The sequence below is a fragment of the Phacochoerus africanus genome, chromosome 4, assembly GCF_016906955.1.
Source record: "Phacochoerus africanus isolate WHEZ1 chromosome 4, ROS_Pafr_v1, whole genome shotgun sequence".
In the NCBI taxonomy this organism is placed as follows: Eukaryota; Metazoa; Chordata; class Mammalia; order Artiodactyla; family Suidae; genus Phacochoerus; species Phacochoerus africanus.
Genome location: NC_062547.1, coordinates 9,628,019 through 9,687,001, shown reverse-complemented (window position 1 = coordinate 9,687,001; position 58,983 = coordinate 9,628,019). Strand labels below are relative to the sequence as shown.

Sequence of the window (58,983 nt, the reverse complement as noted above, 5' to 3'; positions counted from 1 at the left end):
AAAGAAAGAAGACAAGAAAGGAAGGAAGGAAGGAAGAGGAAAGGGCAGAAGGAGGAAAAGGAAGAAAGAAAGGAGAAAGGAAGAAAGAAAGAGCAGAAAGAAAGAGAAGAAAAAGAAGAAAAGGAAGAAAGAAAAAAGAAAGAAAGAGAGAAAGAAGAAAGAAAGAAAGAAAGAAAGAAAGAAAGAGAAAAAAAGAAAAGAAAGAAAGAAAGAAAGAAAGAAAGAAAGAAAGAAAGAAAGAAAGAAAGAAAGAAGAAGAAAGAAAGAAAAGAAAGAAAGAAAGAAAGAAAGAAAGAAAGTTCCCTTCATGGCACAGTGGTTAACGAATCCGACTAGGAACCATGAGGTTGCGGGTTTGGTCCCTGCCCTTGCTCAGTGGGTTAAGGATCCGGCGTTGCCGTGGGCTGTGGTGTAGGTTGCAGATGCGGCTCGGATCCCGCGTTGCTGTGGCTCTGGCGTAGGCAGGTGGCTACAGCTCCGATTCGACCCCTAGCCTGGGAACCTCCATATGCCGCGGAAGCGGCCCAAAGAAATAGCAAAAAGACCAAAAAAAAAAAAAAAGAAAGAAAGGAGGGAGGGAGGTAGGAAGGAAAGAAAGAAAGGGCTTTTGGAAGAGACGATGACAAATTCAGTTGGATACCAGAAATTGTGAACGTTAGATCTGAAGATGCCCAGAGAACACATCTGATGAGCAATGTCCCTTGACTCAGGGAGGTGACACTGAGCTTGAGGTGCCAGTGGGACAGTTAGGTTTGCGTGATTGGAGGTGGGTGGATGGAGATTCGAGAAGCAGAGTCAGCCTAGATGTGGTTCCGGAAGGAGAAACTACTGAGTCAAGGGGCCAATAACACTCACGGAGAAGGAAGAGGAAGAGAAATAAATGGAGGTGGTAACAGGAGAGGTGGTCCAGCAGGAGAGTCGGGACTGCGTGTTGTCAAAGAGCCAAGGGACATGGCTAGAGGCAAGGGGCTCGGCCGGCCACCTGCCTCTCAGAGGCCTGAGAAGGGGCGACTGCACTCGCTGGTGACCTTTCAGATTGGGTTCCAGGAGGCTGGATGGGACCAGGGCTGGAGTTTGCCTTCCAGAATTCAGTCTCGTGTCTGCTGATGGAGGGGCCAGACCTGCATCTCCCTGAACATCGGCGTCTATCTGCACAGATGGAGTAATAATATCTACCTGAGGAATAAGATGAGGAGAGCGGGCTTTAGTCCCCTTGAGCGTCCTTTGCACAGCCTAACCTGATAGACCGAGGGGTGTGATTGTTCTCAGTACTCTGAGAATCAGAGACGATTGTAACAGTCCAAGAAATGAATGGGAGACAGAAAGTAGACCCAGAAAGGGGAGTTTCCGCAGTGGCTCAAGGGATTCAATCGGCAGCGCCTCTGCAGGGCCAGGATGCAGGCTGGATCCCTGGCCCCGCACCGTGGGCGGTCTAGGTTGCCACTGCAACCTCCTGGCCAGGAGGAGGTTCAACCAGCTGGTCCTGTGCCTGTGAGGGTCCCTCGCTCCCATCGCCCCAGCACCTGCTCCCTCTGAAGTCTTTGACTGTCCTTCTTTCTCTGATCAGCCAGTCCCTTGGCCTCTGTGACCCCGCCAGCCTAAAGCAGGCAACAGAGGCTCCCTCCCTGTAAAGACAAGACAGAAAGCCCAGCTCATGGGTGCTGTGAGCGTCACCCTGCTGAGCTCCTTTTCCCGGGCCCCTCCCCCCTCTGCCCAGCCTTGTGCCCACTTGGCTGGCTGAGAGGACCTGGGCTTCAAGCCACCAGGCTGCTCTGTTTTGTCCCTGATAAAGTGCAAGGATCACGACGAGGTCCTGGCAGGATCCCCAGGAAACTGTGGTCCTTGCTCCTGGGGTGGGGGTGGGGGTTCTGTGGGGCTGGAGGACACCATGGAAGCCCCTTCTTTTCGGAGATCACCCCATTTCCTAGACAGCTCTGGGGTCACTTGGAGCGTTTGGGGCTTTCTCTAAAGGAACCGTCTCGTCGGTCCATCCAAGTGGTGAGAGTGATAAGTAACAGAGCAGGAGGAGGGCAGGTGGGGAGAAGCCAGTGCTGCTGCCCGCTCCAGCCTCCTCTGGTTCTGCCTTGGTCCAGGCACCGTCCCCTACTCTCTCCTGGGGTGTGCTGTGCCTCTGAGTTGACCTTGCTGCTTCCAGGATCCCTCTCCTACCTTCCATCCCAGTTCCAATTTGCCCCCAGAGGTCTCTCTTTTTTTTAACTAAATGAATTTAATCATATTTATATAGTACAACGATCATCACAACCCAGTTTTATAGCATTTCCATCCCACACCCCGTCCCCCCAACTGGTCTCCTTTGGAAACCATAATTTTTTTCAAAGTCTATGAGTCAGTATCTGCTCTGCTAAGAAGTTCATTGTATAACTTTTTTTTTACATTCCACAGATAAGCAATAGGATATGACATTGGTGTCTCACTGTCTGACTAACTTCACTTAGCATGATAATTTCTAGTTCCATCCATGTTGCTGCAAATGGTGTTCTTTCCTTTTAATGGCTGAGTAATATTCCTTTGAGTGTATGTACCACATCTTCTTGATCCACTCCTCTGTCGATGGACATTTAGATTTGTTGCCATGTCCTGGCTATTGTATAGAGGGCTGCAATGAACATTGGAGTACATGTATATTTTCGAGACATGGTTTTGTCTGGATAGATGCCCAGGAGTGGGATTTCTGGATCAAATGGTAATTCCACTTTTAGTTTGTTGAGGAATCGCCATAAGGTTTTCCATAGTGGTTGCACCAATTTGCATTCCCACCAACAATGTAAGAGGCTTCTCTTGTCTCCACACCCTCTCTAGCATGTACTGTTTGTCGACTTTTTGATGATGGCCATTCTGGCTGGTACAGGGGGTACCTCATAGTAGTTTTGATTTGCATTTCTCTAATAATTAGTGATGTTGAACCTCTTTTCGTGTGCTTTTTGGCCATCTGTATGTCTTCTTTGGAGAATTGTCTGTTTAGATCTTCTGTGCATTTTATGTGGTTGTTTGTTTTTTTGGTATGGAGCTGCAGGAGGTGTTTATATGTTCTGGAGATTGAGCCTTTGTCAGTCACTCTATTTGCAAATATTAGCTCCCATTCTGTGGGTTGTCTTTTTGTTTCATTTAGCGTTTCCTTTGCTGTGCAAAAACTTTTAAGTTTAATTAGGTCCCATTTTGTAATTTTTGTTTTGATTGTCATTTTCTAGGAGATGGATCTGAGAAGATACTGCTGTGGTTTATGTCAGAGAATGTTCAGCCTATGTCTTCCTCTAAGTGTTTCATAGTATCTGGTCTTATGTCTAGGTCTCTAATCCATTTTGAGTTTATTTTTGTAAATGGTGTTAGGAAGTGTCCTCATTTCATTCTTCTACATGTAGCTGTCCAGTTTTCCCAGCCACCACTTACTGAAGGGACTGTCTTTTCTCCACTGTATGTTCTTGTCTCCTTTGTCATAGATGAGTTGGCTGTGGTGGTGTGGGTTTAATTCTGGGCTTGCCATGCTGTTCCACTGATCTCCATTTCTGGTGTTGTGCCAATACCATATGCTTTTGATGACTGTAGCTTTGCAGTATAGTCTCAAGTCAGGGGGCCTGATTTGTGGAGCTCCATCTTTCTTTCTCAGGGTGGCTTTGGCTATTCTGGGTCTTTTGTGCTTCCAAACAAACTTTAGAATATTTGTTCTAGTTCTGTGAGAAATGTCCTTGGTAATACGATAGGGATTGCACGGAATCTGTAGATTGCCTTGGGTGGGATAGTCATTTTGACAATATTGATTCTTCCAATCCAAGGACATGGTATGCCTTTCCATGTGTTTGTATCATCTTTGATTTCTTTCATCAGTGTCTTACAGTTTTCAGAGTACAGGTCTTTTGTCTCTTTAGGTAGGTTTATTGCTAGGTGTTTTATTCTGTTTGATGCAATGGGGAGTGGGGTTGCTTCCTTTATTTCTCCTTCTGATCTTTCATTGTTAGCATATGCAAATGCAGTCCATTTCTGTGTATTAATTTTGCATCTGGCAAGTCTACCAAATTCATTGATGAGCTCTAACAGTTTTCTGGTAGTGTCTTTAGGATTTTCTAGGTATAGTATCATGTCACCTGCAAATTGTGATAGTTTTACTTCTTCATGTCCCATTTGGATTCCTTTTATCTAGTTGTGCCCTTTTCTTTTCCACCTGGAGAAGTTCCTTCAGTATTTGTTGTAAAGCTGGTTTAGTAGTGCTGAATTCTCTTAGCTTTTGCTTGTCTGTAAAGCTTTTGATTTCTCCTTCAAATCTGAATGAGAGCCTTGCTGGGCAGAGTAATCCGGGTTGGAAGTTTTTTCCTTTCATCACCTTAAGTATATCATGCCACTCCCTTCTGGAATGCAGAGTTTCTGCTGAAAAATCTCCTGATAACCTTTTCGGGGTTCCCTTGTATGTTATTTGGTTCTTTTCCCTAGCTGCTTTCAATATTTTCTCTTTGTCTTTAATTTTGGTCAGGTCGATTAATATGTGCCTTGGGGTGTTCCTCCTTGCGTTTATTTTATATGGTACTCAGGCTTCCTGGATTTGAGTGATTCCTTTCCCATGTTAGGGAAGTTTTCAGCTAGTCTCTCTTCAAATTTTTTTTCTGACCCTTTCTCTCTGTCTTCTCTTTCTGGCACCCCTATAATATGAATGTTAGTACATTTAACATTGTCCCAGAGTCCTCTTAGGCTGTCTTCATTTCTTTTCGATCTTTTTTCTCTTTTCTATTCCACATTAGTGATTTCCACTAGTCTGTCCTCCACCTCACTTATTTATTCTTCTGCCTCTGTATACTGCTGTTGGTTGCTTCTAATGAATTTTTTATTTTAGTTATTGTATTTTGCATCTCTGCTTGCTCGATCCTTAAATCTCGACTTTCTTTGCTCAATTTACTCGTAATGTATCAATCCTTGCCTCCAGTTTATTTCCAAGATCTTGAACTGTCTTCACTATCATCTGTCTAAAGTCTTTTTCATGGAGGTTGGTTAATCTCCAGATCACTTAGTTGTTTTTCTTTTTTTTTTTTCTTGTTCCCTTATCTGAGTCATAATTCTCTGCCTCTTCGTTTTGTATAGATTTTTGGTATGTTCTCCTTTTGCAGGCAATAGGATGCTTCTGCTGTCTCCTCCCCTTGTGGCTGAAGCTGGTATGGTGGTTTGCTCTAGGCTTCCTGGTGGGAGGGACTGGTGCCTGCCCACTGGTAGGCGGAGCTAATTCTTATCCCTCTGGTGGGAGGGGCTGTGTCTCTGGGTGAGATTAGAGGGGGCTGTGTGCCTGGAGGGGTCTTTAGGCAGCCTGTTTGCTGGTGGGTGGGGCTGTGATCCCACCTGGTTTGTTGTTTGGCCTGGGGCTTCTCAGCACTCCTGCGTGGGGCCAGATTTTTCCAAAATGGCCACCTCTAGAGGAGCTCACACTGATGATTATTCCCGAGTTGTCCTTTGCCTCCAATGTCCTTCCCCCGCAATGGGCCACAGTCACCCCCTGTTTTCCCAGGTGATCCTCCAAGAATTGCAGGCAGGTCTGACCCAGATTATTGCAGAGTCTCTGTTTTTCCCTGGGACCCAGTACACATGAAAGCCCGTGGGTGCCTTTCAAGAGTGGACTTTCCATTTCCCCCGGAGCCATGAAGTTCCTGTGAACAAGCTCCACTGACCCTCAACGCCAAATACTCTGGGGTCTCCTTCTCCCAATGCCAGATCTCCAGGTGTGGGAACCTGACATGGGGCTCAGAAGTCTCACTTCTGCAGATGAGTCTCTGTGATACAATTACCTTCCAGACTAGGCTGCCTGCCTGGTGGGTAAGGTATTGCTTATATCAAGTAACTGTCCCTCCTATCATCTTGATGTGGCCTCCTCTTTTTCTGGAGTAGGGTATCTTTTTTGACAATTTGCAGTCTTTTTGAAAGTTGTTCTCCAGAGGTCTCTTTCTACATCATAGATCTGGTCCTAGATCACTCCTGCTTTGAGTTTCCTCCAAGGTAAAGCCCATCCTTACCGCAGCATTTGAGGCTATTCCCAGTTTGAATCCTTCCCAGAACCATGCTGGAGCCATTCCTCACTGTTCCTGTATTCATTCACTCATTTATTCATTCTTTTTGTTTTGTTTTGTTTTTGTTTTTGTTTTGGGGCCCCACCTGTGGCATATGGAAGTTCCCAGGCTAGGGGTCAAATCAGAGCTGTAGCTGCCAACCTACACCAGAGCCACAGCATCACGGGATCCCAGCTGCATCTGTGACCTACACCAACCCCACGGCCAGATCCTTAACCCACTGAGCGAGGCCAGGGATCAAAGCTCCCTCCTCATGGACACTAGTTGAGTTCATTACCACTGAGCCACAAGGGAACTGCTGTTTCATCTCTCTTAAGCTGCAGTCTCTCTGTGTTTTAGTTTATGTAAGTGTCCAAGTTTTGTTTGTTTGCTTGTTTGTTTGTTTGTGTCTTGGTCTGTGCTCGAGGGTCGGAAAAGAATTTCCAGACTCATATTGGGGTGAAAAGAAAGAAGAGTTTATTGAGCACGGTGAGGTGGAAAGAAAATAGAGTTTATTGAGATAAGAGATGCTGCGAGCTCAGCGGGGCAATTTTCTGATGAATAGGGAGAGCCGACCCTGGGTGCACAGTCCTGTCTGTTTTTATGCCCAGGGATAGGAGAGGTCTTGAGATACACCTGCTCACCTGATGGCTGGTTAGGGAAAGAGGGGGTCTTCTGATATACTTGCTGGTTGGTTTGGGGCATGAGGCCCCCGAGGGGTGGGGTAACGAGTGGACCACATGCTTTTCCTAGTAGGGGGCAGGAAGGAATAGGCCAGGTTGCTCCAGGTGGAGAAGGGGCATTGCAATGAGAGAGGTGGGGCAATGAAAAGGGGCTGGTACTTCTTGTCTTGCTTGGCCAGAGGTTTTGAGTTCAGTCTCCTTGAAGGGGCCTTGCGGCCCACCAGTGTGGCCATGCCCACGGCATGTGGAAGTTCCCCGGGCAGGTATTGAACCCAAGCCACAGCAGTGTCAGCTGTAGATCCTTAACCTGTTTCTCCACAAGAGACCTCCTTACCTTTATCTAAGTGTGGATCCAACTCACCTCCCAGGGCCGGGGTGAGAAGCTCGTGGGGAGAGTGTGCCCGAATTCAGGGACCCGGCAATCACCCCACTGAAATATGAAGTCAGCCTTTTTGTCTTTTGTCATTTTCTTTTTTGGATGACTCTCAGCATATGGAGTTCCCTGGCCAGGGGTCAGGACCAAGCCACAGTTGCGACCTAAGCCACAGCTGCAGGATCCCTAACCCACTGTGCCGGGCCAGGGATTAAATGCGCATCCCAGCACCAAGACACGGCTGATTCCACTGTGCCACAGCGGGAACCTCAGCCCTCTGGAATATGAAGGCCCCTTATTCACTCAGTCCCCAGGCCTTCCTCCCCCCACCTCCCTTTCTTCATTCTTCTACTCTGGGGGAGCAGAACTTGCCACCCCAAACTATGTCTCTTTGGAAGAAGGATTATTATTTTTAAGAAACTGCAGGAGAAGTTCCCACTGTGGCAAAACAGAATTGGTGGATTCTCTGCAGCACCAGGACACAGGTTCAGTCCCCAGTCAGACACAGTGGGGAAAGGATCCAGCTTTGCTGCAGCTGTGGGGTAGGTTACAACAGTGGTTTGGATCTGATTCCTGGCTTGGGAAGTCCATATGCCTCAGACCAGCCAAGAAAGGAAGGAAGGAAGGAAAGAAAGATAGAAAGAAAGGAAGGAAGGGAGAATGAAAGAAAGGAAGAAAGAGGAGTTCCTGTCATGGCTCAGTGGTTAACAAATCCGACTAGCATCCATGAGGACGTGGGTTTGATCCCTGGCTTCACTCAGTAGCTTAAGGATCCGGTGTTGCCGTGAGCTGTGGTATAGGTCACAGACTCAGCTCAGATGCCGCGTTGCTGTGGCTGTGGTGTAAGCTGGCGGCTACAGCTCCAATTAGACCCCTAACCTAACCTCCATATGCTGCAGGTGTGGCCCTAAAAGACAAAACAAAATAGAAAAAAAAAAGAAGAAAAAAAATGAAAGAAAGAAAGGAAGACAGACAGACAGACTGCAGACACAGGAGAAGCTCTGAAAACTAAATAGAAGTTACCCCTCTGGGAGTTCCCATAATGGCTCAGTGGTTAACGAATCTGACTAGGAACCATGAGGTTGCCAGTTTGATCCCAGACCTCGCTCATCGGGTTAAGGATCCAGTGTTGCCATGAGCTGTGGCATAGGTCGCAGACGCAGCTTGGATCCCGCATTGCTGTGGCTGTGGTGTAGGCCGGTGGCTACAGCTCTGATTCGACCCCTAGCCTGGGAACCTCCGTATGCCGCAGGTGCAGCCCTGGAAAAGACAAAAAGACAAAAAAAAAAGAAGAAGAAGAAGAGGAAGTTACCCCTCTGTAATTAACACTTAGAAGAGAAATCTCCATTTATAAGGGGAAGTCCTTCCATCTACCAGGAAGAGAAGGATGACCTTACCTCTAGAAACTCCCATCAGTGCAGAAGGCAAAGGCTTAAATCTGGATACAACCTTCACTTTGTTTACTGTGCTATTCTTGCTCAAATCTCCAAACTGATTATCTACACCCCCCCCACCATCTTTTGTCTTAAGGATGGTGTTGGGAGTTCCCTGTGTGGCTCAGTGGGTTAAGAATCTGACTAGTCTCTAAGAGGATTTGGGCTGATCCCTGGCCTCACTCAGTGGGTTAAGAACACAGCTTTGACGCAAGCTATGACCTAGGTCGAAGATGTGGCTTGGATCTGGCGTGGCTGTGGCTGTGGTGTAGGCCGGCAGCTGCAGCTCCGCCTGGACTCCTAGCCTGGGAACTTCCATATGCTGCAGGTGTGGCCCTAAAAAGACAAAATAAATAAATAAATAAATAAATAAATAAATAAATAAATAAATAAAAGAAAAAGAAAAAAAAAATAAAAAGAAAAGAAAAAGAAGTAGAAAAAAAGATGGTGTTTACGGTGAGGGCTTCTGCCATTTGTGGGAGTTACTCTGTTTCTCATTTAATCCCCCTCCTCGCATTGTACAGATGGGCAACCCGAGACCCAGAAGGGGGCTGGCTTATTTATATTCTTATCTCTGGGGCTCGGGAGGGAGCATGTCACAGAGGACCTGGCAGAGGGGGAGAAGGCAGTACCCCAGGAGCCACAGAGAACTGGGGTTTGATCCCAGGGTCAGAGCTCCCAGGATGGTGGTTCTTACGCATTTATGGTATCCTCAATAGCTAATTCTTTTAAAATTCGTGTCCTGCCCCTTTCCCTCCTGTTTTACTAACATTCTCTTTTTCCAACTGTGCCAGCTCTTAGGGGACTTTGTCATAGGAGATGCTTGCCCATAAGAGGCCACTGTCATCTCAGCTGTTACTGCTTTGTTAGTGTTGGGAAAAAATCCTATCCCAGTAGCACCGGCCTGGTTTAGCTGTTCTGTAACTGCAGGCACCTTGCCTTCTATTGGGAAACTAAAGACACCATTTTTGCTACACCATTCTTACCACCTGTAGCAACAATGGGCTTTTCTTCTTAGACAATCTTTGAGAGAGGACTTTCTGGATTGTGTAAGGGCTGCATTCTTTCCCTCTCTTGTGGGATGCTTCTTGCATCCTTGCTTAAGCCATAAAAAGGCTTATTGGCTTCAGTTGCTATTTGAATTGGCACTATTAAAAAAAAATTGTTTTATCCTAAATAGTTGATTTACTAGTGCCTACGGAAATACCAAGTTAAGAAGTTGATACAGAGTTCCCGTTGTGGCGCTGTGGAAACAAATCCGACTAGGAATCATGAGGTTTCCGGTTCGATCCCTGGCCTTGCTCAGTGGGTTAAGGATCCCGCATTGCTGTGGCTGTTGTGTAGGCCAGAAGCTGTAGCTCCAATTTAGCCCCCAGCTTGGAAACCTCCATATACCATAGGTGTGGCCCTGAAAAGCAAAAAAAAAAAAAAAAAAAAAAAGTTGATACAAAGAAGTAAAATGATGAGCCTTGTGACCCCCCTTAACAAAATGAAAGAATAGAAATTAAATTTAGAATAAAAATTAAATTCCCATCCAACATAAACTCCCCCTTCTTGGAAATCCAAAGAGTTAAGCACACCATCTTTTGGCACTTGTTTTGTGTCTAAAAACTGTGGCCCCAGAAGCTGTAGATATTTGTAAAAATGGTAAAATCTGGAGCTCCCGTTGTGGCGCAGTGGTTAACAAATCCGACTAGGAACCAGGAGGTGGCGGGTTTGATCCCTGGCCTTGCTCAGTGGGTTAAGGATCCGGCATTGCCATGAGCTGTGGTGTAGGTTGCAGATGTGGCTTGGATCCCCCGTTGCTGTGGCTCTGGCGTAGGCCGGTGGCTACAGCTCCGATTCGACCCCTAGCCTGGGAATCTCCATATGCCGCAGGTGCAGCCCTAGAAAAGGCAAAAAGACAAAAAAAAAAAGGTAAAATCTTTCTAGGCTTGTATGTATCCTGAGAAACTGGCCAACCATCAGGTTTGGGGTTCCAAAATATGGCTGGACAGAAATGTGGGTCACACCACATTTACAGTTAGATGTGGCTGGACAGAAAATGCGGGTTGAACCTACCAAACTCCTGCCAGCCCTCAGAGAAGTTACAACCAAAAATTACCACGGTCCTTATTTTCCCATTAGATAAGGTCACTTGGGAAGTGCTCTTAAAAGCAAGTACTTCCCAAATCAAACAGACAGAATGGGATATCTCTATTTCATTTATTTATTTTGGCCACGCCCAAGGCATGTGGCAGTTCCCAGGCCAGGGACTGAACCTGTGCCACAGCAGCCACCTGAGCCAGATCCTTAACCCGCTGCACCAGAAGGGAATTCAAGGATACCCTTATGTTAATTGGTATGTAGAATCCTCCAGAAGATTTCCAAATTCCAAAATAGCTTCATTGAAAGATTTGCTGTAAAAAGCTAGTGAAAAATTAGAGATAAGAGGTGTCTAAAAGAAAAGACTATGAGGAGTTCCCGTCCTGGCTCAGTGCTTAACGAATCCAACTAAGAACCATGAGGTTGCGGGTTCGATCCCTGGCCTTGCTCAGTGGGTTAAGGATCCGGTGTTGCCGTGAGCTGTGGTGTAGGTCGCGGACGCGGCTCAGATCCCGTGTTGCTGAGGCTCTGGTATAGGCTGGCGGCTACAGCTCTGATTCGACCCCTAGCCTGGGAATCTCCATATGCCATGGGTATGGCCCCAGAAAAGGCAAAAAGAAAAAAACAACAAAAAACAATGAGATTGACTTAGCTACTACTGCTCCTCTCTGTTCTCCTTTGAATACTTATTCTAGTAATCCTTTGTCTGAATCACCTTTCCATTCTGAAGAGACTCTTAAACAGTTATGGGTGGCTTTTTTTGTTTGTTTGTTTGTTTGAGGTCTGCACCCAGGCATGTGGAGGTTCCCAGGCCAGGGGTCTAATCGGCGCTACAGCTACTGGCCTACGCCTCAGCTACAGCAACGCCAGATCCGAGCTGTGTCTGTGACCTACACCACAGCTCACCGCAATGCTTCACCCACTGAGCGAGGCCAGGGATTGAACCCGAGACCTCATGGTTCCTAGTCAGATTCATTTCTGCTGCACCAGGGCAGGAACTCCCCAAACGGTTATGTTTTAAAATAAAACCACTTGAGGTTTCAGGCAGTATTCCTCGTAGATCTTTCATTCCTTGATCAAATGCCAGATTGAGGTCCATAGTTAAAGAATTTCTTAAACTCAGGAAGGATTCCAAATCCAAACAGGTGGATTACCTCTTGAGATTAGTGGTTAGATAAAAAGGCAGAAAGAAAATAAGATGAGAGGCCACCAGTTTGGCTGAACTCATAATGGTAGCTGATTTTCAGACCCTGATAGGTTTTTTTTTTTTTTTTTTAAGCCTTCTCTCCTAAGCTAAATTTACCCAGAGGAAAAAAAAACAACACTCCAACATAGATAGGCAGATGGATATAACAGCTCTTTGAGGAGTTCCCGTTGCGGCGCAGCAGAAACGAATCCGCCTAGGAACCATGAGGTTGTGGGTTCAATCCCTGGCCTCGCTCAGTGGGTGAAGGATCCGGCATTGCCATGAGCTGTGGTGTAGGTCACAGATGCAGCTTGGATCCTGCGTGGCTGTGGCTGTGGTGTAGGCTGGCAGCTATGGCTCCAATTTGACTCCTAGCCTGGGAACCTCCATATGCTGTGAATGTGAGTGCAGCCCTAAAAAGACAAAAGACCAAAAAAAAAAAAAGAGTACTACTAATAATAAAATAAACAAGGAAAAATCTACATCTAAATATGCTAAATATTAATTACGGGAGATTTACCCATTAAATCTGGTCATAGGTAAATATGGCCCCAAAACTCCTTCTTGAAGAAAGCGTGCATCCTTTTTTTGTGTGCCTTTGTGATGTAAATTCTACCTCCCACCCCCAAGTTCTCTCAGACTTAAGAGAGCATAGTCTTTGAAATGCTAACTTTAAGGACGTGTTTCTCATCAAAAATTTAAAAAGAACAGGTAGTATGTGGAAATTGAGCAAATGAAAAATCTCCTTCACAAAGATTCACAACCATGAGAGCATTGCGTGTGTCTGCAGATTTCTGTGTAAGTCTATATTTGTATGTTGTAGGTGTGTGCTGTGTTTCTCCCTCCAGAAGGCTTTGCCAGAATGAATGTCTAAAAGAGCTGTATTTCGTTGGCTCCAAGGCAAGTACTCAGGAGCACTGGGTATTCTAAAACTCTCTGAAGTATAGACACGAACCCAAATGAATTTCAGGGTCATGTGATTTGGGAAAACATCGGGTATTAAAGTAAATTTAACTGAACTTCTTTGCAGAACAGATGCTGACTCAGACATTGAAAAACTTACGGTGTCCGGAGGTGACAGTTTGGGGGAGTGGGGGAATGTGCTTGGGCTGTGGGATGAAAATCCTGTGAAATCAGATTGTTATGATCATTATACAACTGCAGATGTGATCAATTCATCTGAGCAATAAAAACAAATAAAATAAAGTAAATTTAAGTTTGTGGTCTCATTAAAATAGGAAGGTCTTCAGAGTAATCAGATGAATTATAATGAAGATAAACAACCTTTTTTTTTGTCTTTTTGTCTTTTTAGGGCCACACCTGTGGCATACGGAGATTCCCAGGCCAGGGGTCCACTCAGAACTGTAGCCGCCAGCCTACACCAATGCCGGATCTGAGCTGTGTCTGCAACCTGTCTACACCATGGCTCAGGGCTGCACCACAGCTCAGGGCAACACCGGATCCTTAACCCACTGGGCGAGGCAAGGGTTCAAACCCCATGTCTTCTTGGATGCTAGTCAGTTTCCTTAACCGCTGAGCCACAACAGGAACGCTGAAGATAAACAACTTTTATTCTACCTGAGTTTATTAATTAGTCAAATAAATTTGGGGGTTTATGAGTGAATTAAGCTCATGTAATCTCTGTTACAAAATTTATCAGCAAGAAAAATAACTTGGGATGATAGCTCCTTTGGTCTAATGTCTCATGAAGTTTTCATCATTCTTAAGAACAAGAAAATCAATCAGATAAGGAATATACATATTATCCCTTATATTACTTATAGGGAACATGGTTCCTGGCTGGATTCGTTTCCCCTGTGCCACGATAGGAACTCCTCAGGCGAACTCTTTAGTGTTATATTTTATGGTATGCGTATTTTAAAATGGCTTCCACAATCTCTTTGCTAATTTGAAATTTTAGAGTTTTGCTACGTGAAATAATGGAAATTTGTCAAATATCTAGATCATTTAAAAATAAGATAAAATACCGAACATTAATTAATGAACATGGGTTTACCTGCTTTGGTTTTCTGTTTTCAGAAAAGCTAAAAATATTTGGGTCCATTGGTAAAGATGTTTTGTGGCACAGTGAAAAATTATATCATGAGGAGAGTTCCCATCATGGCGCAGCGGTTAACGAATCTGACTAGTATCCATGAGGATGCAGGTTTGATCCCTGGCCTCACTCAGTGGGTTAAGGATCCGGCGTTGCCGTGAGCTGTGGTGTGGGTCTCAGATGCACCTCAGATCTGCTGCAGCTGTGGCTGTGCTGTAGGTCAGCAGCTGTAGCTCCGATTCGACCCCTAGCCTGGGAACCTCCATATGCCATGGGTGTGGCCCTAAAAAAGCAAAACAAACAAACAAATAAATAAGTTAAATTTTGCTTAGAACTATCGTAACTCTATTTACCTGTGAAATCTTTATTTTTATTTATTCACTTATTTGTTTATTTGCTTTTTAGGGCTGCACCTGTGCCACATGAAAATTCCCAGGCTAGGGGTCAAATCGTAGCTGTAGTTGCCGGCCTCACCACAGCCACCAAGCTGCGTCTGCGACCTGCACTGCAGCTCATGGCCATGTCAGATCCTTAACCCAATGAGTGAGGCCAGGGACGAACCCACGTCCTCTTGGATGTTAATCAGTTTCATTACCACTGAGCCATAATGGGAACTCCTTCCTGTGAACTCTTTGTCGCTCTGGTTCAGTAGATAACTAAGCATTGTTTCACAGTGACCTAGGATCCTCTTTGACCAAATATTCTAGAACATTTTTGATATTTTTGACAAACTTCCTCCAAATCAAAATATAAATAAAGTATAACTCCGAAAAATTTTGGAAGGCCCCTGGAACATCTCAAAAGATTTGTTCTCTTGATAATAAGGGAGATGTTAGCTTTGCTATGTTATGTTACATGCGAAACATTGTTGAGTAATACCAAGCCTTCTTTATGTTGTATTTATATAGGTATATACAATAAGTGTTCCAGAAATTATGCACAATTCCTGGAAATCTGACACGTCCTGGTATGTTATCAGCCATAATTGCAGTTGTTATCCTAAAATATTGTATGTTCAGAAATAACCAAATTTCTTTGTCAGTTCTATTATAATGAATTCTTATCAGATCTCTTTTTTTTGGCCGAGCCCAAGGCATGCAGAAAGAAGTTTCTGGGCCGGGGATCCTGAGCCACAGCGTAACCTGAGCCACAGCAGTGACAGCACTGAGTCCAGACCCTCTAGGCCACCAAGGAACTCCCAGATCTTTAATAATGGATATTAAGTCTTTTGTCATTTACAGAGTTATATTTTTACCCAGATATTTTATTTTTGGTCTTTTTGTCTTTTTAGGGCCGCAGCATATGGAGGTTCCCAGGCTAGGGGTCCAATCAGAGCTGTAGCCACTGGGCCATGCCACAGCCACAGCCACGCAGGATCCAAGCTGCATCTGCCACCTACACCACAGCTCAGGGCAGATCCTTAACCCACTGAGCAAGGCCAGGGATCGAACCCGAGTCCTCATGGATGCTAGTCTGGTTTGCTAACTGCTGAGCCACGATGGGAACTCCTTACCCAGATATTTTAATTAAAATGTTCCTTTGGAGCTACATTAACTTCAAGAAGATTCATGAAAAGGACTCTTGACAAAAACGAGTTTCTGATAAACTTAAGATCATAGAACTGAACGGGGTAAGAATTTACAGAACTGTAAGGAAAAACTGAATTCATAAAATTGATAATAAAACGGATTAATAAAACCGCTAACAAAAGATCAAGACTGGAGTTCTCTTGTAGCACAGCAGGTTAAGGATCTGGTTGTCACTGCAGTGGTGTGGGTCACTGCTGTGGCGTGGGTTTGATCCCTGGCCCAGGAATTTGGTGCAGCCAAAAAAAAAAAAAAAATCAAGATCAACAAGAATGATAACATGGAACTGAAAAGAATGATTATAATTGTTGTGACTTTGTTTTATTGCTGGTTCTTTAATGTTTTGTTTCTCCACATTTAAGGAAACTTTTTCCTCTTAAGCTATGACATATCGCAATTCAGTGAAATATAACTCTGTGAACAAAAATAAAATATTTGTCTTTTTCTCCCTACCAGATCCCTCCAGAATTCAGAAACTCTCAGTGAGTATTCTTATTTTCATGGCAATATATTTATTTGCATAAGTTCCATAAGAATCTGCTCTCCTTGTAACAGGACACAGCTGGAAACGCTGGTTATTTGATCGAAGCTTTGAGAGAGATGTACAGAAACCCAGAGATGACCAGACGGCTTTAAGAAACTAAGGTTGAGGAGTTCCCGTCGTGGCGCAGTGGTTAACGAATCCGACTAGGAACCATGAGGTTGCGGGTTCGGTCCCTGCCCTGGCTCAGTGGGTTAACGATCCGGCGTTGCCGTGAGCTGTGGTGTAGGTTGCAGACGCGGCTCGGATCCCGCGTTGCTGTGGTTCTGGCGTAGGCCGGTGGCTACAGCTCCGATTCAACCCCTAGCCTGGGAACCTCCATATGCCGTGGGAGCGGCCCAAGAAATAGCAACAACAACAACAACAACAACAACAACAACAAAAAAAAGAAACTAAGGTTGACATTATGGAGCCAACAAAGCCCCTTGGAAAAATTGGCCTGGTATCTTGCTCACAAATTTACCAGCAACATGACCAGGTAAGGACAGTTACTTCCTGGCAAGTGCAGGAACTCAGGATGTTTTAGGAATCTTGAAAAGAGAGGAATTCACTCAAATCTATAGGCTTTGCAGATAAGTCTGATGGTGTTGACCTAACACCAACAGCCAGATATTTTACCAGCAAAATAGGTTTATATGGAAACAGCAAAGAATTTGCAATTTAGGACATGTAACCTGTGGCAAACCACAAGCCAAACTGGAGAACCAAGGCGAGAACCATTCTTTTAGAGAAGAAGGGGGAGTTGGGAGGAGCTCTTATAAACAGAGAGGCCATTGGAGTAAACCGGACATTTGAAGCACAGTGACTTGCCATTGGTTGAGTCGTGACAGTCTCTCATTGGCTGGGCTGTTGCCAGGCAAAGAGACATTCTTCCTCCCTCCTGCTGGGTAATGAGCAGGAATCTTCTTCCTGTTGAAGATGCGAAAGTACTTCTTGTTGGGTCTGCAATTGATGCTGAGTGGCGGGGGGAGGGGGGGGGGAAGAAGAGCTCCCTCTCCTGGTCTCCCAACTCTTCTTTGTTTGTTTGTTTGTTTGTTTGTTTTGTTTTTTCCGGCCAAACCTGTGGCATATGGAAGTTCCCAGGCTAGGTGTCAAATTGGAGCTGCAGCTGCCAGCCTACACCCCAGGACACAGTGCCGGATCCTTGACCCACTGAGCAAGGCCAGGGATGGAACCCACCTCCTCATGGATTCTAGTTGGGTTCGTAACCTCGTGAACCACAATGGGAACTCCCCCAACTCCATTTTAGATGAGGTTTCTGTTTATTAATTTTTACAACGGCAAGTCCTTGGTTTGGCTTCTTGAACTCGAGAGGCTGTTAAAAGTTCAATCTAAAGATTCCTTATGAACAGTTCCAGCAAAGCAGATTTTAAAGAAGCCCATATGATCATTTGCTATTCTTGCTGCACTAATGTAAAGTTGGATGAGAATAGACTTGTTTTGCAAACAACTTAGTCTTAATTTGTCTATCTTTGGTAGAAATTAGGGTGATTTTAGAGAGAAAAATTGTGTTTCAATAGCACATCTTTGTGGAACTGGATTCTAGAGCTGTTCATTGTTTCGAGATTTTATTATTTACTTGTAAACTGACCTGGATCCTGAATTGTTCTGGTTTCCTCCAGTCTCTGGTTATGGCTCTCCAAATTGAAGTTTCCCGTTTTCTCCCCCTCCTTTTGACTCAGGATCACGAAGAACAAAAGCTGCGCTTTTCCCCCAAAGCCTCACAACCTGAATGTGAAGGACTTGATTATAAACTTCTGAGAACAATAGCTCATGCTTAGACAATCTCCTTTGTTGTTGCTGCTGTCTGGCCCTCTCAGAAACACTCGATGGGCTGTCACTATGCCTGATGACATCGGCAGAGACATTCAAACTGCAAATCAGGAAAATCTGTCAGGTTGTTTCCACCTGCCCTCTTCCACCTGAAGATGCTTCCACCTGACATCTAGAAATGGTGTCAGCTCTCAGTTAGACCCTGGTTTATAATTTGCTCCAAACCACGTTTTTCTTCCTTCCTTCCTTTCTTCTCTTTCTTTCTTTTCTTTCATCTTTCTTTCTCCCCTTCCTTCCTTCCTCTCTTTCTTTCTCTTTTTTCCCCCCCTCCCTCCCTCCCTTTCTTTGCAGGGCCACACCTGTGGCATATGGCAGTTCCTGGGCTAGGGGTAGAATCAGAGCTGCAGCTGCCTGTCTACACCACAGCCACAGCTACGCTGGATCTGAGCCACGTCTGTGTCCTATGTGGCAGCTTGTGGCAATGCTGGATCCTTAACCCACTGAGCGAGGCCAGGGATGGAACCTGCAACCTCGTGGACGCAATGTTAGGTTCTTAACCTGCTGAGCCCCAACAGGAACTCCTATTTTTCTTGCTTCCGTATACATTCCTCTTACTAAATACCTGATTTCTGGAGTTCCCCTGTGGCTCAGTGGGTTAAGGATCTGCCATTGTCACTGCTGGGCTCTAGTTGCAGATGTGGCAGGGGTTTGATCCCTGGCCCAGGAACTTCTGCATGCTGTGGCCATGGCCAAAAGAAGTGAATAAATACCTGATTTCCTGTACAATATAGGCTTAATTTGGGGGAGCCCAGCTGCATCGCCAGCCTCCAGAAATGGGACAGAGCTGTTTAACTGAACTGACAGCTATCCTCACCATTGTGGAACTGGTTCAATGAGATGTGGAGCATTTAACAATTTAGCTTCTGGATTGTGAAACAGCTTGGGGATTTTTCAAAGGCACAGGAGAGCAGAGTTCACCACCAAAAAATGTATCTCTTTGGCATAAGGGTTTTTTTAAGGCTGATTATTTTTTAGGAACTGCAGTCTGTGAGAAGCTCTGAGAACTGATTAAAAGCACCCTATTTAAGAGATGTTCACTTGTACAGGGGGAACCTCCATTTGAAAGGGAATCTCCCTCAAAATAGAGGAAGAGGAGGGTGACCTTATCTCTAGAAACTCTTACCTATATGCAGAAAACAAGGTCTGAAATCTTCACAGGGATCTAATTTTTGGTTACTGTACTTTCCCTGGTGACCTCGCATAACCGACTCCCCACCCTCAACAACTTTTTTTTGGTTCTGCTTTCGCTTTTTAGGGCCACCCTCACAGCTAGGGGTTGAATCAGAGCTACAGCTGCCCGCCTACACCACAGCCACAGCAATGCAGAATCGAGCCGTCAGCGACCTGCACCACAGCTCACCGCAACGTCGGATCTCCACCCCACTGAGCTCTGCCAGGGATGGAACCAGGATCCTGGTCGGATTCGCTTCCCCTGCACTACAACGGGAGCTCCCCAACCCCAACAACTTTTGTTTTTCCCCAGGATGTTATTTAAGGTGAAGGGCTTCCCATTTGGCAATTTTCGGGGAGTTGAGTTGGTCCGAGTGTCTCCTATGTATACAGGAGATATTATTGAATGTTTTTCTCCTGTTAATGCATCATATCAATTTAATTATTGGACTCGCTAAAACCCTGGAAGAGTAGAGGATCCAGTCTTCTTTTTTTGTCTTTTTTTTAGGGCCGCACCCGTGGCATATGGAGGTTCCCGGGCTAGAGGGCGAATTGGAGCTGTAGCCATCAGCTTAGGCCACAGCCGCAGCAACGGGGGATCCAAGCTGTGTCTGTGACCTGCAGCGCCAGATCTTTAACTCACTGAGTGAGGCCAGGAATCGAAGCCGCATCTTCATGGATCCTGGTTGGTTTCCTCAACCGCTGAGCCGCTAGGGCACCTCCCAAGGATCCAGCTTTCTTAAGCCTGGACTCCAGGCAGTCCTTTTGCTGGGGCGCTGGTCCTGAGCAGTTCCATCCAGGTGGCATCCGGGGACCTGCACAGGCCTATCCTTTTGCTACCCCCACCTTTATTTCCTGGAGTCTCTACAGCATCACTGAACGATTGATGGTATGAGGTCCCGTATTGTTTCCACGTTCTCCCTCTCCCAACTAGGTTGTGAGATTCCTGAGTTCAGGGCTAGAACCAAGTCTTGTTCACCCTGGGCCCCCCCACTCTCCCCACCACGGCGCCCCCCTCCTCCCACCACCATGGCGCCTAACACAGGAAAGCACATCAGAGGTTCTGCAATTTTTTTCCTAAGATCCACTGATTACAGGCTTCAGAGTCCTGAGCCGTCGGGAGGAGGGCTCCTTTCCGAACCAGGGAGGCTGCCGGAGGGCGCCAATGGGGTAAGCGCGGACAATGCGGATCCAGAAGTCTCGATTCCAGCGGGTCAGGGACGGGCGCCACCTATCCAGGCCGGTCCCAGAGTGGAACTCGCCAGGCCCCCAGCTCCGCGCTGCCCGAGCACCCGCCAGCCTGTCTTCCGGTCGGTCGCCACCGTAAAGCAAGCGGGGACCTCTGGGCGCCAGCATCAGGTGCAAACCCCGGAAGCGCGGGCGATGGGGGCGCGCGCACGCGCCCAGAACTCAGCCACCGCCCCTTCTCGCGGGCCGCGCTCCCCTGAGATCCCCTCCGTGGCGCGGCGCCGGAGCGGGGGCGGGAGGAGTTCGGACACGTAACCTGCCTCCCTGCCTGGCTCGACTCCGCGTGGGCGGGCGGGCAGGCGGGGGAGCCGGGGACCGCTGCTCCAGCCCGCTGGCCTTCGAAAGATCCTCCTGGGCCAATGGCAGGCGGGGCGACGCGCCCGGATTGGTGCAGAAGCTCTGCTGATCACTGTGGAAACCCAGGCGGAGGGGAACGCGGGAGGATGCAGAGCCCTGGGCGGGGGGAGTCGGAGGGGCGGGCACAGGAGGCCTGGAGGCCCTGAGCTACCGGGGAGTTTTAGCTGGAGGCAAAAGTCCATTGCAGGCTGGCGGGCGGAGGGAGGGGCGGAGGGAGGGGACCGTTTGGGGCCACTGGGAAGCCTGGAGGAAAGGCAAGGATACTCCCGAGCCGAGGCGAGGAGGCTGGGGGAGGGGGCGCGGTGGGAGGAGGAGAAGACAAAAGCCGAAAGCAAGGAGGGCCCGAGCGGCACAGACCGAAGTGCACCGGGCAACCTGGTCAGCAGGCAGCATGGGGAAGGGGGGGAACCAGGGCGAGGGGGCCACCGAGCGCGAGGCGCAGATGCCTACCTTTAGCTGGGAGGAGATTCAGAAGCACAACCTGCGCACGGACAAGTGGCTCGTCATCGACCGCAAGGTCTACAACGTCACCAAATGGTCCAGCCGGCACCCCGGGGGCCACCGGGTCATCTCGCACTATGCAGGGGAAGATGCTACGGTAAGGGTCTGGGGCCTCTCCCGCCACCTTCCTCGGCTGCTGGAGGGAGTCCGGAGCTGTGGGTCCCATGGCGCCAAACAAGACCTCCAGCGCTGTGTGGAGCTTGGGGCGTCCCGAAGGGAAGGAAAGTGTCTCCTGTGCTCTTCCCCCGCCCCGAATCCTCGTCCTCTAGGACAGCTGGGCCAACGAGCCCTGGGGGTCGGATTCTGGAGCCCGGGAGGCAGATCTGAGCGGTGGAGAACCGTGCCGGATCTACTGCGCGCACTGGGAGCCTTGCATCCGTTACTTCCTCCGGGTTCACTGGGACCCGGGGACTCCCCAAAGGGGGCGCTGAGGCTTTGGCGCCCCCATCGTGAAAGATGGCCGCCCCTGGGCTCTCTGGAGAGGAGCGGGAGAGGAGCCAGCTGTGGGACTCTGCGCCCGTCCCTGCTCTCCCCCAGAGCAGGGGGCGGGGAAGGAAAGCTCGCCCCCGGCCAGGGCTCGCTCCTGCTGGAATTCTAGCCTCCGAAGGTCTGCAATGGCTGCCTGGGAGACTCCGTCTGGTAGTTCCCGGTCCCACGGTCTCAGGGATAGCCAGCACCCACCGCAAGGGTGGGCCTTCTTGGGGGACCGGGGTGAGAAGTAGTAGAAAGAGAGAGGTTTGCAGTTTGCAAAGCCCAGGTGGAGAGGAGCTCTGAGACCCGACGATTTATTATCTGCACAAGGCTGGCTTGGCAACAGGTCCGGCTGCACCAGAGGTTACTGGGGACTTCAACTCAAAGGCCGTCTGTTTCTAAATCCTGCCAGGAATGCCCTTCCCTCATCTTGCACTGGTAAAGGTAGTGAGGCCCTAGGATCTCGCTGGTGCCAGGCTGCCCGTCTTACCCGCACTTTCATGCAGGATGCCCATCTTCCTCTCCCCTTTATGTAATCGCTGCTCTGTGTTCCCCAGCCCCTCCACCACGCCCCCTAACCCCCAGACGGAAATCCTCCCTTTTCTCGAAGGTGCAGCCGGTTCCCCTGTGAGCTCAAGTGAATGAGAGAGAAAAGAACAGAGGCAGGGAGGAAGGAAGGGGGTCTCTCTTGGTGGCAGTGAGCTGGAAGCAGAGAAGGAGTCTGGTGACTAGGGAGGGATTAACTTGAGTAGCTCATTCCACCTGGAGGTCCGGCATGCTGACCCGCCGGGGCTTTTGCTGTCCAAGCTGCGTGGCCCATTAGTTGGTGGCACTCTTAGTCTTGCTGCCTGGCTCATTGGGACAGGCCTCCTCCAGGGGTGGAGGCAGATCAGGCAGCTCTGATCTAAGCTCTTCTTCAGCTCGCAGCATCGGTGAGCAGCGATAGCGCCTGCAGCTTTTGGCCCCATCCAGTTTGACCTGCTTGTGAACACAGCTTGAGTCCTTGGGGCTGTGCTACCGGTATAAGATTTTCAAGCACCATTGGTGTGTTTATTATCTCCTGGGGACCTTTCCACAGCCCTGTAAGGAGGTGGGGGAAGAGGGATTTCCAGACCTGACTCCTGGTGAGCGGTCTTTCCAGCTAGTCCGTGCGGCTGGACTTGTGCCAGCCAGGGCATGGTTTTACAGATAGCGTCTAAAGGTTCCTGCCCTGGTTGAGTCTTCACCAAATAGTTGTCTAGAAGGAAAAGTCACATCTGATGGATTGGTCTGCTTATTCCGTCGTGTTAAATATATATATATATATTTTTTTATGTGGCAAAGCACCCCGTAAACTGTAAGCACTGGGATACATGCAGTGGAGTGTTATCAAATGTCAGGGTGAGGATTTCGTAATACCCAGAGTGTAAAGTGAGCAAAGGGGAATTTGGAGGAAGAATGTTTAAATCCATGCCAGCTCTCTTGGGTGTCGCCAGACATAAGGACCATCCCTAGACACAAAGCTTCCTACAGTCCAAGATAAGACTTTTGGGGCGTGAAAGGCACAACCGGGGATCTAGTTGCGTAACAGTGAAGCGAGCAATTGGATATTCATTCTCTCTTTGCTGTCTGGGACCAGGTTGGATAAAAACTCGGAAATTCAGGGTCTATGGAACGTGAGAGAGGCAGGGACTGGCTAGGAATCCAGAGGCTCCGCTTTCCGTGGTTGACCAGGTGGCTTTGCCCCTGGGGCTTAAGAGTTTTTTCCAGAGCTGGAGGAGTGAGTCTTTATTTACACGTCATGTGAAGTTTGGGAAGGACTCATCGGCAGATAGAGGTCAGAGCCCCGGGGTCACTTGAATGCACTGTTAGGAACCAGTGGTGATGCAGTAATACCCTCCAAGAGGCTGGTGGCCGAGGGGATTCAATAGGGGATTTTCCTACCACGGAAGGAGAGAAGACCTCAGACGTCGGGACAGCCTTGGCCCCAGAAGGCTGGCCTAGTGAACGCCAAGGTCAATTGTCATTTGGACCTTCTGCCTGCAAGAATAAAAATTAAAACTAAATTTCTGCAGCTCACCAAGCACATGTCTATGGGTCACCTCTTCTAGGCCTCCCATCAGCCCTTTAGACTTAAACTTGGGGTCTGCCTTCACAGGCACCTCCCAGCCCGCCTTACCTTCACCCCCCCCACCCCCCTTCCTTTTTCCACCTTGGGTCTCTTCCCTTCTGGTCCTCTGGTCTTTCCCTTTCTGTTGCTGAAAGGAGCCCTCGCCTGTGTCCCGGGGGTGTCTTTCCTCTTTCAAGGCAGAGACCCCCCCCCCCACTGCAGGGCTTTTCATCTTTTGGGGGAGGGGGAGGTGTGGTGTGCAGCAGCTTGATGTGGGACCTGAGTTCCCAGCCTAGGGATTGAACCTGGGCTGCAGTGATGAAAGCACTAATCCCCAGCCGGGAACTCCCAGAATTTTGACTCCTTAACAAAGACGCGTCACATATGTATCCCAATGTCTCCGTGGCTCTGAGCTGTCCCCGGGCACAAAGATGAACAATTCACAGGTAGTGAATGCGTGAAGGCACCTGCCGGGTTTGCTTGCCTATTTTCAAAATGGGACCTGAATCTGGACCCTCTGCCTCTAGACACCAGCTCCCCACCCCCAACCCCCGCCCACTGCCCCCGTTGGTGACTCGCGACTATTCCTGCCCTGTCTGCATCGGCCACTTCTTAGGACCCAGGGATGATGAGAAGGCTTCCTCTGTGGACAGGAAGTCAGCATCCCTGTTTCCAGCTGAAAATGCAGGGTCCCTCCCCCTGCTTGTCCCTCACTAACCCTGTGCCCCGCCAAGTCTCACTTCCCAAGGCTGCTGCCTACAGCACAGTCTGCTCTGCGTTTGTTTGCCCCTCCTGCATTTCCTGAGTCCCTGGGCGTGTGCCCGGATGTGGGAAGCTGGATTAAAGACTGGTTTTGCTTGGAGTTCCCATTGTGGCTCAGTGGGTTGAGAGCCCGACTAGTACCCATGAGGATGCAGGTTCAATCCCTGGCCTTGCTCATTGGGTTAAGGATCCAGCATTGCTGCAAGCTGTGGTGTGGGTTGGAGAGGAGGCTCAGATCCGGTGTGGCTGTGGCAGTGGCATAGGCTGGCCGCTATGGCTCTGATTCAACCCCTAACCTAGGAACTTGGATACGCCGCGGGTGCGGCCCTAAAAAGATAAGCCTTGCTCTGCAGAGAAGGTGGACACGGCACGGGAACAAGACATAGCACCTGCTGCTCAGTGCAGGATGAGCTGTGTGTTCTGCTCAGAGCTGGGGCACCGGGCAGGGAGGATGTGATGTCTTCATATGGAAGAGGCTGGCACGGGGTGGGGGGGTGCTGGGCAGGCACTGGTGAAGTTCTTTCACTAGGGAATCTAGATGTTGGGGCCTTCCATCCTCAGCCTGTCCTCTCCAGCCTCCAGCATGCACACCTACCCTCCTGGGGGGGCAGGTCCCCTCTACTCCCAACTGTTGGCTGCCTTCACCTGCATCCCAGGCCTTCTTCCTGAAAAGTTGTTGGCTCCAAGCTCTCCGTCAGATAAGGCAGGAGGCTGCTTCCAATTCTCGTGCCAGAGTCAACATTTGGCTGGGCTGTGTCCTGCCTTGCCCCTTGGCCTCCCTTGCGCCAGCTGGACGTTTCTGTAACCGAGCACCTGTTGGGAACCTTTGGTAAGTTCGTGAGGCCTGTGTGAAATACTCGGAACCGGGAGACTCAGAACATGCTCAGCTCTTAGGAGCAGGAAGCTCATTTTGATCCACAGTGGAAAAACTCTCGTTAGGTGACCTGGAGTGTGACTGGGGACAGGTAGCTTGCCCTCCATCAGCCTCTTTTCTCATCGCTAAAAAACTGGACCTGCCTCGCAGAATTTGATAAAGATTCTGGCTCACGTGCACAAAGCCCGTGGCTCTGACCTGCCTAACCTCAGCCACCAAGGTGTGGATGCCAGAGACGGTGATGATGTGGCAGAAGCCAGAAGCCTGGTTGTGCAAAATGGCCAATGGTGACGTCACCTGGGCTGAGACAGGGCACAGCGGTGGGGTCCTGTGAGCCTGTTAGGCATTGCTGGTGGCGCTGGGGTTACTACAGTGAATGAGCCAGGGCTGGCCCTTTGGTGGAGCTTATATTTCCTGTTGGGGAGACAGGCAATAAAGAAATGAGCAGGAGTTCCTGTTGTGGCTCAGCTGAAATGAATCCAACTAGTATCCATGAGGACATGGGTTCGATCCCTGGCCTTGCTCAGTGGGTTAAGGATCTGGTGTTGCCGTGAACTGTGGTGTAGGTTGCAGATTCTGGCTTGGATTCTGGGTTACTGTGGTGTAGGCTGGCAGCTCTAGCTCTGATTCGACCTCTAGCCTGGCAACCTCCATATGCCGTGGGTGTGGCTCCCCCTCCCAAAAAAAAATGAGCAGATGATATAACTGGGGATTTTGATTACTGTTATGAAGAAGCTAAAACAAGGTGATGTTCCAGAAAGTGTGGGGCTGGAGGATGGCTCTTTCAGATTGGGGTGAGGGGGAGCCAGCCATGGGATGCTGCAGGAGCAGGACTCCAAGCAGAAGGAAGAGCCACAGGCCCCGGTGTGGAAACGTACTCTGTGGATTCAAGGGTGAGTTCCATCAGGCCTGCTGGCAAAGCCGCCAGACCTGCCATGGCCAATGAGACAATTCAAGAGCTTGGCTTTCTAGACGTGCTTGAGGCTTGTGGGGATGCAGCCTGGGTTGGGTTGATCACAGAGAGAGAGCAGTGAGTGATGGCTTCAAGTGAGATCTTCATTCTCTGCTCAGGAATTGAACCTGGGCCGTCTGGGTAAAAACCAAGCATCCCAGCCACAAGACGAGCTAGAGGCTGAGAGCATGATTGCCCTGGTTCTTGCCCTCTGCTGAAAGCAAGACTATTCCAAAGAGGCAAAGATTATAAAAACAAGTCTATTGTTAGAAACAGCACAACATGTGGGAAAACACATGGAGAAGTAGTCTGTTTCTCGAAGACAGAAGCAAAGCCGTAACACACTTCCAAAAGAGGGGCGAGGTTGTGGGTGTCCTCTTGAATGAAGACCATGCCAGAGAGGTGGTTTAAATCGCTTATATTGGACTCATATTCTTCCAAATCTTTGTTTTCCTTTGGCCAATCATCTTCTTTTATTGCTCACAACTCCCCGGACCCGGGTCCCTCCCCACTATGCATCCACATCTTTTGGCCAAGATGGATTCCAGAGCAAAGGGTTCTGGGAAACTCTCAGGACTTATTGTGGCCTGGCGTCCCCTCCGTTTCTGACCCCAGGAGTCTTCCTGCGCAGGTGTAACTGGGGAGGTCTCTTTGACCGCAGGGGTGAGTGATGTGATCATCTTACCTTTTTACTCCAGCAGAGCTCAGCTCCTGCCATTAACTTTCTCCTTGAAGGTGTCAAAGAGAAGCCAGGCCCACTTGCCTCAGCCTAAGTCCCAGCGGTTCTCAGCCCAGGGGCCCATGGACCTCTTACTTCAGGGTGAACCTGGCTTTGATCCTGGCCCTGCCCCTGCCCCTTGAACATGACCTTCCTGCATTCCAGGGCCTCCCTCTGTAACGTGGGGCTTGGAGGCTTCAGGGCAGATGTAGAAACAACTCTGGGCCCCCACTTGGCGCATGACCCTTCTCCCTTGGCCTCGGGGAGAGGAGGCTGCCCAAGAGCCCTCTGGATGTGGCCCAGGGGTGGCCTCGGTCAGGACAGGAGATTGTCAGCTCTAACAGTTCCTCAGCCCAGACTTAGGCTTGGAGGCGTTACCTGGCTGTGACCTGGAGGTGAGGTGAAAGCCCTCGCAGACTTCCTCCCAGTGTGGGGTAGAGAGTCAGTATTTTCTTATTATCAGTCCTGCCTCGGGAAACTGCCTTACCAAGAACTTCCCCTTGGCCTCTCAAAAGCCATGGTGTCACGTGAGGAGGCCCAGCGAGAGGTCCCTTTTCCACTCTGACTTTGGAAGGCAGCTGTGGTTACCACCCTGCCACCCAGGCTTGGGCCCTGACTTTGGAGAGTCCTGATGGGCCCTCTCCCAGAGCTGGGGATCCTCCCTCGTAGAGGAGTCTGAGGCCAGAGTGAACCCCAGGCGTCTTGCTGTCTGCTCAGGGTCCTGGAGCAGCAGCCCTCTCTCTTCTCTGAAAATAGACTTGTTTTCATCCCCTGCTGCCATCCAAATTTCCTCCTCGGTGAGGGGGGGCTGCACTGACATGTTTTAAAGACTCTGGGCCCAGTTTGCCTCTGCATAAAAAGTGTTGCTTTGTCAGTCTGTTCTGGACACAAATAGAACAAAACCCGGGCAAAAGGGCTTGATGCCAGGGAACCAGAGAAGCCTGGCAGTTACCGTTGGGAGATACTTGGGTGGGAGCTGGAATGAGTTGTCAGCATCTTCCTCCTTTTTTTTTTTTTTTTTTTTAATTTTGAGAATTCCAAGAGTTCCCGTTGTGGCACAGTGGTTAACAAATCCGACTAGGAACCATGAGGTTGTGGGTTTGATCCCTGGCCTTGCTCAGTGGGTTAAGGATCCAGCGTTGCCGTGAGCTGTGGTGTAGGTTGCAGATGCAGCTCAGATCCCGCGTTGCCAGCGGCGGCTTCAGCTCCGATTGGACCCCTAGCCTGGGAACCTCCATATGCCTGCGGGAAGCGGCCCTAGAAAAGGCAAAAAGACAAAAAAAAAAGTTTTTTTTGAGAATTCCCCAAACACAGCAAGGTTGACAGAATCAAGCACCTGTGTGTCCTCAACCACCATTCATGTCTCTCAACATTTGCCCGTGTTTACCTTCCTCTTTACGCATATAAGCGTTGTCTTTGGCTGAATCTTATGAAAATCACATGAAAATAAATTGCATATTCTTTTTTTTTTTTTTTGCCTTTTTGCTATTACTTTGGGCCGCTCCTTCGGCATATGGAGGTTCCCAGGCTAGGGGTCTAATCAGAGCTGTAGCCGCCGGCCTACGCCAGAGCCACAGCAACGCTGGATCCGAGCCGCGTCTGCAACCTACACCACAGCTCACGGCAACGCCAGATCGTTAACCCACTGAGCAAGGGCAGGGACCGAACCCGCAACCTCATGGTTCCTAGTCGGATTCGTTAACCACTGCGCCACAACGGGAACTCCTAAATTGCATATTCTGCCCCTTCACAATAGGCACATTCGGTGACATAATTACCTTAGTTACTTTGAAGAAAATTGGCAGTGATTCTTTAATACGATCAGATATCCAGGCTCTATCCAAATTTTCTCATTCAACCCCCCAAAATGTCTTGGAAAACTGCTGAGTGGTTTTTGGTTTTTTTTTTCCTCTCCAAAGGGGAGCCTTTCACATCAAGCCTTTCAGTTTTTAACACCTTGTTGTTGTATCTTTTTCTGGCTTTTTAAACCTAGACACATCCCCAAACACACCTGCCTTTCACGTTTTTCCCCCTACGTTGATTTTTCTGATCGCTTCTCATGGTGTGGTTAGACTTGTTCCTCTCTTCTATAAAGTCTCAAATCGGGTTTTTAAAAAATGTTCGTAAATTGAAATATAGTTGAGGTACAATATTACATTAGTTTCAGGGGTTCCTTGCTGCTTGGTTTGGTACCAGGAAACATGGTTCATCCCTGGGACATCATCAGGCGGGCCTGTTGTCAGCTCATCTCTAACGGAGATGCTGCATTTGTTCCATGTAATATACAGAGCATGTATTAAAAACATGGGGAAAATATTGAGCAACATTAGCAACAGTCATTCTCCGGATGACACTTATTTTCCCCTTTATTCTCTGTGCATTTTCTTTCTTTTTTTCCTTTTTTTTTTGTCTTTTTCTAGGGCCGCACCTGCAGCACATGGAGGTTCCCAGGCTAGGGGTCGAATCAGAGCTGTAGCTGCCGGCCTACACCACAACCACAGCAATGCCAGATCCGAGCCGCTTCTGCGACTTACCCCACAGCTCACGGCAATGCCAGATCCCCAATCCACTGAGCAAGGCCGGGGATCGAACCCGCCACCTCATGGTTCCTAGTCAGGTTCATTACCCACTGAGCCACGGAGGGAACTCCCTCTGTACCTTTTCTAAATTTTCCAAAACTATGCACATTATTTTTAGTCTATTCTATTCTATTATTTATTTTGTTGTTTTGCTTTTTAGGGCTGCACTCCCGGCATATCGAAGTTCCCAGGCGAGGGGTCGAATTGGAGCTACCGCTGCTGGCCTACGCCACAGCCACAGCAACACAGGATCTGAACCACATCTGTGACCTACACCACAGCTCACGGCAATGCTGGATCCTTAAGCTACTGAACGAGGCCAGGGATCAAACCCGCATCCTCATGGATACCACTCAGGTTTGTTTCCACTGTGCCACAAGAAGAACTCCTGCACATTACTTTATAATGTGAGGGAAAAAAAAAGATGAAAAGACTGCAACATTAATTTTTTTTTATTTTAAAAGCGATACAGCAATGTTAGAGAAAATTTGAGAAGTAACAAAGTGAAGCTTAATGCCGTCTTGACACCTGATAGTTTAGAGCTTTGCATAAACATGTTTTCATAGTCCTCATAATTACTTCCATACCTTTTAAAAATAGGAAAAATAAAAAGTAAATTGAAAAATAAATAAAAATATGAAAAAGGAGTTCCCGTTGTGGCTCAGCGACCTGACTAGGAACCATGAAGATGCGGGTTCAATCCCCATCCTTGCTCAGTGGGTTAAGGATCCGGCATTGCCATGAGCTGTGGTGTAGGAGCTCTAGCCCGGGAACTTCCAAATGTCACAGATGCAGCCCTATAAAAAGAGAAAAAGAAAAGAATAAAGAAAGATAGGAAAAAGCTTTTTCCCCCGGAAATGAATTTTAAGTAATTCTGCATTAGCCTTTTTTTTTTATCATTTATTTATATATATATTTTTTCTACTGTAGTGCATGGTGACCCAGTTACACATACACATATCCATTCTTTTTTCTCCCATTCCCATGCTCCATCAGAAGTGACTAGACAGAGTTCCCAGTGCTACACAGCAGGATCCCATTGCTAATCCATTCCAAAGGCAATTGTCTGCATCTATTAACCACAAGCTTCCAATCCATCCCACTCCCTCCCTCTCCCCCCAGGGCAACCACAAGTCTATTCTCCAAGTCCATGAGTTTCTTTTCTTTGGAAAGTTTCCTTTGTGCCGTATATTCCATTCCAGATATAAGTGATATCATATGGGGTTTGTCTTTCTCTTTCTGACTTACTTCACTCAGGATGAGAGTCTCTAGTTCCATCCATGTTGCTGCACATGGCATTATTTTGTTCTTTTTTATGGCTGAGTAGTATTCCATTGGGTATATCCTACACCTTCCTAATCCAGTTATCTATCAGTGGACTTGTAGGTTGATTCCATGTCATTAGCTTTTGGTTTAACATGGTCTAAGCACACTTTGCCTGCTGTGGCAGGCTCCAGCCCTGTTGGTTTCCTTGACAGTGGTGGCCCGGGAAGGCGGGGGTGGGGGGGGGGGAGGCGTGGGAGGGGGGATGGTGGTGCGGTTGGCCCTGGAACCAGGCAGCCCGCAGAGGAGCCCTCAGAGACTTTGGAACCTGACCCTGCCCAGCCTGGTGCCCGTGGGCTGCATCTTCTTGGAAGGAGCCCAGCAGTAGCCGGCAGGTCTCTGTAGTTTTCCTAAAACTTAGCGGCCCTTCCTCAGGGCGGAGCTCCAAGTAGGGTCTCCATCCGAGGGACCTTCCAGGATGAGGCTGAGCGCATGTGGGACTGGATCGCTGAGGCCTCGGATGGTGTCTTGGTGTCTGAGTGCGACAGCGCTTCCGCTGACGAGCCCTGCTCTCTCTGGGGCGAAGGCGCTGGCAGAGACTGGCGGAGTTAGGGTCTCCCGCTCACCACCTGCCCCCCTGCTCCCCAGGATGCCTTCTTCGCCTTCCACCGCGACCTTGATTTAGTGCGCAAGTTCATGAAGCCTCTGTTGATCGGAGAGCTGGCCCCGGAGGAGCCCAGCCAGGATCGCATCAAGAACGTGAGTCGGAGAAGGAGACCCTCAAGGAAGGGTGGGTGAGGGGGTCCCCAACCCAGACACGGAGAGCGCATGGTGGCGTGGGGCAAAGGAGCCTTTGTGTCAGTCCAGGGGGAGCCACTACGCATCTCCTGGGCTTCAGGGAGGATGCCAGCCTCTGTTGCCCCCCCCCACCCCTTGGAGTCATTCATTCCCAGCTTCCCCACCTCTGGGGCCTCTGCAGTGCCAGGCTGGGCACAAGGTCTTTCCCTCTTGCCCAGCCCCCAATGTTGTATCTGGCCTTTCTCCCGCTCCTGCCCTGCCCCTCCCTACTAGCTGCTTTCTCTCTCCCATTGATGCTCTCATCTCCCTGACCACCCAGTCATTTTCTGCCTAATAGAGTGCCCAGAACAAGTGGTGCATGTCAGGGAGTGGAAAATATAATTAAAAAAAAAAAAAAGAAAATCGGAGTTCCCGTTGTGGCGCAGTGGTTAACAAATCCGACTAGGAACCATGAGGTGGCGGGTTCGATCCCTGCCCTTGCTCAGTGGATTCCGGATCTGGCGTTGCCGTGAGCTGTGGTGTAGGTTGCAGACTCGGCTCGGATCCTGTGTTGCTGTGGCTCTGGCGTAGGCCAGTGGCTACAGCTCGGATTCGACCCCTAGCCTGAGAACCTCCGTGTGCTGCGGGAGCGGCCCTAGGAAAGGCAAAAAGACAAAAAAAAAATCATAGTAAAAGAGACATAGCATTTGCTATCTTAACCTTTTTTTAAGGGCACAGTTCAGTGACTTTGAGTTCGTTCGCATTGTTATGCAACCATCACCACCATCCATCTCTGAAACTTTTTCATCATCTCAAACCGAGATTCTGTCCCCATTAAACATTAATCACCCAGCTGCCCCCGCCGCCCCTGCCCGCCCACCCCTGGTCAACACTATTCTTTCTGCTGATGAATTTGCCTATTCTAGGTCCCTCATAGAAAGGGGTTCAGAAGTATTTGTTCGTGTCTGGCTTAGTTTCACTTAGCTCAGGGTCTTGAGGGTTCCCTCATTTGTAGCACGTGTCAGAATTATCTTCTTTTTGAAGGCTGAATAATAGTCCACTGTATATAGAGACCTTTTTTTTTTTTTTTGCTTTTTAGAGCTGGACACACGGCATATGGAGGTTCCCAGGCCAGGAGTCTCATCAGAGCTACAGCTGCTGGCCTACACCATAGCCACAGCCACGCCAAATCTACGTCTGCGACCTACACCACAGCTCGCGGCAAGGCTGGAGCCTTAACCCACTGAGCAAGGCCAGGGATTGAACTCCCAATCTCATGGTTCCTAGTTGGATTCTTTCCGCTTCACCATGATGAGAACTCCTAGAGACCACGTTTTGCTTAGCTATCCATCCATCACTGGCTATTTGGGTTGTTTCTGCCTTTCGTCTATGGCAAATAATGCTGCTGTGAACGTGGGTGTGTAAAAATGCAAGCTTTTGAGTTGCAGCCTTTTTTTTTTTTGCTTTTTAGGGACACACCTGCGGCATATGGAGGTTCCCAGGCTAAGGGTCTAATCGGAGCTACAGCTGCCGGCCTACGCCAGAGCCACAGCAATGCCAGATCCAAGCCATGTCTACAACCTACACCACAGCTCACGGCAGTGCTGGAGCCTTAACCCACTGAGCGAGGCCAGGGATCGAACCCTCAACCTCATGGTTCCTAGTCGGATTTGTTTCCCCTGCACCACGACGGGAACTCCTAGTTGCATCCTTTCTCTGTTACTGAACTGGCTGTGGACAAATGGGCAGTTCTAGGACAGCGCCAGGCCCAGGTAGGCATGTGGCGACAGCAGCCTTTACAGTGCACGGGGCCAGGCTCCTGTGGGGGCTCAGGTGTGTGGACAGGTCCCCTCTGGAGCGGCTGGCCTGCTGACCCCTTCCCTATGTTCTGGCTCAACAGTCTGAGATCACCGAGGACTTCCGGGCCCTGAAGAAGACCGCCGAGGACATGAACCTGTTCGAGAGCAACCACCTGTTCTTCTTCCTCCTCCTGGCCCACATCATTGTCATGGAAATTATTGCCTGGTTCACCATCTCTTACTTTGGCAATGGCTGGATCCCAACCCTCATGACGGCCTTCATCCTTGCTACCTCTCAGGTGAGGTGTGACCCCTCACCTGCCATGCAAAGCCCCTGTCCCCTGGCTCCCCCCCCCCCCACCGCCGCTCGAAGAGGCCTGGGTGCTGATGCTGGGCAAACCTCCCTGGCCCTCTTTCCCCAGGCCCAAGCTGGGTGGCTGCAGCACGATTACGGCCATCTCTCTGTTTACAAGAAATCCACGTGGAACCACATCGTCCACAAGTTCATCATTGGCCACTTAAAGGTAAATGTCAGCCGCCCTGGGCACCCTTCCCATCAGTTAGCAGTGGGGCACTGTCCCCTCGCTTCACTCAGACCAGTCAGGACAATGTCTGCTGGATTGGGCCACAGGACCTGCCAGTTCTCCACTTCTCTGAACTTCCAAGCCCTGCCTCCTGACCATGTTAGACACACAAAACCAGTGTACTCATTATAAAAACAGGCACATGCTTTTTTTTTTTTTTTTTAATGCTTTTTGGGGCTGCACTGGTGGCATAGGGAGGTTCCCAGGCTAGGCGTCGAATCGGAGCTACAGCTGGCGGCCAGATCTGCGTCTGCGAACTACACCACAGCTTACAGCAAGGCCGGACCCTTAACCCACTGATCAAGGCCAAATCCTGAACCCACTGAGCAAGGCCAGGGGTCAAACCCCAAACCTCATGGTTCTTAGTCGGATTTGTTAACCACTGAGCCACAACGGGAACTCCAAGCACATGCTTCTTAATTGAATAGTCCTTACCGAAGGACTTAAGAATAAATTCCTTTTAGTTTGGGGCCACTGAAAAGCAGTCTCTCGGGAGTTTCCTGTGGCACAGTGGTTTAAGGATCTGGCATTGTCACTACAGCGGCTTGGGTGCCTTCTGTGGCGTGGGTTCATCCCTGGCCCCTAGAACTTTGCCGTAGGCGCAGCCAAAAAAAAAAAAAAAACCGCCTCTCTTTTTATAGAAAATTTATTTCACTGCAGTAAAGTTGGTTTACGATGTTGTGTTAATTTCTGCTGTACAGCAAAGTGATTCCGTTATACATATGTATACATCCTTTTTCATATTCTTTTCCATTATGGTTTAATTGAACACAGTTCCTGGGCTATACAGTAGGACCTTGTTTATCCATCTATATGTAATAGTTTGCATCTGAAAAAGCAGCCTCTCTTGATAAATCAGTGTGCTTCCCTCCACCAGGTAAGCTTGCTATTTAATATGTCCCGTTTCTCTTTTTTTCCCCCTCGGATGCCAGGAAACAGAGCAAAACAAGAAACAGCAACTACCCCAAATACGCATCTTCCTTATGCATCCTCCCCTCCCACTGCCTGCCCTTTACTTGCTTTTATCTTTATTTTAACCATTCTGTTACATATGAGTCCCTTCTCAGAAGCCGTCTCCACTGTGCTTTGGAAATAGATGGGGCACGAAAAAGAAATACTGTCATCGTCTAAGTCTTTAGATAAGGGACATCCAAAGTTAAATCAGGAGTTCCCACTGTGGTGTCTCCAGAGCTCTGGGCTGCAGGTTTGATCCCTGGCCCGGCACAGCAGGTTAAGGATGCAGCCATTGTGGCTCAGATCTGATCCCTGGCCTGGGAACTCCGTATGCTGGGGAGCGGCCAAAAAAGAAAAAGATTGGTTTGTTTTCCTTTTTTGGTCACCCCAAGGCATATGGAATTCCTGGGCCAAGGATCAGATCTGAGCCAAGGCTGTTACCTAAGCTGCAGCTGTGGCAACGCCAGATCCCTAACCCGCTTTGCTGGCCAGGAATCAAACTTCGTCCCAGCGGTCCCAAGACACTACTGATGCTGTTGCGCCACAGTGGAAACTCCAAAAAAGAAAACAGTTAATGATCAGCTAAGCCAAAGGACAAGAGGTGTTTCAAATTCAGAAGATAAGGTTGGGAGTTCCTGTTGTGGCTCAGCGATAATGAATCCGATGAATATCCATAAGAATACAGGTTCAATCCCAGGCCCTGCTCAGTGGGTTAAGGAGCCAGCATTGCTGTAGGTTGCAGACTCTGCTGGGATCTGATGTTGCTGTGGCTGTGGAGTAGGTGGGCAGCTGCAGCTCCGATTCAACCCCTAGTCTGGGAACTTCGAGATGCCTCGGGTGTGGCCCTAAAAAAAAAAAAACCTCCGGACCAGGAGGCAAACCTGCAAAAGCATTATTGCTCAGGCAAGTTCGGGCTGGACTTGCCCGTGACCTTGGGTTGATCTGATAAGCTATCTCCTTGCCAACTCTCACTTTGAAACAGATCTCACCTTTCACCCCAGCCCCACTCCAACAGCATCCAGCTACTTCCTAAAAAAGACTGTGTCCTGGAGATGCCCATCCCTCCCCAGCTTGGCTTGGGAAGAGCTAGGAGTCTGGGTTGGGCTTATCCCCCTGCGACCCGACCCTCGCAATCCAGCCCTTGGTTTGCCAGCTCCAGTCTGGTGGGGGATGAACTATACTGCTGAACTAGTAACCAACCAGTTCCTCGGCAAGCAGTTTGCCTGACCCTGAGCCTGGAGCTGTCTGAGAACCTGGTTTCTTTCCAGAATTCTAGGGGTGAAGGATGCATAGAGTAGAACGCGTTGTTTCATTTTTATATCCTTTTCTGGTGGAGAAAACCCTCCTTTGTAGCAAAGGAACGTTTCACTCCCGACCCGCATGATCCCCACACTGTTCCCAAAGATGGACTGTGTCCTGCTTCTAGATTCTGGGTGGGAGCCAGGAGGATCTGAGGCCCCTCCGTCCTTGAAGGGCCCCTGGAACACAGCTCTTGTGTCGGATGGAAGAGGAGGGCAGGACAGAGGACTGGCCTCCGTCTCGAACATGGGCTCCTGACATCTCAACTCTGGGGTGACAGAGCGCGTGGGCTCGGAGCCTACAGGAGGTCAGGGACGGGGGTTCCACGCGTCGTTTGCCAGCCCCCAGCCAGCTGTGGCCGAGCTAGCCATGCGGTCCATCAGCTCAGCCAGGGGGTGCGCTGGAGCAAGGCGCATCGGAGCTCTCCTGGAAGCGCTCCGGCTCCCAGTGGCTGCACAGCTGCAGACAAGACTCAGCTGTTTTTCTGATCCCTTGGCTTGGACAAAAAGATCTGGCTGCAGGGAGGTCCTCAGGTGCCCTGCCAACTGGGATGTTGTATTTATTTATTTTTTGTCTTTTTGCCTTTTCTAGGGCCGCACCCACGGCATATGGAGGTTCCCAGGCTAGGGGTCGAATCGGAGCTGTAGCCGCCAGCCTACGCCACAGCCACAGCAATGCGGGATCTGAGCCGCGTCTGCAACCTACACCACAGCTCACGGCAACGTCAGATCCTTAACCCACTGAGCAAGGCCAGGGATCGAACCCGCAGCGTCATGGTTCCTAGTCGGATTCCTTAACCACTGTGCCACGATGGGAACTCCCAACTGGGATATTTTAGCCCAGTGTGGTGAGGGCACTGAACAGGGTGCTGGGAGCCTTGAGCTGCTGGAGGATTCCACGTGTGAGCCTGTGCTGCTTTTTTTTTTTTAACTGTCAGCCTATGCTGCTTTTTTTTTTTTTTTTTTTTACTGTCAGCCTGTGCTGCTGGAGGATTCTACACGTGAGCCCTCCATCTCCCGTCACCCCCTCTTCCTTCAGCCCATGTCCATGTCCCTTCCAGTGGACATTTCCTCCCGAGGGTGACATTTTTTTTTTATGACCCCACCCGAGGCATATGGAAGATCTCAGGCCAGAGATTGAATCCGAGCCATAGCTCAAGCTGTGACCTAAGCCGCAGCTGTGGCAACACTGGATCCTTTCACCCACTGCGCTGGGGAAGCGAACCTGCACCTCCACTGCAGTTTGATTCTTAACCCACTGTGCCATGGCGGGAACTCCCCCAAGGGAGGTCTTGTATAATGAAAGTTCTGAGAGGTCGCACCTCTGTTCGGCCTTGTACTTCGGATACAATGCAAGCCCCCAGGCCTGGCACCATCTAGCCTCTGCATCTGGAGATGGAAATCTTTGAACCCCGCAATCTTATCTTGGGCCCCCAGGGTCAGGACTAGGGTGAGGCAAGTGAGGCACTTCACAGGGGCACAGAATTTAAAGGGACACCAAAAAGTCAGCAATTGAGATAAGTAACAGTTCAATGCAATACTGTTTTAGAAAGCAAAATTAATGCAAAAAAAAAAGGCCACCGTGAACAGAATACCAACATTTTAAATAGAGTAGGACTCTGTTCGGCCATTTTGGAATCTGAAGCGAAAGAAAAACTTGTACCTTATATACATGTTTGTATGTATCTTTCTCTCTCTCTCTCTCTTTTTTTTTGTATTTTTTCCATTTTCTTGGGCCGCTCGCATGGCATAGGGAGGTTCCCAGGCTAGGGGTCGAATTGGAGCTGTAGCCGCCGGCCTGCACCACAGCCACAGCAACGCGGGATCCAAGCAGCGTCTGTGACCTGCACCACAGCTCATGGCAACGCCGGATCCTTAACCCACTGATCAAGGCCAGGGATTGAACCCTCAACCTCATGGTTCCTAGTCGGATTCGTTAACCACAGAGCCATGACAGGAACTCCTCTTTCTCTTTTTTTCAACAAACTTCTCCTTCTCTCTCTCTCTCTCTCTTTTTTTTTTTTTTTTTTTGCTTTTTAGAGCCACACCCTTGGCACATGGACGTTCCCAGGCTATGGGTCGAATTGGAGCTGCAGCTGCCGGCCTCCGCCACAGCCACAAAAACTCTGGATCCAAGCCGCATCTGCAACCTACACCATAGCTCACGCCAACACTGGATCCTTAACCCACTCAGCAAGGCCAGGGATTGAACCCGAGTGCTCATGGATCCTAATTGGGTTTGTTATCACTGAGCCACAGCGGGAACTTCCAGCAAACTTCTCTTGTTGCTGTGTTCTGAACATCGTGCTTAAGTGCTCTGCCCCTTAATTTCTTTGTGCCAGAGACTCCATTGCACTCATCCCAGGAATTTTGTTCCCTTTGGCTGGAAAGGCAAGTGTGTCATTTGATTTCCTGATCCTCTGAGCTCATTTGATGACTTTTTTTTTTTTTTTTTGGCTCTGTTGCGTTTTGAGGCCCTCCTGCCTACAGGGGTTATGGGAGTTCACTGCAAAGGTCACAGCTGCTCAGAGCTGTTCCTGTCCCGGACCGAGTGTCCAGAGACTGCGTTTGTGCCAAAACACCTCCCAAGTTAAATGTTTGTTTTTATAGTTAGGCCTTTTTGTAGTTGGCCAGAGCATTGATTGACCCGGCAACCGTTCACCAGTGAAGTCCTCAAGCTGAAGGGTCAGGAAAGTTGCTCTTTGCGTCACTGGGTGACTGTGGAAGGACATGCCCTCAATGTGTCTGGAGCTCCAGCTGATGAGACAGAAATTCATTGGATGTTCCCACCATGGCGCAGTGGGTTACGAATCCCAATTGCAGCAGCTCAGGTCACTGCAGAGGTGTGGGTTCAATCTCAGACCCGGGGCATTTGGTTAAAGGAGCTGGGGTTGGGGCAGTTCGGTTCTAATCCCTGGCCCGGATCTTCTCTATGCTGCGGGTGTGGCCAGAAGGAAGGAAGGAAGGAATGAAGGGGAGTTCCCGTTGTGGCTCAGTGGTAATGAAGCCAACTCATATCTCTGAGGACTCAGGTTCGATCCCTGACCTCACCCAGTGGATTAAAGATCCGGCGGTGTCGTGAGCTGTGGTGTAGGTTGCAGACATGGCTCAGAACCCATGTTGCTGTGGCTGTGGTGTAGGCTGGCAGTTCCAGGTCCGATTCAACCCCTAGCCTGGGAACCTCCATATGCTGAGGGTGCACCCCTAAAAAGACCAAATGAAAAAGAGAGAGAGACAGAGAGAAAGGAAGAAGGTAATTTGTGGCATTGACGGAAATTCTTACGTAATTCTTCTTGTCTGCTGGAATCCAAGCTCTTAGCTGTTTGTGTTAGAAGTTGCTTATTAATTCCTTCCTGAGCCGTCTGGGTATCACATGCCTCAGCTGTCATGCCTCAGTGCAGTGGCATGTCTCGCTGTTGGGCCGTCTCTTGCCAGCTACTCTGCGGGCCCTCTGAGAGCAAGGACCACCTATGGTCTTCGTTTTTGTTTGTTTTTTTAAATTTTTATTTATTTATTTATTTATTTATTTATTTGGCCTCAGCGTACAGTGGTTTGACGTGGGATCTCAGTTCCCACACCAGCGATTGAACCTGGGCTGCAGCAGTGAGTGTCAAATCCTAACCCCTAGACCACCAGGAAACTCCCCGCCCCCCCTTTTTTTTTTCTTAAAGCTTTTTTATTTTTTTTTCTTTTAGAGCCTCACCCACAGCATATGGAAGTTCCCAGGCGAGGGGTCAAATTGGAACTGCAGCTGCTGGCCTACGATGTGATATGATGTAATTCACATGCTGTGCAATTTGCCCTTTAAAGTGTGTAAATTCACAGATCTGTGCAACCACCATCACGATCAATTTTGGAACATCTTTCAAATGTCAGTCTGAAAAGAAATCCCATGCCGCGTAGTCCCCACCACCCAACTCATCCCAGCCCCAGCACTAGGCAACTGCTCATCTGTGTCTATAGATTGCCCTGTTCTGGACCCTTCATAGAAAAGGAATCAAGCATAGGAGTTCCCGTTGTGGCTCAGTGCTTAACGAATCCGACTAGGAACCATGAGGTTGTGGGTTTGATCCCTGGCCTCGCTCAGTGGGTTAAGGAGCCGGCGTTGCTGTGAGCTGTGGTGTAGGTCGAAGATGCGGCTTGGATCCTGCGTTGCTGTGGCTGTGGCTGTGGCTTTGGCTGGCAGCTGTAGCTCCGATTCGACCCCTAGCCTGGGAACCTCCATATGCTGTGAGTGTGGCCCTAAAAAGCAAAAACAAAAACAAAAACAAAAGCAAAATGTTGCTGGAAACATTCATGTACAAGGTTGTGTGTGACCATGTTTTTCATTGCTCTTGGGTAGGTACCTACGAGTGAGATGCTCGGTCATAGAATAGGGACCACTTCCTTTTTTTTTTTTGACTTTTTAGGGCCACACCAGTAGCATATGGAGGTCCCCAGACTAGGGGTCAAATGGGAGCTGTAGCCGCCGGCCTACACCACAGCTCACGGCAACACCGGCTCCTTAACCCACTGAGTGGGGCCAGGGATCAAACCTGTGTCCTCATGGATACTAGTTGGGTTGGTTAGCCACTGAGCCATGATGGGAACTCCCAGGGACCACTTCCTACAGTTCCCGAAACAGAAGTTCTCCTCTCTGGACAACGTGAGGGGCGTGGAGGCTCACCCCTGGGGTTGGCAGAGAGCGAAGACTCCCCCACACCTGCTGAAACACCTGCCTCTTCCCAGCCATCACCAGCACCATCTTAGGCCTGGGAAATAGGCCTGAAGGGATGGAGGGACCCGGCTCCATTCAGAAGTTCTGGCTGAGGAGCTGGCCAGCGCTCTGGCCTCAGGACTGGCAGGGCCAAAAGCTCAGGCGTTCAGGCAAAAGCCCTGTGTGTAATGGAGGAGTTGGCCATGAATGCGGCAGGTGCTAGGAGTGGGGCCTGCTGTTTGTGGGTCCCCCCAGGGCTGCACAGCTCACCCCCCTCCCTTCCCCCACAGGGTGCCTCTGCCAACTGGTGGAACCATCGCCACTTCCAGCATCACGCCAAGCCCAACATCTTTAGCAAGGATCCAGATGTGAACATGCTGCATGTGTTTGTCCTGGGAGAAAGGCAGCCGGTTGAGGTAGGACTGGAGGGGACAGAGCGGATCTGGGGAGTGTTTGGCCTGCGCAGGGCTCAGGGGAGGGATGGGGCGGGGGAGCAAACAGACCCATCTGTGTCTGATGTTTACATGGAATCCTTTCCTGGGCGCCCTGAATCATTCAAGCTGGAATTTCAGTGGCCTGGCCTCCTGCGTAAATAATGGATGAAGCTCTTTGTTAGCGCCTTAGCAGCCTCCCCGCCTCCCTTGGGCTGGGGAAGAACATTTTCTGGCTTGTTCCTTCCAGTGTAGCAGGAAGGCACAATTCCAGGGCTCAAGCTTGGTCCCCAAAGACCAGCACAAGGAAACCTTACTCGCAGAGTCGCAGTCCCCGAAGCAGGCAGGAGGATCCCAGCGGGTCTGGTCCCACCTGCTTCACCGGAGATGCAAATGAGGCTCAGTGGGAGGACTCACGGCCCAAGCTCAGGGTCACAGAGTCACATCCTTTAGCCCCCAGTCGAGGCCAGATCTGACAGCCAGGCCATTTCCTCCCACTCTGTCGCACTGACTTGTTTCTGTCTTGGTTTACCTTTTATTTATTGATGGATTGATTTGTCTTTTTTTTGTCTTTGGGGGGCTGCACCTGTGGCATATGGAGGGTCCCAGACTAGGAGTCGAATCGGAGCTGTACTGCCAGCCTATGCCAGCCACAGCCAACGCCGGATCCCAACCACATCTGCGACCTACACCACAGCTCACGGCCACGCCAGATCCTTAATCCACTGAGCGAGGCCAGGGATCGAACCCACAACCTCATGGTTCCTTGTCGGATTCGTGTCCGCTGCTCCATGACGGGAACTCCTGGGTTTACCTTTTATTATAAGTAGAGAACATAGCTCTTATAAGCATTTCCTTTTTACCATGCCTGCGATGTGTGGAAGTTCCTGGACCGGGGATGGCACTTGAGCCACAGCAGCAGCCATGCCAGATTCTTAACTGCTGGGCCACCAGAGAACTTGTCATTGATATGTGGCATTCTCTGGTGGCCTAGCAGGTAAGGACTGGGCCTTGTCACTGCTGTGGCTCAGGTGCCATCCCTGGCATGGGGCACTTTCCCGTGCCTCGGGCCCACAAATAAAAAATGAAAATGAAAAACATAAAAACCCAAACTGCAGCTTCAACATCTTACATCCGGCTCATGTCCACTTAGGTTTCCTTGCGATTCTGGTTGTTTTTCAGGGGATTCTTTTGAACTTCCTGGGAAGACCACCAGAACCTCGGAAATAATGAAAATAGACATTCTTTGTCATAGCTCCACACTCATTTCTGGTTTGGGTTTTTTATAACCTTCCTGGAATTTCCAGAACAGAATTAAATAGGGGTGACGTCAGGGGGCAGCCTGGTTCTGCTCCCCTCCGCCACCCCCGTCACCAAGGGGGACCATGAGGCCCTTATGCCCTTGGCTCTGGACAAGGGCTCTCAAAAGCTGTGAGGGTTGCTGCCGCCGCCCCCCCCCCCCCCGCCCCCATCTGAGATCCTGCTTTTTCATCCTCTGGGAGGCTCCCCCCTGTCCCGAGGCCTGGCCAAGCCTCACCCTCCCGGCTTCTTGCTTCACCTTGGGGAACAGGCCAAGTCAGTCCCTCGGAGAGGCCGTGGCCCTCCGCAGGGCCTTGGGGATGGACTCCTGCCCGTCCTCGCATGCCTGCTGGCCTTGGTCCTTCTCATTCCTCTGCGGCTCCAGTTTGCAAGTTCCCAGAGGCGGGGCAGGGCTTGGCCTCTGCTCCCCTCCCCCAACCCTGACTGGACAAGGCTGGCCCTTGTCGGGCCTCAGACATTTTGTTCCGATGCTGAAAAGTCCCCTGCACATGCCCCTGGCACCCCCTCAGCTGGGCCTCGTGGTCCCTGAAACAGGCTGAACACAGGAGGGTTCAGGACTGGCTGGGGTCCAGGGTTGTGGGCCTCCGGGAAGCCAGGCCACCAGGGCTGGCAGTGCTCCCCCTCCCACTGCCTTGGGCCTGCGTCCCCTTCAGCCTTGGCTAGAGGACACATCAAAGCAGGCCCTGCGTGTGCGGCCATCTCCTCGATGTGCTCGAGTGGAAGCTGTGTCTGCCTGGGTCTCTCTGGGGCCCCCACAGCCTGAGCTTTCTGCCTGTGGCTGGTGAGGTTTCTGTGGGAGGGGAGAGGGGTGCGGGTCCTCCAGGCTGGCAGCCCCAGGCAGGGTGGGGAAAGGAAGGCTGACTTTCACTGGACCCAGCACAGCCGAGCATGGCATGTGGGGCGTCACTTCATCCTTGCTCAACCATGAGGCAGGAGCTGTCATCAAACCCATTTTACAGATGGAACAGCTAAGGCCGAGAGGTGATATGATTTGCTCAAGGTTACAGCAAGAAAGGACAGGACCACCGTCCAAAACCCAGACTGTCTGGCTCCCAGCCAGGGCAATCCCGGTCCTGCAGGGGCCCTGCCCAGGGCTACCACCTGCTGGACACTAGGTGTGTTTGTTAGCTCCCTCCAGCTTCCTGATGAATTATGAAGCCAGAAGCCCCTCCTCCTGGCTTGGTGCATTCTAAAACCCTTCTCCCCGTTCCCGTTGTGGCTCAGTGGTGACAAGCCTGACTAGGATCCATGAGGATGCAGGTTCGATCCCCAGCCTTCCTCAATGGGTTAAGTTAAGACTATTTCCGGGGAGTTCCCGTCGTGGCGCAGTGGTTAACGAATCCGACTAGGAACCATGAGGTTGCGGGTTCGGTCCCTGCCCTTGCTCAGTGGGTTAACGATCTGGCGTTGCCGTGAGCTGTGGTGTAGGTTGCAGACGCGGCTCGGATCCTGCATAGCTGTGGCTCTGGTGTAGGCTGGCAGCTACAGCTCTGATTCGACCCCTAGCCTGAGAACCTCCATATGCCATGGGAGCAGCCCCAGAAAAGGCAAAAAGACCAAAAAAAAAAAAAAAATTTAACTCCCCAGGTGCGCCCAGCCTGAGTCCTTCTATGGGGACTTCTGGTCTCTTCCAGCCCACCTGGGCTGCCCTGAGTGCTCACTCCCCCGAGAAGAGCTGGGCCAGCCCAAGAGGGTCCTATGGACCCAGGCCTGTCCCGTGGGTTCACCTGCAGGGCAGAGACGTGGAGGGGAGCGCTCCCGTCTAGGGCCAGAACAGCCCGCAGACAAAGTCTGGGCCTGTTTCCTGGTTCCCGGGAGGAGGTTAGAGCAGGACCCAGGAACCTGTTTTGTGGCCCACGAGCTCCCCAGAACCCCAGACCCATCTGGCCACTCAGGGGGCATCTCTAGTCCCTCCTCCTCTGGAAAGTTGTTCAAGAGTGTCTGGGGTCCCCCCTGGCTGGGACCTCTCCAAGGCCAGCCTCAATCTTAATGACACTCTTGTGCAAAGAACAGACGACGTTCTGGGGATGGGTGAGACCCCTGCCGAGACACAGGAGGCCCCACAGAACAAAGGGATCGATTCTGACGGCTCTTGGGCCCTGTGGCCATGGCTGCTGATGCCAAGATGCATGTCCCGGGGACAGGCTTGGCTTTGCTCCCAGCCACCCGACTGCGGGCTCTCCCTGTGATTTTGGCAGTCACTCCTATCTCAGGGCTCTCTCCGGGAGCACTGGCCCAGAGGACATCCGGGGTTTCTCCAGCCGTAACATGCTTTGATCTCCCAGCTGTAACAAGCAGAACCAGACATCACTGGATGAGAGTGGCTGACCTTCGGAGCCGGGGTGGGGTGGGTAAGGGGCCGTGTCCCAGGAGACAGCCCCTGGCATTTATGCCCATATTCTCATTGGCTCCTCCTTTTTTTTGCCACACCTGCGGCATATGGAGATTCCCAGGCTAGGGGTCCAATTGGAGCTGTAGCCGCTGGCCTTCGCCACAGCCACAGCCACGCGGGATCTGAGCTGCGTCTTCGACCTACACTGCAGCTCATGGCAACGCCGGATCCTTAACCCACTGAGCAAGGCCAGGGATCGAACCCGCAACCTCATGGTTCCTGGTTGGATTCGTTAACCACTGAGCCATGACGGGAACTCCTCACTGGCAGCTCTTAACCACCAGTGATTTAGATGTCAAACAGGGCTCAGGCAGGCCAAGTGCCTCGTGCAGGGTCTCAGCGCTGGTGAGACGGCAGAGCCCAGGCCTGGGCTCCCTGCCTGGCCCCCCAGCATCGCAGGTGAGAGCACTTGCTCCTCTGCAGGTGGCATTGTTTGTCCCCAAGGATCAGGGTGGGCTGGTCCCTAGGGGGCCGGATCCTGGAGTGAAGGGGCTGCAGGGACCCTATGGGGCCCGAGGCTGCCCCACCCCGACTCTCGCTCCTGCTTAGTGTGGCCTGAGCCACTTTGTATAGTGAGGATGCCCACATGCAGCCAGCCCTCCCAGCCCCCCTCGCTCTGGGGGCCCTGGCTGGGACCAGGTGACCAGGTGTGGCTGAAGCATCCATGCGGTGGCCTCCTCTGATCTGCTGGCATCCTCGAGTGAAAAGTCTCAGCCTGAGAGTCCACGTCATGGCTCAGTGGTTAACAAATCCGACTAGGAACCATAAGGTTGCGGGTTCGATCCCTGGCCTCACTCAGGGGCTTAAGGATCCGGTGTTGCCGTGAGCTGTGGTGTAGGTTGCAGACATGGCTCAGATCTGGCGTTGCTGTGGCTCTAGTGTAGGCCAGTGGCTACAGCTCCGATTAGACCCCTAGCCTGAGAACCTCCACATGCCATGGGTGCTGCCCTAGAAAAGGCAAAAAGACCGAAAAAAAAAAAAAAAAAAAAGGCTCAGCCTGGAAAGAGCAGAGGCCCCTGGGGAGGGGACCTCTGGGGGACCCAGCAGTTTTTCTCTCTCCTGATGGGGTGGAGGCTGGTCAAGGAGCTCCCTCTGGGTGTCTTGAGGCCCCCACCCCATGTGCATTCTTGAACATTCACTCAGCAAACATTTATTTAGTGCCTGTTGCATGAGCTCTGAGTCTGCTTTCTTGGGTTCAGATAGCAGCCGGCCCGCTTCTCCAGTGGCCTTGGCAGTGACCTGACCCTGAGCTGCAGCTTTGGCAGCACCAGCTCACTCCGTGAGGGCTGAGAGCGTGTTAGCCGGAGCGGCCAGGAGTGCAGAGGAACAGAGACCCCCTGAGCAGGAGGAAGGGACAGTGGCTGCAGAGTCAGAGGAGGAGGGCACAGGAGGCTTAGGGGGCCTGAGGGGGCCTGGAGGCTCATGATCTCTGCTCTCTTCTCAGTACGGCAAGAAGAAGCTGAAATACCTGCCTTACAACCACCAGCACGAGTACTTCTTCCTGAGTGAGTGCCGGGGCACCCCCCAACCCCAGCGGGACCCCCTTCTCACCCCAGCATGGCCATCTCTCTCCCCTCCTGACCTGTCAGAGGAGAAGGGACCACCGTGGCCATCCTGGGCGACCCCCACCCCCCGCCCCACTGCCCTGGCCCAGGATAGAAAAGGGACATAGGCCCAGAGGTGATCCCTGGGTGGGGTGCCAGTGGGTGCTGTCTGCTCCCAGCCCCCTGCTCCAGCCCCAGGGCCCTGGCTGCCTCTGCCTGGGAGGTGGCATCCCAGTGTTTTGCCCCTGGCTCCTGCCGTCCTTCACCCTGGTCGGGTGGGGCAGGCCCCTCCAAGCGACTCTGCTTTCTTGCTGTTCTGCAGTTGGGCCACCGGTGCTTATCCCCTTGTACTTCCAGTACCAGATTATCATGACCATGATTGTTCGCAAAGACTGGGTGGTGAGTCCAGGCGGCCTGGGAGGGTGGGGAGGAGGGTGCCTGGGGCCCGTGGACCTTTGGAACCTGCGGGGGTGGGGGGTGGGGGGATGGGGTCCGGCCTCTCTCCCCTTGTCCCTTGCTCTGAGAATGCCAGGAGCCAGAGAGGGCATAGCACCCAACCCTCAAGATTCCCCCCCCCCCAACTTGGGGCATCCACTGGCAGAGCCCCTCAGAAAGTTCCTGAAGGCGCCGGGATGAGTCCCAGGCAGCCCATCCAGCCAAGGCTCCGCTCCAGCCATTGCCCTCCTGTGTCCCCCGTGCAGCCCCTAAGACCCCGTGACTAGGTCACACTGGACTCCGGCTGGTCGGTGGAGAGCGGCCGGGCCCTTAGTCTGCTGAGGCTGCATAAGAAAGTGCCACAGACGGAGTGGCACTTCTGTTAAAAGTGCAGACTCACCATTCTGGGGGGGTGAGTCCTAGGGCCCATGCTAATTCTCATCTAAATGAATCACATCCGCAGTGACCTTGTCTCCAAATAAGGTCACGCTGTGAGGTCCTGGGGGTTACAACTTCAATATCCTCCTTTCAGAGGACAAGATCCAGCCCATAACACCTGGTTTTGTGGAATCCCTGGATTCTACCTCCAGAGAGAGAAAGGGACCCTGGAGAGGGCCACGCAGGGGATCCTTGGCTTTATGTAGATTTGCGGGCGTGATTCTGCGGGGGAGGGTGGGCTACCCTGGATGAACCCGTCACCCTAGGCAGAGCCTGTTTGAGGGGTTCATGGGGACAGAGCCCGGGTTTCCACCCTTGGGACCAAGCAGGTGGTCGCTTAGTAGGTACCCCTGGTTTTTGTCTTTGTTTTTTTTTTCTTTTTTCTTTTTAGGGCTGTACCTAACGCCTATGGAGGTTCCCAGGCTAGGGGTCGAATGGGCGCTACAGCTGACATCCTACGCCACAGCCACAGCAACGCCAGATCCGAGCCGCATCTGCGACCTACACTGCAACTTCCGGCAGCGCTGGATCCTTAACCCACTGAGCAAGGCTAGGGATTGAACCCGCATCCTCATGGATACTAGTTGAGTTCTTAACCTGCTGAGCCACAACAGGAACTCCCTGGGTTTGTTTTTTTTTTCTTTTTTGAGTCCCCCGCATGGCACAGTGGGTTAAAAATCCAACTGTAGCAGCCTGAGTCACTGCAGAGGTGCAGGTTCAATCCCCGGCCCAGTGCAGTGGGTTAAGGATCCAGCGTTGCTACAGCTGCAGCTCAAATTTGATCCTTAGTCTGGGAACTTCCCTGCCTCGGGTGTGGCTGACAAAGAAAAACAACAACAACAACAACGCAGTTTCATAAATGAAGATATCGAGACTCTGAGCGTTTGGGGCTTGCCCAAGGTGGCACTGAGCAGGCACTAGAACCAGGCGTCCCTATGCCACGGCCACCACTCTCAACTAACAGGACCTTGTGTTTGCATAGCATTTTAAGGACTTTGAAGTACTTTGTCTTACATATTTTTCTCGGTATAATGGGCAAAGGGGCCCATTGATTCTGCTGAGACAGCCAGGCCTGGGACTCAGGAGCAGGTGTTTGGGGAGGAGGCGGGATTCTGAAGTTGCTGCCAGCCCTGCGCTGGTAAAACCTTTCCTATGCCCAGGACATGCTCTTGAATCGGTCCCTGCCGTGCTCAAAGAACAGTTAAGCACTGCCACCTGCCCTGTCTCATTTAACCCTGTTTGGCCAGCAAGGCCGGTGCGCGCCAGAGGGAAGGAGGTTCTGGATCAGTTAAGTGCTGGGAATTTGAACCCAGATCTCCTGCCTCTGTGGTGACTGCTCTTTCCACCAGGGCTTACCTGGGCCCTGGAAGGAGCCACAGCTTAAAAAAAGGACCATGATGCTGCTGCTGGGGGGGCTTTCATTTGCTTCTCTGGCAAGATGACTTCTGACATGAATATTTAACCCCCCCCCCTTTTGGGGGGGGGGACCGTGTTTGTTCCCTAAGGAACAAAGCATTACCTGGGGACACCAGAAAAGGAATCGGACTCTGAGGCTGAATTGGATCAGGTGGCACAGCCAGGGAAATGTGATCGGGGATTAGGGTTCAAGCTTGGGCTCCTTCTACAGAACAGGAGCCACACTGCAACCAGGCTTGGGGCCGACCCAGCGCTCCGCCTAAGGGCCTGCAGGGGGCAGAGGCCTGCCCTGTGCCGTGGTTTTCTCAGCGAACACTGAGCGTAGCTGCCAAGGCAGCGGTGACCCGGGCCAGTGATCCTCCATAAGGGCAATTCTGATGGGCCATCTGGCCATACCTAGAGATGCTTCATCTCCTTTTTTGGCTGCGCCCATGGCATAGGGAAGTTCCGAGCCAGGGATTGAATCCGAGCCACATCCAGCTTTGCTGGATCCTTTAACCCACTGTACCCAGCCGGGGATCAAACTCATATCTCTGCAGCAACCTGAGCCGTTGTGGCTGGATTCTTAACCCACTGCGCCACAGCGGGGACTCCACTGGAGACATTTTTGATTGTCACAACTTCGGACAGGGTCGGGGTAGGGGATGAGGTGCTACTGGCATCTATTGGGCTTCTGGCTGGGGAAGCTGCCAAACATTCTATCACACACAGGACAGCCCCCACCTCCGCCGAGAATTATCCAGCCAGCGTTGCCAGTGGCTGCATCCTTGAGGTGTTTCCCAGGCCTTAACTTCTTGGGGGTCTGTCGTATCTGAGACCACTCACTGCTCCTTCTTGAAATTTTTGCTGTCAGCTTCCAAGTCCCACTTCTGCTGGGTCTCCCCCCATCCGCTGGGTCTCCTCCCCCTCTGCTGGGTCTCCTCCCCTTCTTTTTTCCTGCATCTCCTCCATCCCTTACCCCTGAAACCAGTGGTCCCATGGTCATGCTTCACTGGGCAAAAATAAGCAGACCCCTCCATTAACAGACAGGTGCATGCTGCTGCACCGCAGACACAAACAGGGAATTAAAATGAAGATGATGAAAAGTTGGAGCAGGAGTTCCCATCATGGCTCAGTGGTTAACGAACCCAACTAGTATCCGTGAGGATGAGGGTTTGATCCCTGGCCTTGCTCAGTGGGTTAAGGATCTGGCATTGCCGTGAGCGGTGGTGTGATTCGACCCCCAGCCCGGGAATCTCCATGTGCCACGGGTACAGCCCTAAAAAGACAAAAAGACCAAAAACAAAACAAAAAAGGAGAAGCAGAGGCGTTCCCGCTGTGGCACAACAGGATTGGCGGTGTCTTGGGAGCGTTGGGATGCAGGTTCGATCCTTGGTGTCAGCACAGTGTTTAAGGATCCAGTGTTGCCACAGCTGCAGACTGGATCTCGATTGTAGCTCAGATCTGATTCCTGGCCCGGGAACTCCATATGCCGAGGAGTGGCCAAAAAAGGGAAAAAAAAAAAAAATGGAGAAAGAAAGAAAAGTAGGAGCAGAGCTTAAAATATTTGCTTCCGCCTTCCCCTTAGAGATCACCTTAGTTCCGAGGTCTTGCCCTCTGCCCGCTGCTGGCCCTTCTGACTCCCGTTCCCATGGCTCCACCAACCCCCTTCCTCCTCAGGGGATGGCAGTGACTCCAGGGACCAGCCAAGATTCCTCACGACTAAGCAGTCCTCAAATGGAGCTGCCTCTGCCTCCTAAATAGTTCTGGCATCTGTTACCTACACCCATCAGTGCTGCGGGTCTCTGGTTTGGGCTGCCCATCATTTCATTCCTGGGCCACTGGAATAACCCAACCCCACCTGCAGTTGGCAGAGGTCTATTTTAAGATCTAAGTGGGGAGTTCCCTGGCGGCCTAGCAGTTAAGCATCTGGTGCTGTCACTGCTGTGGCACGGGCTCAGTCCCTGCCCCAGGAACTTCTCAGCAGAAGTGGGACTGTAATTAACGCCGGCAGCAGCCTGACCTGGAGCCTGTGCTCTAATCACTCCCCCCAAGAGTCTCTGGGGAGAAATGATGGGGGAGAGGAAACCGTGCAACATAGTGGGACTATGTTCTTGTCATTTAAAGCCCTCCGTGGGTCTTCCTTGCCGGTGGAGGTAGAGGTCACTCTTCCAGGCAGACGTGACCTGGCACCAGTCTCCCACCCCCACCTCCAGCCCTTGGGCTGGACTACAGGGAGCCTATAATCTGTATGCAAACACCACCCCTGCCCACTCGCGGCTCTGGGCTTTTCTTCCTATTGTCCCTCTGCAAACGTCCATCCCGCTGTTCTTTGCTTGGCTGGTATCTGGTGTGTCCCAGCCCACCTCGGGCATCACTTTCTCGTGGAGGCTTTTCCTAAATCGGAATCATGTCAAGACCGCCCGACATGGGCCACGCTCCCATCACCCCTGTAACCCCCTGGGCCCTTCCACCCGTATTGTATCAAAGGGGTCTCCATAAGTCTATCCTTCCAGACGCCGGGCTTCTGAAGGACCTCCTTTTTAACCCCAGCACCTAACTCAGCCTCTGGCACAGGGAAGGCATTCGCTGAATGTTTGTGGAGCTTAACTGAACAGAGTTCTTTTGAAGGATGAGGTCGCTGAGCAGATAAGGGACAGAGGAGCCTCCAGGTGGATACAGCCAGACACAGACATTGCAGCAGATTCTAGCCGGGGGGCGCACAGGGCGAGAGACTGGCTGCAGGTGAGGCCAGGTCAGCGCGCAGGCATGTGAGGGGTCCGTGTGTCCTACTGAGGGGCTGGATTTTATCCTCTGTCCCTGGCAGGAAAGAGGCCCGAGATGGCTTTGAGGATGACAGTGGCACGATCCAATCTGCATCTTAGGAAGATCTCTAGGTAGCTAAGTGCTGCAGGGACCGGGATGGAGTCATTGGATCGCCTGCTTTCGGACTGTGCTTATTTTTGCCACACCTTGAAACCATGGAGACCCCTGGGGGTAGTGGGGAGGGATGTTCTTTTCCCATCCTGGAGATGGAGGAATTGAGGCACAGCTCAGAAAATTACCTACGGCTACACAGAACTGGATGGAGCTGTAATTAACGCCGGCAGCAGCCTGACCTGGAGCCTGCGCTCTAATCATTCCCCCAAAGAGTCTCTGGGGAGAAATGATGGGGGAGAGGAAACCGTGCAAAGGCCCTGAGGTCAGAAGAAGCTGGGTCAGGGCAGCTGAGCAGAGAGCGGTTCCCAATCCCGGAGGGCTACTCTGGGTGGGATGGGAGGGCTTCGCGGGGGAAGGTAGAATCTGCGAGGAGCTAAGCATGGTTGGCGCTCTGGTTGCCATGGATGCGGAGCAGTCGGGGGGCCGGGGAGGGGGGCAGCTGGGGGACGTGCTTGCCCAGGAAGGGAGGAAGGAGACTGGTGTGGGAAGAGGGCCAGCGGTGTCTGAAGCCGCTGGGCGGGCTCTGAATGGGCGATGGATGCTGGCCCCGGCCTTTGTGGTGCTGGAGTGAGGGTCCAGGTAGGAGACCCAGGTGCCCGTGAGCAGTTTGTGAGCCTGCAGGGGTCAGGGAGAACCTTCAGAATCCCTGGACCACCACGAATGAGCTGCTGACTCCCGGCCCCTCCTCATGGCTGGCATCTGCTGGTCCGCGTCCCTGTTTCTCTCCGTGCTGAGCATGCAGCCCCCTTCCTGCTGCTAAAACACCCAGCAGCTCCCTAGACAGAGTCAGCAGCACACACCCTGCCCGGGCAGGTGTTTGCCTCCTCCCTGGGCCCAGTGCCCAGCTTCTGGGAGGCCCGCTAGGGTTTCTTGGCTACCTTTGCCTCGCGGCGAGCGGAAGGTGCTGTGCACACACGTGTGGTTGGGACGTGGTGCCAGGGAGGGTGGGGCACCCCCGCGTCTAACTGTCTCTCTCCCACAGGACTTGGCCTGGGCCTTCAGCTACTATGCCCGTTTCTTCATCACCTTCAGCCCTTTCTACGGTGTCCTGGGAGCCATTCTTTTCCTCAACTTTATCAGGTGCCTGAGCTCTGCTGGTTCATAATCCCCGGGCCCTGGAGCCCTGGCTCTGATGGGGGCTTTGACGTGAGGGCCCCACGAGGAAAGGTTCAGGGGCTCTGCTCGCCCCCACGCCCGCCCTGGGCTGCTTGGGGTGGGGAGAGGCTCTGCTCGCACAGATGCCCAGGCCCCTCGGAGACTGAGCCCGCCAGGCTCCAGCACTGAGCCACATTCCCTTCCAGGTTCCTGGAGAGCCACTGGTTTGTGTGGGTCACACAGATGAACCACATTGTCATGGAGATTGACCGTGAGCCCTACCGTGACTGGTTCAGCACCCAGGTGAGGATGGCCAGAATTGGCCACTGGGGCCCTGCAGGAGCCTGGACCCAAGGTCCATGTCTTCAGCCCCCCCACCTCCCCACCCCAGGGAATTTGGCTGCCCAAGGGGCCCGGTGCCATCCTGCGCTTCCCTGGGGCTGCCTGTGTCCTTCCACTAGGGGGCGCAGGGCTGGGCAAGAAAGGGTGGCAGGGACCTTTTGGAGGGACCAGTGGGGAACCTGAGGAGGCTGAGAAATCAGGGCAGAGCATGAGACCTGGGTCAGGCCGGGCCTTGTGGGAAGGAGGTGGGCCCTTCGTGCCTTTGCTCCCAGGCCATTCATCTTCTCTCCCCGACAGCTGGCAGCCACCTGCAACGTGGAGCAGTCCTTTTTCAACGACTGGTTCAGCGGGCACCTCAACTTCCAGATTGAGCACCAGTGAGTACAGCGTGGCTGACAGGGTGTGGTGTGGTGGAGCAAGGGGGCAGGAGGGCATACAGTGGGAGGAAGATGGGCACTAACCAACCCCACCTGGACAGAGGGCAGTAGGTGGGGGCTGCCTCATTCTCTCTTCTCCATGAGGTCCCCCTACTGGCCCTAGAGCTGCCCCAGTGCCTCTGAAATCAGGAGAGGGGCTCTTGTGCCCTGTGCCACATGGTCGAAGGGACGGCCACCCCCTCACATGCGGCTGGCCATCTCGCTTGATCCTGGGAGTCTAGCAAAGCAGGGGGATCCGTCCCTTTATTGCCAGCGAACCCAGGGCCCAGCTCTCCCCTCTCCACATGCCAGTCACCCCTGTGGGCACACAGGGAGAGGTGGGCAGGGCCTCCATGTGGGCCTGGAGAAGAGGTAGACCCCCTCACGCTCAGGCCCCCCCCCCCAGCCTCTTCCCCACCATGCCCCGGCACAACTTGCACAAGATTGCTCCGCTGGTGAAGTCCCTGTGCGCCAAGCATGGCATTGAGTACCAGGAAAAGCCGCTGCTAAGGGCCCTGATGGACATTACCGGGTAAGGGGGGGGTCATGGGCGCTGGGGCACAGGGAGGGGACCGCCCCTAGCAGAGAGTGGCACTGGTGCCCTGCCAGGCCCTCTGTCACTAGGAATTGCCTCTCTTGGTCCTTCTACGGGGGGCGGGGGTCCCCCGGGGAGCCCTGAGCTAGCAGCCCTGCAGACAGACCCCTGGTTGAGAGCTGAAAGGAGACCCCCCCACACACTCCCAGCTCCCCACTCCATCGGACTCCCTGGCTCCTCTCGTCCTGTCGCTGACAGCCCCTAACCCCCTCTCTTCCCAGGTCCCTGAGGAAGTCAGGGCAGCTGTGGCTGGATGCCTACCTCCACAAATGAAGCTGCAGCCCTCGGGGCACCCACGGGGAAGGGGGAGCAAGAGGGGGTGACGGGCCGAAGGGAAGGGTGGGGTTTTGTCCTGAGCGGGGTCGTGAGGCTCCGGTACCCGCTGGCTCCCAGACTCCTGTTTTGGTCTTTCCTGTTTGGCTCTCTGGTTTCACTGCCTTTCATGCCTCCCTCCTGGGGCCCTCCCGGCCCAGGAGCACAGAGCCAGGGACTCGCATCCCTGCCTCCACCCTCTGCCCCTAAGCATCTGCCAGAGCAGAGGAGCACAGGTGCAGCCTGTGACCCCACCCCCCACCCCCACCCCGGCCCCCATGCCTCCCACCACCCTCTCTTGAGGTCCATGGGGTGGGGTCCTGGCCTGCTCCCTGACCCTGCAGGCCTGGCTCCGACCTCTCTGCCTGCCACCCACCTGTGGGGTGGCTGTGCTCCATGCGGGGTCTCCCACCCCCAGGGATCTGTACTTGGGGTATCCCTGCAGGCCCCACTTTCCCTTCGGATGTCCAGGGCCCCTAGCCCTCACCCCAGGCTCCCTTTGCCTGCAGTGCAGCTAGCGCCGGCCTTGGCGCCCAGAGAAGTGTCCTCGCGGCCCTTCCGGAGCCCTCTGACCCAGGGCTTCAGGCTCGGGCCCTTCCATCCCGCCCTCTTCCCACCTCCAGAGCCTGTGACCTGGGGTCCAAGGGGGCGAGGACACAGAATGGCTCAGCAGAAGCCACAGCCAGGTCGGGGTCAGCCGGCCTGTAGGCTCGGCCCTATCCCCCCATCCAGGTTCAGACGTTTGTCCTGGTTGGGAGGGACGCCTAAGATTCTGTAACCATCGGACCCTTCCCCAAAGTGCCCCCCCACCTGCCAAACAGTGCCAGCCGGTCCCTGGCCGCTTAGCGCATGCGGACTCGGGCCCTCCAGGCCGCAAGAGGGCGCTGGAGCCCAGGGGCTTCCACATAGCACCTGCTGGTGTTGGGGCTGCCCCTGTGGAAACGCTCTTTGACGGTCTTCCGTGCTTTTGTGTCTTTTACCGGTATTTTAACCTTTTGCTGCAGATACGCTTGGGGGGGTGGGGGTGGCAGGGGCACTGGTCCTCGTGACAATCTGCCTGTTACCACCTGCCCCTCGCAGCCTCCCAGGCCCCCCAGGGGGCTGAGCGGGGCTCCCTCACTGAGACCACGGAGGTCCTGTCAGAAGCGCCCTGGGGCAGAGAGGGAAGGAGTCCTGGAGGAGCTGGGGGTTCGGGGGGGGGGAACCTAGTGAGACCAGAAGGGGTTGGGGCCGGAGGCCGGGCAGCCGAGGGGACAGGAACGTGAGAGGGGAGGGTGGGGAGCCTGGTGCTGCTGGGAGCTGCTGCGTTTGGAAATTAACCCACTAACCAGTATGTAGCTCCCGGGGAGGGGAGGGCGGGAACCAGCGCAGACCAGCCAGGAGGGACCGGACCATCGGGTCGCCATGGCAGCAAGGGCCCCCGCCTGAGGCCCTTGCTGAGAACACGCGGGCCCTGAGGGCCACTGTCCCTTCCCAGAGGCAGAAGGGATCCATAGGGAACGGATCTGAATTTTTATCATGTGGCTTCTCCTCCCCTACAATTTTGGAAATAAATGAAGTAATTTTATTCTCACTTCCTTGATCAGCCCCGGCCTCGTGCTTCTGCAGGCCCTGCACGCGGATGCTAGGTGTGGTGTCAGGTGGGGTCGGGACAGACCTTTTTTCCTCTTGGCACCCGCCTCAACCCTGCACCCGCCCCAACCCTGCACCTCTGCTTGGGAGACAACTTCCTCTTCTCTGAAGTGCCCAGCAGCCAGGAATTTTGTGCAACTGACCCAAATGAATGGGCCCTCCTTCCTCTTTCTGGGGACTCTCCGCAGCTCTAGGAAACCCAATGCCTCTAGAGCCGTAATGGAAGGTCTCTGGAGAACAAGGGGTTGGCTCAGGCTACCTTCCTGCCATTCTCATTCCCTGTGCCTCTCCTCCTCTTGGTCTGGCCACAAGCTCATGTCACCTGGCTTCTGCCGGACTCCCCCTACCTGTGCCCGTGGCCAGTCAGTGCGCTAATGTTCCTGGACCCGGTCAGTGCCCCGAGGTGCGCAGGGCAGAGTCTCAGAAGGTGCCGAGGGAAGCCCTGGAGACTTGTGTGGCTCTTGGCCTCTGCACCTGCCATCCAGCCCAGCATCACCAGCTCATAGACAATGGCATGGAGACTGGGTCCTAGGTCTGTCTGACCCCTCAAGCCTGCGGAGCGTCCAAAGGAACGTGCCAGGGGCACTTGTGCAGTTTGCCTCCCAGTGGTCCCCACCCTGCTGTCTGATCTCACCTGCCTGTGGACTCACAGGTCAAGCTGGGTGTGCCATGGAAGGGCCAAGAGGTTCAGGGGGCCAGCACCTCAAGGGCTCCCCTCCTGACATTGCTGGGGCCGGGCAGGGCTCCAGAATTGCCCCTTGTCCTTCCCTCTTGCTTTGCCTGTGATCTCAGGATAGCTGGCATGGGACAGCCAGCTGATCCAAGGAAGAGCTGTGTGTGAGTCCCCAGTGGGCACAGGGACTCTGTAATAGGACGTAGGATTCCAGAAGCCTTGAACCAGAAGACTCACTGAATGGCCTTGGGTGAGTCCTTCACCCTCCCCAGCCTTCTAGGCTCCAATCTCCCCATTTGTTGTTTTTTTGGGTTTTTTTCCCATTTGTTTTTTTCTTTCTTTCTTTCTTTTTTTTGGCTTCCCCATGGCACATGGAGTTTCCAGGCCAGGAATCAGATCTGAGCCACAGTTGCGATCTACACTGCAGCTGTGGCAATGCCAGATCCTTAACCCATTGCGCTGGGCTGGGCATTGAACCTTCGTCCCAGCTCTGCAGAGATGCCACCAATCCCATGGCGCCAAGCGGGAACGCCTAGTCTCCCTATTTGTACAGTGAAGGGACTGGGCTACAGGGATCCAAGGATGCTGTCTCTCTCAACACCTGTGAGCCCTTGGCCTTGCTCTGCCTGGACACCCATTAGAGTCTGGAAGGACTTGGGTCTTCCATCCCTCTTACCTGTGCCTGTGTTCTGCCTCCTGCCTAGGCTGGCACCCTGACTCCCAGGATGGCACAGCCACACACACACACACACACACACACACACACACCTCCATTCCTGCTAGCTGGAAATCTGGGGTCCATCACCAATGACAACCGGGATCCCAGGATGGGGAGGGTGGCGGGGAGGACTGCAGCAGCTATGAGGGCACCAAGTAAGACCTAGCCCAGGTTGATGGCCACCTGGATTTTCTGCGACTTCCCACCTGAGTCCCCGCCTTGCCCTGGAGTACTACCCTTGGGGCCAGAACCAGGGACCCCCCATACCTGCTCTCTGTCCCACTGCTCCTTCTGTCCCCATACTCTACTGAGGCTCTTGGTCAACACAGAATGGGGGGCACCTGTGATCCCCACCCTCTGCCAATGTCATGACCCTAACCTGCAAGGCCCTGAGTGGTCACAGGACCAGAGCTCCATTCGCAGGTGAGGAAACAGGCTGGGTGGGGGGTGGGGGAGGACTGGCCTGAGGCCACTCAGTCCTCTGCAAGGGAAGGCCTGTTTCCCAGACCCAGGGCTCCTCCCACCCCATCGTGGTGGGAGACCCCATCGTGGTCAGACCACTCCCCAGAGAGCCAGCAGCTGAGTGGAGGGAGCAGGGATGTGCCAGGAATTAGTCCCTATGGAGAGGACAAGAGCTCACCCCTGGTGAGGTGGCTGCCCTGGTCACAGGGTGGCAGCTTTGTGGGTGGCATGGGGCATGTGCCAAATGCCAGGCCCAGAGGAGGGGCTGGCAGAGCAGCCTGGGCTGGGGGGCAACCCTGGCACCTCAGAGGTCATCAGTGGCCTGGCAAATTCCTTAGCCATCCAGCAGGACGCTCAGACCCTCTTGGCCCATTGGGAGGAGAGAGGAGGCCTTTGGTGAGAGGGGCAGGGCTGAGGTGGCAGTTACCCGGGCCTGGATGCAGGCTGCCCTCGGGGTGACAGGTGATACCTGTCAAGTGACACCACCTTGGGGCAGTCAGGACTCCAGCTGTCCCTGCCATGCCATCCAGGAGAGTTGTGCCTCTCTGGATAGGAGGCAGCTTCTCAAAGATGCCCTGGTCTGGGTTCAAGATGGGAATGATTAGCCGTGGATCTGGGGAGTGTCTACACCCATTTATGAAGAAACTGAATCCTGAAGCAGGAAGGCATGCCCCGGGTCCAGAACTCCTGTGCGCTTTTTTTTTTTTTTTTTTTTTTAAGGGCCGCACCCACAGCACATGGAGGTTCCCAGGTTAGGGACTGAATTGGAGCTACAGCTGCCGGCCTACACCACAGCCACAGCAACGCCAGATCCAAGCCGCGTCAGACCTACACTGCAGCTCATGGCAATGCCCGATCCTTAACCCACTGAGTGAGGCCAGGGATCGAACCCGCAACCTCATGGTTCTTAGTAGGATTTGTATCTGCTGCGCCATGA

The 58,983-nt window shown here is 52.1% G+C and overlaps 1 protein-coding gene across 1 annotated transcript; it reads left to right on the top strand.

Annotated features, from left to right (window-relative positions):
* Nucleotides 1-20,855: 20,855 nt before the first annotated feature.
* FADS2 (fatty acid desaturase 2) lies at nt 20,856-56,134 on the top strand. Its single transcript, XM_047775551.1, has 12 exons — nt 20,856-21,187; nt 31,447-31,557; nt 33,476-33,673; nt 33,797-33,898; nt 41,197-41,322; nt 46,494-46,554; nt 46,916-46,992; nt 52,784-52,881; nt 53,103-53,199; nt 53,536-53,615; nt 54,061-54,186; nt 54,471-56,134. Exons 1-12 carry the CDS (start codon nt 20,981-20,983, stop codon nt 54,520-54,522), a joined length of 1,335 nt encoding a protein of 444 aa, XP_047631507.1. The 5' UTR covers nt 20,856-20,980; the 3' UTR covers nt 54,523-56,134.
* The last annotated feature ends 2,849 nt before the right edge of the window (nt 56,135-58,983 follow it).

Excerpts from the sequence above, each read along its gene's own strand:
- FADS2 (XM_047775551.1), top strand. The coding sequence starts at position 20,981 with ATGGGGAAGGGGGGGAACCAGGGCGAGGGGGCCACCGAGCGCGAGGCG. Across the intron at positions 21,188-31,446 it reads ATGCAGGGGAAGATGCTACG|GATGCCTTCTTCGCCTTCCA; the intron begins GTAAGGGTCTGG and ends CCTGCTCCCCAG. Across the intron at positions 46,555-46,915 it reads GCACGAGTACTTCTTCCTGA|TTGGGCCACCGGTGCTTATC; the intron begins GTGAGTGCCGGG and ends GCTGTTCTGCAG.